General features: G+C 35.0%; 3 protein-coding genes across 3 annotated transcripts; 2 read left to right on the forward strand and 1 right to left on the reverse strand.

Annotated features, from left to right (window-relative positions):
• Window positions 1-46: 46 nt before the first annotated feature.
• LOC142231465 (uncharacterized) lies at window positions 47-1,938 on the forward strand. The gene is made up of 2 exons (XM_075302072.1): window positions 47-113; window positions 175-1,938. The coding sequence occupies exons 1-2, from the start codon at window positions 47-49 to the stop codon at window positions 1,842-1,844; spliced, it is 1,737 nt and encodes a 578-aa protein (XP_075158187.1). The 3' UTR covers window positions 1,845-1,938.
• A 29,650-nt stretch (window positions 1,939-31,588) lies between these two features.
• On the reverse strand, window positions 31,589-32,335 carry LOC142231466 (uncharacterized). Its single transcript, XM_075302073.1, has 2 exons — window positions 32,278-32,335; window positions 31,589-32,214 (listed from the first exon to the last, which is right to left on the reverse strand). Exons 1-2 carry the CDS (start codon window positions 32,333-32,335, stop codon window positions 31,589-31,591), a joined length of 684 nt encoding a protein of 227 aa, XP_075158188.1.
• A 27,295-nt stretch (window positions 32,336-59,630) lies between these two features.
• LOC142231467 (uncharacterized) lies at window positions 59,631-62,220 on the forward strand. The gene is made up of 2 exons (XM_075302074.1): window positions 59,631-59,772; window positions 59,843-62,220. The coding sequence occupies exons 1-2, from the start codon at window positions 59,631-59,633 to the stop codon at window positions 62,218-62,220; spliced, it is 2,520 nt and encodes an 839-aa protein (XP_075158189.1).
• The last annotated feature ends 9,869 nt before the right edge of the window (window positions 62,221-72,089 follow it).

The raw sequence follows: 72,089 nt of genomic DNA on the forward strand, positions 1-72,089 counted from the left end.
ATTAAGACAGACGGATATTTCATATCTGCGCACAATCAAATCAACGATGTTAGCCAAAAACCTCAAATGTGGCTTTCTCTTGGTGACTTTTCTAGCCATCTTACAAATCCAAGGTAAACTTATATAAGCATGGAGCAAATTAATTTGGGATAATACGAGATTGTTCTCTTTCAGTGTGTCCTGCCCAATATGCCCAACAGCAGTATAGAAATGTACCCAGAACAGGATCCGTTTCAAAGGCTACCAGTACAGCTTTTGAACGTGAAGTGGATTATGGTAATGTTGAGTATAGCAAAGGTGTTGCCAATTCCAGAACTATAACGAAATCAAATGGAGGAGCCCGTAATGGAGGCGTGACAACCGTTTCTAAAAGCAATGCAGTTTCTCGAGAAATCGAATTGGGTGGTCTACCAATTGGCAGTACCCTAACCCGTTCTCAAACTCGGACCAATGGCGCCGTTTCCAAGGCCGTGTCGCATGACTTGAATGTTGGCCAATATAGTCTGGGCACGACCTTAAATCGGGGTCAGAGTTCCTTTGGATTACAACGTGCACCCGATGGCGGTGTGCAATTCGGTTTGGGAGCTCTAAGTTTCGACCTATCACGCAATAACCAACCCGATGCTGGAGCTTATACTCAGGCGCAAGCCCAAGCTCAAGGTCTTAACGCTAAGGCTAGAGCCAATAGCAATTCGCGAACAAATACCCAACAATATGGAAACGTAGGTGTGACCAATACATTTTCCAAGTCGAATGCCGTCAGCCGTACAAAACAGGGCCAGACCTCAGCCAGCACTGGGGGCTTTACAGGAGGAGCTGCAACCAATGGTCTTACTTATGGCCAAGGATTTAGAACACGCCGAACTCCTTCTGCACCTCCAGCACCTGTTTACGCTGCCCCTGTGCGCCAAGTAGCACCCAGATCGCCATATCCTCAAGTACATTATGTTAGGCCTAAACGTAGAGCCCAATATATTCCCTTCGTATATCCCGGTAATGACTATGACCGTAGATTTGGAGGTAACAAGAGGCCTGGATTTGGTAATCAGCCTCAGTCTCAAAATGCCAACGCTCAAGGTTTGGCCAACAACAAGGGTGGATTATTCGAACAACAGGCAGGTGCCAATACTCAAACCAATCAGGAAGTGAATGAGAGTGGAATCACCCAGAACAATGGAGCATCTAGTATTGGATCCAATCTTGCCACCGATGGTACCAGCGGCCAAGTAAGTTCTGCCAATGTGGCTCAAATGAATGCGGTAACCGCAGATGGTTCCCAGAGTTCGAATAGTGCTCAAAGTCAAGCGTTAAATTTTGATGCGAAACAACAACAGGCCGCCACATCGAATGCCGGCACCAATCAAGTAATAACAGCCACCGGGGAACGTTCAGAGGCCAACAGTGGTTCCCAGTCAACCAATAACAATGAATTTGGTACCTCCAGTAATATTGCCAATACCAACTCTGCCGTATTCCGCGAAGGCAATACAAGTGGCTCACAGGCTGATTCTAGCAGTCAATCCATCTTCCAGGGCAATAATGGTCAAAATTCTGCAGCAAACACTCAATCTGGTGTGACCTCAACCCGAGGAACCGATGGTTCTGTAAGCAATTCCGCCACTAGCAATGCTTCTGTGGTGAGTCAGGGCGGCAAAGGTGCAAGTGCCAATGCTGTGGCATCGGCTTCAGCAAGCTCTAGTTCGGGCGTTGGTGGAGGTAACTCTTTTGCAAATGCCCAAGGCGGTGCTGGCGGCGGAGGAGCTTTTTCTAATACTGGAGCTTTTGCCAATAATCAAGCAGCTCAAGGTTTTGCCAATAGCAAAACTGGAAATCGTAGAGGTTAGAAAAATTAATTGTTTTTGATTTCATGGCTAATTTTGCACAGTCCACTTTTATTTATGTTGAAGTTTTTGCACAATAAATTATCGTAAATGTTGTGATGTGTTTTTTGTTTTGTCGTTGTAATACAATTTGATATTAAAGTTTATGTTGTTTCGCTATGGTCACACTAGGCAAATATGTTACCAATATGGGTGTCAAACATTTTTCCAAAACCATTTTCAAATTATCTGGATACCGGTTTTGGAAAATAATTCTACCATGATGTTACTTATCCAATATGACCTAAAAATATTTGGTGGAATTCTATTTTGATTTCTGTCAAATATTTGCCCAGTGTGACCATACAGTTCTGTTCATAACTAAATTAAATTATAAGTAAAAATAAGTAAGAATAAGTATATGGGCCGTAAGTTCGGCCAGGACGAATCGTACGTACCCTCCACCATGAGTTGCATAGAAACTTGTTCTAAAGACAGTCATCCACAATCGAATTACTTGGGTTGCGTTAACACTAGCCGATGGTAAGGTATCTTAAACCTTCTTAACACCGTCTTCTCAATTGTAAGTTAGTCCATACGGGGTATATATTAAACAAACAAGACCTATTAAATACGTAAATAATTCAGTTTGACAAAATTTTCTATAGAAATAAAATATTGACAACATTTTTTATAGCAATAAAATTTTGACAAAATTTGTATAGAAATAAAATTTTGACAAAATTTTCTATGAAAATAAAATCTTGACAAAATTTTGTATAGTAATAAAATTTCTATAGTAAAAAAATTTTGACAAAATTTTCTGTAGAAATAAAATTTTGGTAAATTATTTTTGGGGATCGGCTATATATAACTATAGACCGATGTGGACCAATTTTCTATAGAAATAAAATTTTGACAAAATTTTCTATAGAAATAAAATTTTGACAAAATTTTCTATAGAAATAAAATTTTGACAAAATTTTCTATAGAAATAAAATTTTGACAAAATTTTCTATAGAAATAAAATTTTGACAAAATTTTCTATAGTAATAAACTTTCTATAGTAAAAAAATTTTGACAAAATTTTCTATAGAAATAATATTTTGTTAAATTATTTTTGGGGATCGGCTATATATAACTATAGACCGATATGGACCAATTTTGGCATGGTTGTTAGCGGCCATATACTAGCGCAATGTACCAAATTCCACCACGTACCAAATTTCAACCGGGATGAATTTTGCTCCTCCAATAGCTCCGGTGGTCAAATCTGGGAATCGGTTTAAATGAGGGTTATATATAATTAAGACCAATATGGACCAATTTTTGCATGGTTGTTAGATACCATATACTAACACCATGTACTAAATTTCAGCCGGTTCGGATGAAATTTGCTTCTGTTGGAGGCTCCGCAAGCCAAATCTGGGGATCGGTTTATATGGAGGCTATATATAATTATGGACCGATGTGGACGAATTTTTGCACGCATGTTAAATACCATATACTAATACCATGGACACAATTTCAGCCGGATCGGGTGAAATTTGCTTCACTTAGGGGCTCCGCAAGCCAATTCTGGGGATCGGTTTATATGTGGTCTATACGCAAAGAAAAACAAAAGTTTGGAAAACGTTTTTCTTTTGTTAGAGTTTTTTTTGAATTGCTTCGAAAAGTATACACTTTTATCACCAAAAAAAAATCGTTTGTTATAAATTTTTTTATTTTTTCAATAAAAAATGTTATTTTTGAACCAACAACACAGTCCATTTCGTTTATATCAAACACTGTTCTTTTCTGACTTTAGGTCTTTAATAAGACACATTTTACAGTTCATAGTAAAAATTTACTATATTAGAAGAATGTAATGTTGAACATTTTTGCGGAATCTTCCGACCCTATCTGAAATATTTATATGTAAAAAAAAAAAAAAAAAAACTTTGGTCGAAGCTAGATCCCACGACCCTTGGCATGCAAGTCGGACGTAGCAACCACTTATCCACGGTGCCCAACTAAATGTATTTTTCTGTTAAATAAACTTTGTTTAATCGGCTCGTGGGCGCCGCAGGCTATGCTATATAAATATAACTTATATGCGTAATTGTCTATTGATGACAATAACGCCTACATAGCTCAGTGGATAGGGTGTTGGCTTACAAATTGCATGGTCCGCGGTTCGATTCTCCGTCCAGGCGAAAGGTAAAACAAATTTTAAAAATTTATAAAATCGTATAATTTCTTCTACATTGTTTCTATTACAGAAAAAGGTGCTAAGAACTAAAAAACTTCGTGGAAGTGAGAAAAATGTGAGGGAAAATACAATTAGCCAGAAAAATTTTATTTTGAGTTAGTCTTTACGAAATTGTTTTTACATCCTGGAAAAGAATAAACGTTTATCACAAAAAGTATATACTTTTCTTCCAAATACACTTCCTTTCAACGAAAACAAATGAGAAACGAACTTTGTTTGTCTAAAATTTCGTTTGAGAGGAAAGAATTATTTTTTTCCGTGTGTATATAATTATGGACCAATTTTTACATGGGTATGAGAGACCATATACTAACACCATGCACCACATTTCAACCTGATCGGATGAATTTTGCTCCTCCAAGAGGCTCCGCAAGCCAAATCTGAGCGTGGGTTTATATGGGGGCTATACGTAAATGTGGTCCGATATGGCCCATTTGCAATACCATCCGACCTACATTAATAACAACTACTTGTGCCAAGTTTCAAGTCGATAGATTGTTTCGTTTTGAAGTTATGATTTCAACAGACGGACGGACGGACGGTCATGCTTAGATCGACTCAGAATTTCACCACGACCCAGAATATATATACTTTATGGGGTCTTAGAGCAATATTTATTTCGATGTATTACAAACGGAATGACAAAGTTAATATACCCCCATCCTACACTGAAAAAAATATTGTCGTGAAGTCAAAGATTTCATGTCTTTAAAAGACGAATGCAAATTTTGCTTAGAATAGAAGACTCATTTCTCTAATATAAAGTTTTTTTTTTCCTTGTCCAAAAGTCGATAAACTTTTCAATGAAGTCGTATTGTCCTTATAATTAAGTGATTTCACTTAAAAATGGGTATCGTAACATGAAAGAAACAATGTTTGGGCTAAGGTCAACTTGACTTTAATAATTCAGAAAAAATCTTTAAATTTAATGAAATTTTCTTTAAATTTGTTGTCTTTTTGGATCTTGACTACAAAGCAAAAAATCGTTCAAATATAGGACATGTCTTTCAACACTTTATTTAAAAGACGTTTTTTACTTAATTAAAACATAGCATAAATTCTACTGAAAGTCGAGGCTTAATTTAGAAAATAAAGTTGTCGTTAACTCGTTTTTAAAGGACTGTGATAGCATATGAAGAAAAAAACTGAAAAAGCGAAAAATTAAAATTGTCTTCCTAGAAGAAAGTACACAAAAACCAAATTTAAAAGAGAATTGTGCCTTAAAAGTATCCTTATTTATATTCTCCGCTTCTTTGGCTCCGAATCAATACCAAAATTTTTAAAGTAAAGACAAAATCTTTGGAATCGGGCATACTTATTTTCAGTGTTTGGTGGAGGGTATAAAATGCTAAGCATTACACTTTGTATCCTTTCCCTAAACTAACCCTACAGCATTAGTAAGACATGTACCAGGATTTACTTAAATATATGATATCACATCCACGATATAGCATAAAAAATTAACTTGAATGAGAGCTGTTATATTCGTTAAAATCGGATGAGCTACATATAAATATTTACAGAGATTTTAAAATCAAGCCTAACGTAACGTCTTCAAAATAAGTCTTGACCTTTTTATATTTAGTCAAAAGATTCAATATCTCAATTATTTAATTATTATTTTATTATTACAATTATGCCTCCAAATCAAATACGATCTTCTTATAGAAAGAAAATTTGCCTTGATTCAAAGATACACGGATATAATTTTCAAAACTGGATATCCTTAATTTCATAAAAAAATGTTTTTAAAACGAAAACTACGGACTTTCCTCCAATTCTTTATTTTACAAAAATGTTTACTTAATTTAGTTCAATAAAATTTTATTTTACCGAAATCACTAATTTAGTTCCCTAAATTTAGATTTTCATACAAAGAATTCAAATGTTGGGGGTCGGTTTATATAGGGCCTATTTATATAGTTATGAACCGATATGTACCAATTGTTGCATGATTATTAGAAGGCATACACAGACATTACGTACCAAATTTCAATCGAATCGTATGAAATTTGTTTTTTCAGGAGGCTCAAGCGTTGAAACCTAGGGAAAGGTTTATATTGGGTCTATAAACAATTATGGAAACATTTTTATGATTTTCTAAAATTTTAATTGAATTTTAAAAAAATATTCAATGAAAAATTTAATTGATTCCACAATTCTTTTAGTTGAAAAAAATATATATTACTAAAATTAATTGTATTATTTAATTGTTTAATTTGAATAATATGTATGATTGAAGACATTTCAGTATAAAATTAATTAGATTAAGAACTAATTTCGTGATTGAAGAAAAACAATATTTTTTCTGGATATGAAGACTATACCTAACAATGGTCCGAAATAGCCGATGGTGTTCCACATGCCATCCTACATCAACAACTACTACCATAATTATACCAAATTAGAAGTCGATAGCTTGTTTCGTTCGGAAGTTTGCGTGTTTTCAAGAAACAGACGGACAGCCGGACGAAAGGATGGACAAAGCTAGATCGACTCAGAGTTTCACCACGAATATATAATTTATGGGGCCTGAGACCACTATCTCGATGTGTTACAAACGGTACGACAACGTAAGGTTACCGCCCATCCTATGGTGTAGGGAATAACAAGAAGATATACCGTATGATAATGGAAAATCACACGAGCAAAATAACGGCCACGTTTGCAGCACCTTTTTCTGGGTAAAAAAAATTTCCTAGCCATAAAACAAAAGTGGCTTTCCTATCTCCTATATAAAGGCCAGACCATACACCGCATTGAGTTCTCATGGATTTTCCAAACTCCGAATGTGACAATTTCGCTTGGTGATGATTGGGGGGAAATGGCCCTCATCAGCCAAGATGGTTTTTCGATTGATTAGTTTTTTTACCACTTTTGTAGTGAATTTTAATAAAAGAAATAACGCGTAGCATCAACCACGGAATTTTTTTATTAGACCCAGAATTCAAATTGATTATCAATATGCAGAGCTACAGCGTCGTCATTCTCAGATTCCAATTATCAATTAGCAATATTCTATATTTATTCGAAGTTTTATAAAATTCTTTTCGCCACAAAAACTGGAAAAGTTACATGGTCGCGAAAAAAAGTACATGGTCTTTATGACCTTGTAATGGTACTAGACATATTTATACGTAACCGATAAATTTACATTTATCGCTGTAGAAAAGTAAAAAACAGGTATATAAAGCAGTAAATTCGGCCGGGCCGAATTTTAAATACCCACCACCATGAACCAAATATGATAGTTTACTTTGAAAACTCTTCGTCGTAATGGGTTACTTGATAATATATAGAATTGTAGGGGGTTTGATGTCAAATCTTCTCCTAGGCAAGTCAGTTCCCGAAGACAACCTTTAAAGATTCTACCTATGAATACCAGATCAGATTCTGGATTTATGAAAACCAATTTTGTTTGAGTTTTAGAGAAATTATAAACATATCGTGTATATGATGAAATTACGCCTCGATTTAAAATTTTAAATATGTAGATTTTTTCCGCCATTATTTAAATACGATGAGTAAAATCTGGAAATTCTACTTTCAGTTTGAAGCAATTTTCATGATCAGTGCGCCTGCTATACCCTAGAAGTGTTTTCTTTTTTGTGATACGTAATTTTAGACAAGCAAAGTTTTCTTTTGACACAAATTTTAGAGACAATAGTTGAATAAACGAAAATGCTTTATAAGAAAAGAAAATTTCGTTTGTCTAAATTTTCATTATAGATTACTAATTTCCAGCAAATCGGATAAAAACTACGGATTCTAGAAGCCCATGAAATAAAGCCGGGAGATCGGTGTATATGGGGGCTACACCAAAACATGGACCATAGGCACCATTTGCTACTCACATATTTGTGATCTTAAAATACCTCCAGATTTTCAATTTCAAACAAATCGGCTAGAAAATATAGTTTCTAGACGCCCAAGAAGTAAAAATCGAGAGATCAGTCTATATGGGGGCTATACCAAAAAATGGGCACCTTTTTCGGCACACCTTTTCGGCATACATTTTCGGCACACCTTTTTATGGTCCCAAAAGAACTCTACACACAAAAAAAAATTTTCTGATTCAATCACGAAATTAATTGATCCAAATAATTTTTTAATTGAAATGTCTTCAATCACAGAATTGATAGTATCAATTAAAAAATTAATTGACAGTCAATTAAAAAATTAATTGATCCAATTAAATATTTAATTGACACTATTAATTTGTGTGCTTGATTTTTATTTCAATTAAAAAATTTGTTGAATCAATTAAATTTTTAATTGAATATTTTTTAAAACTCAATTAAGATTTTAATTGGAAAAATTTTCGTGAAATTTTTTTCTGTGTAGATTTTCAATTTCAGGAAAATCGGATAGAAAATATAGTTTCTAGAAGCCCAAGAAGCAAAATCGGGATATCAGTCTCTATGGGGGCTATATCAAAACATGGACCGATGAGCACCATTTTCGGCACACCTTTTTATGGTCCTCAAATACCTCTAGATTTCCAATTTCAGGCAAATCGGATGGTAAATATAGTTTCTAGAAGTCCTAGAAGCAAAATCGGGATATCGGTCTATATGGGGGCTGTACCAAAACATGGACCGATACGGACCATTTTCGACACACCTCCTTATGGTCCTAAAATACCTCTAGATTTTCAATTTCAGACAAATCGGGTAGAAAATACTGTTTCTAGACGCCTAAGAAGCAAAATCGGGAGATCGGTCTATATGGGGACCGATGGGTACCATTTTCGGCACACCTATTTATGGTCCTCTAATACCTCTATATTTCTAATTTCAGGCAAATTGGATAAAAACTACGGGTTTTATAGGCCCAAGACTCCAAATCGGGAGGTTGGTTTATATGGGGGCTATATCAAAACACGGACCAATGAACACCATTTTCGACACACCTCTTTATGGTCCCAAAATACCTCTAGATTTTCAATTTCATACAAATCGGATAGAAAATACTGTTTCTAGACGCGTAAAAAGCAAAATCGGGAGATCGGTCTATATGGGGGCTATACCTAAACATGGACCGAAGCGGACCATTTTCGACACACCTCTTTATAGTCCCACAATACCTCTAGATTTCTAATTTCAGGCAAATCGGATGGTAAATATAGTTTCTAGACGCCCAAGAAGCAAACTCGGGAGATCGGTCTATATGGGGGCTATATCAAAACATGGACCGATACTGACCATTTTCGACACACCTCCTTATGGTCCTAAAATACCTCTAGATTTTTAATTTCAGACAAATCGGGTAGAAAATACTGTTTCTAGACGCCTAAGAAGCAAACTCGGGAGATCGGTCTATATGGGGGCTATACCAAAACATGGACCGATACGGACCATTTTCGACACACCTCTTTATGGTCCGAAAGTACCTCTGGATTTCCAATTTCAAGCAAATCTGATAAAAACTACGGTTTTTATAGGCCCAAGACCTCAAATCGGGAGGTCGGTTTATATGGGGACTATATCAAAACTTCGACCGATATAGCCCATCTTCGAACTTGAGCTGCCTGCAAACAAAAAACTAATCTGTGCCAAATTTCGGGACGATAGCGCCATTATTGAAGGCCGTAGCGTGATTACAACAGACAGACAGACAGACGGACATGCTTATATCGTCTTAGAATTTCTCCCTGATCAAGAATATATATACTTTATATAGTCGGAAATCGATATTTCGATGTGTTACAAACGGAATGACAAACTTATTATACCCCTGTCACCATTTTATGGTGGTGGGTATAAAAAATGAATGGTCAAGAAAACACACTCAAAACAAAGTTTACTTGGATCCAAAGATTTTGATTTTCCCTTAAGGATTTTGGTTTTGATTCCGAGCCAAACATGCGGCATCTTTAAAATAAAGACATATTTAAAATTATGATACAGACCTCATTTAAAAAAGTTTTAATTATCTTTTCGCCGTATATTAATAAAGCGATTCACATACAAACAAATGCCATATTACAAATCCAAATTATGACGGATACTTCAAAGTAACAATGTTTCCGAAATTCACAAAAAAAAAAAATAATCAAATATGCTAAATCCTCAAAATAAGTCTTAGCCCATATTTGAAACGTATTTATCTTAAACCTAAAGATTCAATATTTCAGTTACGATTTTTTTTAAATCAAAAACGTGTTTCTTTACTTTACGGAAAATTTGCCTTAGTTCAAAGTCATGGGACTTTAACGGAGGGGCGCAAATTATTCCAATTGTTGTGTCCTAAATTTAACGAAAAAAAATTTGAAGCTAAGATTAGAAACTTTATTTTAATTACATTTTTGTTATTTTAAAGAAATTTGTCCTTAATGTTTTGTAAATTGTGCATCCTCAAATTTAGGGTGCACAATCCTTAATATAACGTAAATATTTTTTCAGTTCAGGTACATGATTTTCCCGACAATGTACTGGTCTCACACTACATCGGTTAAATAATAGGACATGTTTGTGGCATTTGAGATCCGTTTCAATGTTTATTTATTTTAACTACTCAGGAAGTTCTTTTAATTAAATGTTTTTAACTTGGCTTTTTAAAGGGTAATTTTGAATTTATGTTATTATACCCTTCACCACTACTGTGGTACAGGGTATAATAAGCTGTGCATTTTTATGTAACGCCAAGAAGGAAAAGTCTCAGACCCAGCGTTTAGTACACCGATCGTCTTAGAATTCAATTCTGAGTCCATTTAGCGATGTCCGTCTGTCTGTCTTGTGCAAAATTTCAAGCAACTCAGGGCAAAACTCTGGCTTTTGAGGCCATATAAATCCAAATCGGACGAAAGATATATATGGGAGCTATATTTAAATCGGAACCGATTTTAACCAAATTAAGCACACTTAACGATACTATTAAACGTACTTGTTGTGCAAAATTTGAAGCAAATCAGGGCAAAACTCTGGCTTTTGGGGCCATATAAGTCCAAATCGGTGGAAAGATATATATGGGAGCTATATCTAAATCTGAACCGATTTCAACTAAATTTGGCACAATTAACGATACTATTAAACGTACTCCTTGTACAAAATTTTAATCAAATCAGGGAAAAACTCTGGCTTTTGAAGCCATATAAGTCAAAATCGGACGAAAGATATATAGGGGAGCTATATCTAAATCTGAACCGATTTCAACTAAATTTGGCACAATTAACGATACTATTAAACGTACTCGTTGTGCAAAATTTGAAGCAAATCAGGGCAAAACTCTCGCTTTTGGGGCCATATAAGTCCAAATCGGACGAAAGATATATATGGGAATATATAAATCTGAACCCATTTAGCTGATATTTGGCAGTTTTTACGGGACTGACAAAACATTCAGATGTACAAAATTTGAAGAACGTCGGTTCATAAATACGTGAATTATGATCAAATCGGTGATTACTATATATGGCAGCTATATCTAAATCTGAACCGATAATTTCCAAAATCAATAGCGATTGTCTTCTACCCGAAGAAAGACGTTATGTCAAATTTGAGGACGATCGGACTTAAACTGCGACCTGTACTTTGTGCACAAAATTACATATACAGACAGACGGACGGACAGACAAACAGACGGACATCGCTAAATCGACTCAGAATTTAATTCTAAGCCGATCGATATACTAAAAGATGGGTATATGACAATTATTTCTTGGCGTTACATACAAATGCACAAACTTATTATACCCTGTACCACAGTAGTGGTGAAGGGTATAAAGATGTCAACGGTGCATTAAAAATCGGTTTTACGTAAAGATGCCCATTTCAGATTGTCTGATATCAAAAATTGTTTAAGAATACATTTTCTGGAAAAACAATTATAAAAAATAAATTACAAAAAACAAATTACAAAAAACAAAGTGTTCCGTATTTGGTCTTCAATTAGTGTTAATTCTTCTCAACTACACGCAGAGAAGGAATATGATTACCCCCAAACATGTTTCAAAAGCCTATTGTTATATTTCTGGCAGTGTTGAAAACACCGTAAAAAAACAACATTTTTCTCTTGAAATATGTGTGGAGTGTTTGTATAAGTCGTTCTTCCCTTGCAAATGTTTTCTGGGATATATGTGTGGGTGTTTGTGTGTGTGTGAAACAACATTTTTATATGACAAAGCATACTTTCAGGCTGTCAAATTAAAATCCCCCAATTTGTACGCTTTCATTTGCAGCAATAAAATCTAGACTTTCGAAAACCAAATTCAAAAGACAACAAAGCAGAAGAAACGAGACAATTGAAACATCAATTTTGTCACCCATAGTGTTAACAGACCCAGTAAACATTTCACCAAAAAATCACAGTACCTTATATCAAACTGACTCACCATATCCCATACGCCGTGATAACTCAACCGTTGAAGTGTTCGATGTGATCGATGAAAATGAAACAAAGGGACGTACGTTCTCAATAATTGGCGATTTTATCGATAGTATTACACCACGATGTGTCAGACCATGTACCGTAGAGGCTTATGTAAGAAATATCTGTTGCGAGACAGTTGTGTTAATCCCACCTCCTCAACCCAATGTGTGTTGCCAACAGCCAATTACGCCACCGCCACCCAGTCTCTGTTGTGGTCCTCAACCAAATCCTGGCTATATTCCATACTATCCGCAGCAGCCATTTGCACAAGGAACTGCAATACCGCCACCAACAACTGAGCGCCCTCTTGTCATTCTCCCCTCTCCGACACGGGCCGTTGTGGTCGTTGGTCAACCTTTGTATAATCAATATCCTTTACTACATACACAATGCTGTCCCACCTGTAGCAACCAGGGATATTATGGACCAGCACCCTGTGGACCCTATAATGTTGGAAGAACTGGACCATTAATGTATTCTCCGCCCATGGGCTGAGAAGGCAATGAACTTAGGTTAATTTAGTCTAATGTATATCTTGATATTATTATTATTTTTTTTTTAATTAATTTTTGTACTTCATAAAGAATTTTTGTACCGTGGATGGATACAATAAAAGTTGGTATGCCTAAAAATATGACGTGGATTCAAATTGTACTTTTATGGAAATATTTTGTGTTCAAAACCAAAATATAAATCTCATATAATTTCATTTTTATACTCTTACCTATATTCACTATCACAGTGGTTCTAAACCGTTTTTTTTTTTTTTTTTTTTGGAAATAATAGGTTTGTTCGCGTACTTTTCCAGTAAAAAAATATCCAGTAAAAACTACCAAGAGAGTAAGAGTGTATTTTACTCTCTTTTGCTTAAAATTGGTGAAAGTACGGCATTCAGTAACTATTTGCATATTCAAAATTTATGATTCTAACCCCCATTTTCATGAGGCTCCGTTAGTGCTCCGTTAACTAACGAACTTTTAAACCATATTATAGACGTAGCTGTCTTCTTGCCTATATATTCCATATGCCGAAAAATTTTCAGTTAAAGTTAACCGGAGAGAAGATATTTGCAATTTACTTTCTGTTAACTGCGAGTTAAAGCCTAACGGAGCTACATGAAATTGGCCGTAAAACAATAAAAACAGAAAACGAGTCCTGTTTTTTAAATTTCCAATTGCAGTTGCGGAACATGGACCTTGTACTGGTGCTTTGTTTGATTCATAGACCAAGGAAGGCATAGACATCTTAAGTGAATTCACGCGCTGTAGTTTGTGTGCACACCGTAGATGGCTCTTTTTCGTCTGCAATTGAGTGATTTTTTTTTTTGAAACACCAAATATGGTAAAAGCATATAAAATGCTATAAATGCACACCTTTTTTGTAATACAAATTGACTGATTTGTACGGTAATTCTCGTTTTCCAAAAAGAAATTGAGTCACTTGTCCGCGCAATTGAGTGAAATGACTGCGCACTGCAAATAAACAGAACCATGGTGAATTATCAAAGTATGTCTCTATATTTTCTTGGTCTATGGTTTGTTATCAACAACCAGCTGGCAGCGTATGCTATGGTTTGCAAGATTTTACTGGGGAAAAAATCTCTAGCAAAAACTTGCAATTTCTCTATCTCATAACTGTCAACTGTAGTCTCTCTCCGGCTCTCTTTTGCTGGCTTTTTGGGGTAAACGAATTACTCCCAGTAAAAATTTTTGATAATTATCAAAAATTATCGGGTTCTCGAACGGACCTAATATCGACATAATCTCTGTGTGAATGCTGAAGTTGTTCTAAGATTGTGGGTCCCTTGTAACTTGAGGATGTTGAAAGTTGATCACCTCGGCTCTATGAAATTTTGTTTTAGCTGTCCAATCCACAATTACGAACCGATTTCGATGATTTTTTTTTGCGCTTGACGATACTATCAATTGTACTCTTTATACAAAATTTAGGTTACGCAACGCAAATTTCATTAAATAATAATAAACAAGTAAGGAAAGTCTAAAGTCGGGCGGGGCCGACTATATTATACCCTGCACCACTTTGTAGATCTAAATTTTCGATACCATATCACATTTGGAACAAACCTATATATAAAGGTTTGTTCCAAATACATATATTTAAATATCACTCGATTTGGACAGAATTTGATAGACTTTTACAAAATCTATAGACTCAAAATTTAAATCGTCTATTGCACTAGGGTGGAACACAATATTAGTAAAAAAATATGGGAAACATTTAAATCTGAAGCAATTTTAAGGAAACTTCGCAAAAGTTTATTTATGATTTATCGCTGTTTTAGAAGTTTAGGAAAATTAGAGTCATTTTTACAACTTTTTGACTAAACAGTGGCGATTTAACAAGGAAAATGTTGGTATTTTGACCATTTTTGTCGAAATCAGAAAAACATATATATGGGAGCTATATCTAAATCTGAACCAATTTCAATCAAATTTGGCACACATGACTATATTACTAATTGTACTCCTAGTGCAAAATTTCAACCAAATTGGGCCAAAACTCTGGCTTCTGGGGCCATATAAGTCCATATGGGGCGAAAAATATATATGGAAGCTATATCTAAATCTAAACCGATTTCAATCACATGACACATGACTATACTACCAATTGTACTCCTTGTGCAAAATTTCAAGCTAATCGGGATAAAACGGTGGCATCTGGGTCCATATAAGTGCATATCGGGCGAAAGATATATATGGGAGCTATATCGAAATCTGAATCGATTTCAACCAAATTTGGCACGCATCGCTACAATGCTAAATCTACTCCCTGTGCAAAATTTCAACCAAATTGGGCCAAAACTCTGGCTTTTAGGACCATATTAGTCCATATCGGGCGAAAGATATATATGGGAGCTATATCTAAATCTGAACCGATTTCAATAAAATTTTGCACACTTGAATATACGACTAAGTCTTATGTTTGTACAAAGTTTCAAGCAAATCGGTATAAAACTCGTGCTGATGGGTCCATATTAGTGCATATCGGGCGAAAGATATATATGGGAGCTATATCTAAATCTGAAACGATTTCTTCCAAAATCAATAGGGTTCTATTCTGACCCAAATTAGGAACATGTGCCAAATTTGAAGGCGATTGGACTTAAATTGCGACCTAGACTTTGATCACAAAAATGTGTTCACAGACAGACGGACGGACAGACGGACATGGTTATATCCACTCAGGGACCCACCCTGAGCATTATTGCCAATGACACCATGTGTCTATCTCGTCTCCTTCTGGGTGTTACAAACATATGCACTAACTTATAATACCCTGTTCCACAGGGTAAAAAAAAATTTATAATATTTGCTTTAAAAACTTTTTTCATTATATTTAGGACAAGAATCTTTGAAATTTTCCTAGTTAATGTTTTAAACTAAGAAACATTTTCCTTAGAGTAAAGAAACATATTTTTAACTTTTCTAATATATTGAATCTTTAGAATTAAAATAAAAATGCTTCACATATGGGCTAGGACTTATTTTGAGGTTTTTGAATATTTGGTATAAAGATTTTTTTTTAGAATTAAGAACACAGTTTAATTTTAAGTATCTGTGATATAATTTGACATGTTAAAGTGGTATTTCTTTGTACGTGAATGGCTTTATTCATATATCACAAAAAAAAATTCAATAAATGAGATCCTAATTTTAATTTTATTAGTCCTAGAATCAATAACAAACCCCTTAAAGGAAAATCAAAATCTTTGGTTCAAGTAAACACTGTTTGAGAGTGGCTTCTGGGGCGTAAGTTATATATGGGAAATACATCTAAACCGATTTCAACCAAATTCGGTAGCCGTACCTAGAATGTTAGGTCTCCTACTTGTGTAAAAATTTTCATGTAATTTGTATGAAATTAGAGATCTAGAGATATTTAATGGTCCTCCGGTCCATGTCTATATATATATACCTCACCATATACACTGAAAAAAGACATGCCCGGTTCCAAAGATTTTGTCTTTACTTTAAAAATTTTGGTATTGATTCCGAGCCAAAGAAGCGGTGAATACAAGTAAGGATACTTTTAAGACACAATTCTCTTTGGGTTTTGTGTACTTTCTTCTAGGAAGCAAATTTTAATTTTTCATTTTGTCAGCTTTTTTTCTTCTTATGCCATCAAAGTCCTTTAAAACCGAGTTAACGACAACTTTATTTCCCCAATTAAGACTCGACTTCCAGTAGAAATTATGCTATGTTTCAAGTAAGAAACGTCCTATTTTTGCAAGATTTTTTGCTTTGTAATCAAGATGCAAAAAGACAACAAATTTAAAGACAATTCCATTAAATTTAAGGAATTTTTCTGAATAATTAATGTCAAGTTTACCTTAGCCCAAACATTTTTTTTTCATATTATGATACCCATTTTTAAGTCAAATCACTTAATTACAAGGACAAAACGATTTCATTGAAAAGATTATCGACTTTTGGACAAGGAAAAAAAAACTTTATATTAAAGAAATACGTCTTCTATGCTAAGCAAACTGGGCATTCGTATTTTAAAGACATGAAATCGTTGACCTCACGACAATATTGTTTTCAGTGTACCGATTGCCCGATTTTACTTCGTAAGGGCATGGTAGCCGCAATTTTTATCCGATTCGCTTGAGATTGAACATGTGGATGTATTTTAACTCCATATACGCAAGAAATTAAATTCCTGTCTAGAAAACGAAATTTTAGAAATTTGGTTTAAAATGTTTGTTTCAGGAAATTGAACCATATTTTTTTTATATATTTACAATCGTAATGAATTAGGAAAATAAACAGGAAATATAGGTGCTAAAAACATAGGTTATCCACCTGAGTCCCCACATATAAACCGACTCCAGATTCCAAATTCTCAAACTTGCCGTTATTTTAATTCAATTTTCCTTAAAATTGGAAAACTTGAGGGTATGGTCGCAATTTTCCTCCTTATTTGTTGAAATTTGGAATCCTTAAAATTGGAGTCCTTGTTTTGGTGTAGCCCCCACAGGGACTGACCTGTCGATTTAACTTCTTGAGTGTAAAGCCGTATGAATAAATAAATAGAATTAAGATCGCGAATGCGATATTTTCAATTTTCTTAAACGCTTAGACCAAAACTTTAAGATTAATTTTAATTTAATTGGCGCCTTAAAAATATATATGCATACACAAAGAAAAATTGATTAAAATTTGTTTCCACCAGTGTATGTCTAAGGTGAAACATACTATATTTGAACAATACAAATAATATTTTGTTTGGACCAATCCTGAAAATATATATCCTGGGGTATATGTTACGTAAGTGAGGGTGTAGTATTTATATCCTATACTGGCCACCCACGTCACTATTAAACAGAACACTTCGTGAATACCTTCACGCACCATACAACATAATTAAAATTTAGCCAATGAGACCTTTTCATAAATATAAAGAAATATTTTCAACGCGATAATGAAAATTTTGCATACATTGTATAAATATTTCGTTATACAACAGATAACTCATTACAATAAAGAATACACGCAGAGAAGGAATATGATCACCTTAAACAAGATTCAAGAGCAAAATATTATTTTTGTATGGTGATCATGTACCAAGTTTGTCACAAAAATGTTATTTTCTCGTCAAATATAACCTGCTTGCCGAAATCAGATACATGATTTCCGAGAAAATAACATGGTTGCGAAAACCATTCTACATGGTCACCACCCAAAAATAACATTTTGCTCTAAAAACATGTTTGAGGTGATCATATTCCTTCTCTGGGTGTAGTTTCATTGTATTTACGAAATAGTCTCGTTAGCTCAATTTTAACTACAAATTTCATTAATGTTACAAAAATATTTTTAACAATGTATAATGTTGTTTTCATTGTATTTGGCGTTTATTTCAATACAAATAAAATTTTATGCTCTTCTATTTGCTTCCTTTTTCAGCGCTCAGATCCTCTCATAAGAGAAGTGAGTTCACTGAATCAGTTGAGAAAAATGTTTCTTATGGTTCGCATTTGGAACTAAAGTCCATGGCAATGATGGAATTTGCCGAAACTCTAAATAATAGTGGAACAAATGGAAAACCTCAACAAAATGGTGAAAATTCTACTGTAGAACTCTTCGATGAATTTGACAGTAATGAGCGACATGGGCGCACATTTAGTTTCATCAATGATATAATGGATACATTAACACCACGCTGTGTATATCCTTGTACTAGGGATGCTTATTATCGGGATCGATGTTGTGAGACTGTAGTTTTGCCGCCTCCACCGAATGTGTGTTGTGGGCATGGTAAACCTCCGATTAGGCCTCAGCCGCCCCATTTCCCACCTCCGGTGCCTCCGCCACATCCACCACCACCTCCACCACCTCCTCCGCCACCGCCACCTCCTCCTCTTCCCCCGGCACAACCACCGATCCAGCCTTATTGTTGTCCACCTCAACAAACACCATATCGTCCACAATATATGCCAATACCACCATATAGACCGCCATATCGTCCGCAACCCCTGCCACAGCCGTTTCCTCCGTATCGCCCACCGATACCACAGCAACCTATTCCAACTCGATTACCTCCACCGCCTCCCCCTCCTCCACCGCCAGCACCACCACCACCACCGCCACCTGTGCCGCAACCAACAATAAGGACCCCTCAACCGCTACCACCAAGACCACCTTTCGTTGTCGCTCCAGCACCAACACCAAATTATCCTTTAGTGCAATGCTGTATAAACTGCAGAACTTTTGGATTTTTTGGTCCACCACCCTGTATTCGGTACTCCACTTCAAGGATTGCATATGGACGTGTTACAGTATATTTGCCAACTTGGGGCTAAATGCTTATCAGAAATTAATAATTTAATAATGTTTGCGTGTATACTTACATATACATATTCACATATACATATGCATCACTGCACTTTGTTGTGTTAATAAAATACATTTGAAATTTATTTTATTGCTTAGATATCTTAATTTTTGTTATTTTGATGCAATCGTAATATAAGCAGTAGGGTATAGAGAAAAGGTACACACAAAAAATTTTACTATGAACGAAAAATAAAAAATAAAAATTATGGGCATATCCATAAAATACTTGAAAATAAAACATTTACGAGTATATAATACACTGAAAAAACTCTTGCCCCGTTCCAACGGGTTTTACGCTAATATTGTTATATAGATTACGAGCCAAAGAAACTGGACTCGCATCGTTCGGAGTCGAGCGTAGAAAAAATGTACACACAAAAAAAATTAAATATGAATGAACATAAATAAATATAAATATTATGGACTTTATCATAAATTACGTGAATATTTACTCTAAAAAGTCTTGGTATTGATTCCAGACTAAAGAAAGGAGAATTTTCTTTTACATTTGACGTTTGTCCACTTGATACTGGAAAATTTGAATTTATTCATTTATGCTGCAAACTTCATGCTATATTTCAAATAAAAAAGTAATTCCAAAGGCCAGCACCTTTATTGGAAATATTATCAATTTTTCATTAAAGAGAAAATCATGTATCAGAGATATTCGTATTCAATGCTAAGTAAAACTTGTGTGCGCATTTTAGGGACAAGCCACCGTGGTGCAATGGTTAGCATGCCCGCCTTGTATACATAAGGTCGTGGATTCGATTCCTGCTTCGACCGAACACCAAAAAGTTTTTCAGCGGTGGATTATCCCACCTCAGTAATGCTGGTGACATTTCTGAGGGTTTCCAAACTTCTCTGAGTGGTTTCGCTGCAATGTGGAACGCCGTTCGAACTCGGCTATAAAAAGGAGGTCCCTTGTCATTGAGCTTAACATGGAATCGGGCAGCACTCAGTGTATCACAATAGACTGAATAGTCTAAGTGAGCCTGATACATCGGGCTGCCACCTAACCTAACCTAAGTGCTCAAGGGAATATATTTTCAGTGTATATAGTTTTTGTAAATACCTAATTGTAAATTATGATTTTTATATCCACCACAATAGAATGTTGATGGGTGTATAATTCTGTTTGTAGCACATCGAAATACCCACTTCCGACTAGTTAAAGCATATACACTGAAAAAAAGTCCGTAGTTAAATTAATGAAAAATTTAATTTATTTTTATTGCAAAATATTATTTGTTTGTGGTTAAATTTTAATGAAGTCTTCCTTTTTTAAAGTATGTTTCAAACATGTTATGAACTAAACGAGGGTATTATAAGTTAGTGCATATGTTTGCAACACCCACACGCAAAAAAAAATATTTCCTCCCAAACGAAACAAACATCTTTTCCCCTTTTCTTTTCACTATCAGAAAGTTCATTTGAGAGAAAAGTATATACTTTTTGTGATAAACGTTTATTCTTGTATAGGATGTAATTTCATAAGGACTAACAAACAAACTTTTATTTTCTGGCTAATTGCATTTTCCCTCACATCTTTCTCACTTTCACGAGGTTTTTTAGTTCTAAGCATCTTTTTCTGTAACACAAACAATATAGAAGAAATTATTCGATTTTATAAATTTTTTATCAATTTTACCTTTTGCATGGACGGAGAATCGAACCGCGGAGCATACAGTTTGTAAGCCAACACACTATCCACTGGGCTACGTAGCTGTTATTGTGATCAACAGGCAGTTATTGCTATAGCCCTCAACGCACAAGCAACACAAAGAGTCAAGCTGTTATATTTATAAAGCATAGTTGTCGGCGCCCACGAGCTGAGTTAAGAAACTTTATTTAACGGAAACATACCTTTAGTTGTCCATCGTACAGCAGCAATGGTTAGCATGCCCGCCTTGCATACGAAGGGTTGTGAGTTCGATCCCTGCTTCGAACAAATATTCGGACGATTCCGAAACGATGTTCGACATTATATTACATGTTTACTATGAAACTTCAAAATGTGTCTTATTAAAGACATAAGGTCAGAAAAGAACATTGTTTGATATAAACGAAATGGACCGTGCTTTTGGATCAAAAAATATTTTTTTTATTGCAAAAATAAAAATTTTGTAAAAAAAAAATGGTGATAAAAGTTTTACATTTTTGAAGAAATTCAAAAAAACTCCAACAAAAGAAAATCGTTTTCGGTACACGTTTTGCAAACTTTTTTTTTCGTTGGGTACAGAAGGTGACGAGATAGACATATGGTGTCTTTGGCAATATTGATCAGAGCCGGCTGCTTAGTATATCTGCCCGTGCGTGTGTCCGTTTGTCTGTGAACACAATTTTAATCAGAGTTTAGGTCGCTATTTTGGTCAAATCAACTTCAAATTTAGCACAATTATATATTTTGGGACAGAATAGAACTCTATTGATTTTGGAAGAAAGAAGAAGTTTAGGAAAATTAGAGTAATTTTTACAACTTTTCGACTAAGCAGTGGCGATTTTACAAGGAAAATGTTGGTTTTTTTACCATTTTTGTCGAAATCAAAAAAAAATATATATATGGGAGCTATATCTAAATCTGAACCGATTCCAACCAAATATGGCACGCATAGCTACAATGCTAATTCTACTCCCTGTTCAAAATTTCAACTAAATCGGAGTTAAAAATTGGCCTCTGTGGTCATATGAGTGTAAATCGGGCGAAAGCTATATATGGGAGATATATCTAAATCTGAACTGATTTCAACCAAATTTGGCACGCATAGCTACAAAGCTAATTCGACTCCCTGTGCAAAATTTCAATTAAATCGGAGTAAAAGATTGGCCATTGTGGTCGTATGAGTGTGAATCGGGCGAACGATATATATGGGAGCTATATCTAAATCTGAACCGATTTCAATAAAATTTGGCACACTTGACTACACTACTAATTGAACTCCTAGTGCAAAATTTCATCCAAATTGGGGTAAAACTCTGGCTTCTGGGACCGTATTAGTCCATATCGGGCTAAAGATATATATGGGAGCTATATCTAAATCTGAACCGATTTCAATCAAATTTAGCACACTTGACTATAGTACTAACTGTACTTCATGTGCAAAATTTTAAGCAAATTAGGGTAAAACTCTGGCTTCGGGGGCCATATAAGTCCATATCTGGCGAAATATATATATGGGAGCTATATCTATATCTGAACCGATTCAATAGGGTTATATTCAGAGCCAAAACACATTCTTGTGCCAAATTCGAAGAAGTCGATTGGACTACAACTGCGAACTAGACTTTGATCACAAAAATGTGTTCACAGACAGACGGACATAGCTATATCGACTCAGGAGCCCACCCTGAGCATTTTTGCCAAAGACACCATGTGTATATCTCGTCTCCTTCCGGGTGTTGCAAACATATGCACTAACTTATAATGCCCTGTTCCACAGTGTGGCGAAGGGTATAAAAACAAAACAAGTATATACGGCCGTAAGTTCGGCCAGGCCGAATCTTATGTACCCTTCACCATGGATTGCGTAGAAACTTCTACGAAAGACTGTCATCCACAAAGTTCAACTCACATGGTTGTTAAATATCATATACTAACACCACGTACCACATTTCAACCAGATCGGATGAATTTTGCTTCTCCAAAAGGCACCGGAGGTCAAATCTGGAGATCAGTTTATATTGGAGCTATATATAATTATGAACTGATAGGAACCAATTCGTGCATGGTTGTTGGATACCATATACTAACATCACGTACCAAATTTCAACCGAATGGGAAGAATTTTGCTCTTGCAAGGTGCTCCGGAGGTCAAATCTGGGGATCGGTTTATATTGGGCCTATATATAATTATGGACCGATATCGACCAATTTTTGCATGGGTGTTTGAGGCCATATACTAACATCACTTACTAAATTTCAACTAAATCAGATGAATTTTGGTCTTCCAAGAGGCTCCTGAGTTCAAATCTGGTGATCGGTTTATATGGGGGCTATATATACTAACATACATACTAACATCATGTACCAAATTTCAGCCGGATCGGATGAAATTTGTTTCTCTTAGAGGCTCTGCAAGCCAAATCGGGGGATCGGTTTATATGGGGGCTATATATAATTATGGACCGATGTGGACCAATTTTTGCCGGATCGGATGAAATTTGCTTCTCTTATGGGGAGTTATACGTAAAAGTGGACCAATATGGCCCATTTGCAATACCATACGACCTACATCAATAACAACAACTTGTGCCAAGTTTCAAGTCGATAGCTTGTGTCGTTCGTAAGTTAGCGTGATTTCAACAGACTGACGGACGGACGGACATGCTCAGATCGACTCAGAATTTCACCACGACCCAGAATATATGTACTTTATGGGGTCTTAGAGCAATATTTCGATGTGTTACCCTCCACCATTCTATGGTGGAGGGTATAAAAACTAGAGGTATTTTAGATCCAAAAATAGGTATGCCGATTATAGTGTGTAACGGTCCATGTTTTGGTAAAGCCCGCAAAAAGACAAATGTTCCACTTTGAAGTCCACAAATACCTGTGTGGCATTTCACTGGTCAACCGCCGCCAAAATTCTCATTTCAACGAACGGCTAAGTCAGCGACGGAGAACGCACGTTTTCTTGGCGCGTGTGGTTACCTCGAAGGTTCCAACGAAGGTACGTTTATTTTTAAGCTCAGGTCTGGCTGACACTTTTGCTCTTCCATCATTGGTTGATCGACTACGCCTTCACACCACAAAGCGTCACCACAAAGAGTATTGTACTGTGAAGCTAGAATCCTACCATGATCCGTTGATAAAAATACAGATGACTTGTCATATTCAATTGAGTTTCCTCACCGCACTACCCATGTGTACTAACGAACCAAAGCTTCGCAACATATACAATCACCTCACCGATCTGGCAGACCTTCACTACTATCAGCCCAAGGTTATTAAAATGCTAGTCGGCAACGATCAGCTCCCTAAAGTCTTACGAGCTGGACTTATTCAGACTTCGTCCAATATACCGAGCACCATCTTTGGATGCAGAATTTCTGGGGCTCATCAATATTAAATTTGCACTCCTGCAAGACGGCCGGAATGTTTAATCTAGTTCAACAACTTTATTCTCTATTAAAATTGTGAAATATTGAAACTTATTATTGAATTGAATTGCATTATCTCGTATATAAATGAATTATTGAATTAGAATGAATTAACTCTAAATTCAGCTAAAACGGCAACCCTATTTTTTATCCGTTCTACGAAAAAAAGCTTTTGCTCAACTGAATTAAAATAGTTGTCCTTTTCATTACTGAATTGTTTAACTACCATTGCTCAATTAGACTATTGTTAAAAATCTCAAAATCACTTGTACATCTTCATCGAAGGCGGTAAGGATTATTGTGAAGAGCATCTTCAATAAATCTGAAGTCTGTTTATTTTTGAACTTTGTTTTTGTTTTTATATTTCTTGGGTTCACTGATCTGATCTTGGCTTCTGTATAAACAATTCTGGGAGTTATCAATAATAAACATACAGTCCATTTTAGAAACTATTCCCGAAATTGTTCACAGTTCATCGTTTTGCAGAGCCCCCGTATAAGTCAATCTCCAAATATGATTTCATGGGCTTCTAGACAATGCAGTTTTTATCCAAGAATCAAAACATCTCGAACAGTAATTATAATGTTATGACTTGGTGTCGTATTACGATCATAGCATAAACATTTTAATTGACTCCGGTCCGGTCTCAAAATGTGGAGTGGAATCGGGTGGAATCGGGCAGCACTCAGTGATAAGAGAGAAGTTCACCAATGTGGTATCACAATGGACTGAATAGTCTAAATGAGCCTGATACATCTGGCGGCCACCTAACCTAACCTAAACTAACCTAGTTCATTTTTCGCCCGAGTTCATTCTTCCTATAATACAGTTTAATTATACCCATCACCATAGAATGGTGACGGGGGTATAAACAGTTTGTCATGTCGTTTGTAACACATCGAAATATCGATTTATAAAGTATACATATTCTTCATCAGGGAGAAATTCTAAGACGATATAAGCATGTCCGTCGGTCTGTCTGTTGTAATCACGCTACAGCCTTCAATAATGGCGCTATCGTCCTGAAATTAGGCACTGATTCGTCTTTTGTTTGCAGACAGGTCAATTTCGAAGATGGTCTATATTGGTCTAAGTTTTGATATAGTCCCCATGTAAACCGACCTCCCGATTTGGGGTCTTGGGCTTATAAAAACTGTAGTTTTTATCCAATTTGCCTGAAATTGGAAATCTAGAGGTATTTTAGGACCATCAAAAAGTGTACCGAAAAGGGTGCCTATCGGTCCATGTTTTGATATAGCCCCCATATAGACCGATCTCCCGATTTTACTTCGTGGGCTTCTGGAATCCGTAGTTTTTACCCAATTTGCCTGAAATTGGAAATCTGGAGGTATTCTAGGAAAATAAAGAGATGTGCCGAAAATGGTGATTATCGGTCCATGTTTTCATATAACCCTCACATAGACCGATCTCCCGATTTTACTTCTTGGGCTTCTAGAATCCGTAGTTTTTACCCAATTTGCCTGAAATTGGAAATCTAGAGGTATTCTAGGAAAATAAGGAGATGTGCCGAAAATGGTCATTATCGGACCATGTTTTGATATAGCCCCCATATAGACCGATCTCCCGATTTTACTTCTTGGATTTCTAGCATCCGTAGTTTTTACCCAATTTGCTTGAAATTGGAAATGTAGAAGTATTCTAGGAGAATAAAGTGATGTGCCGAAAATAGTGATTATATTTAAAATTTAGGGCAATGTTTAATAAATAAAATAATGATATAACATATGCGAAGATACCAACAGTATATGTTTTGTGGACCAAAATTATTGATACTATCTAAAATCCTTGTTGCGAGCTATATAAAGGTTTATATTCCCATATGCCTGAATTTGAATCTGAATCGATTTAGGCAAAATTGTATATACTTCTACAAAATCTATGTTCTTAAAATTTAAATCTTACGTTATACACACAAATTTAACAAAAAACACAATGTTAAAATAAATAAAAATGCAAGGAAAGTCTAAATTTTGCGTGCCGATTATAATATACTCTGCACAACTTTGTATTTAGATCTACATTTTGATAAAATCTCAAATCAGTTTTCTACAAAATCTCGGGCTATATTTGGGAAATATTTATAATTGTTTAGACAATTTCGCAAAAATGCATTTATGATTCATTCATTGAAAAATTTGAAAATTTGAGTCATTTCTACAAGTTTTCGACTTAGTAGTGAGTATCAGTGAACATACAATTTTGGAAAAAATTTTGTCTAGTAAATGAAATATTTTGCAAAATTTTCTACAGAAACAAAATTTTGACTAAATTTTCTATAGAAATAAAATTTTGGCAAAATTTTCTATAGAAATAAAATTTTGACCAAGTATATAGAAATAACATTTTGAATAAAATTTTTATAGAAATAAAATTTGGCAAAATTTTTTATAGAAATAAAAGTTTAAAAATATTATGAATAGAAATACAATACAATACAATAAAATTTTGCAAAATATTCTATAGAAACAAAATTTTGACTAAATTTTATATAGAAAAAAATATTTCTATAGTAATAAAATTTTGAATACATTTTTTATAGCAGTGAGTATCAGTGAGCATCAGTAAGAAAAAAAATTTTAAGAAAATTTGCTATAGAAATAAAATTTGACAATTTTATCTTGTAGAAATAAAATTTTGAAAAAATTATCAATAAAAATACAATTTTAGAAAAACTTTTGTGTAGTAAATAAAATTCTGCAAAATATTCTACAGAAACAAAATTTTGACTAAATTTTCTATAGAAATAAAATTGTGACTTAAATTTTTATAGAAATAAAATTGTGAAAAAAATTTTTGTGTAACAAACAAAATTTTGCAAAATTTTCCATAGAAATAAAATTTTGCAAAATATTCTATAGAAACAAAATTTTGACTCAATTTTCTATAGAAATAAAATTTTGACTAAATTTTCTTTAGAAAAAAATATTTCTAGTAATAAAATTTTGAATAAATTTTTTATAGAAATAAAATTTTGACAAAATTTGCTATAGAAATAAAATTTTGACAAAACTTTTTATAGAAATAACATTTTGACAAAATTTTCTATAAAAAACAACTTTGAAAAAATTTTCTGTCAATATTCCACATATGTATATGGCCTTAAAATAAAATAATTTCGATTGTTCGAAATATTTCAAATAAATTGATATGGGCATTAAAATGGATCGATCCAGCCCATCTGCTAGTCTAACATTCTAGGAAACATAAAAAGATAGACGTAATTGGAAGTTGATTTTCATTTACAATCATGCTGTACATTGATCAAATGAATAACGCAATGGAAACTAATTTGCGTAAAAACTTGATTAGTTACAAAAATGTCAAGTGTTTTAAAAAATTTGGTTTAGTCGGAGTCGAGCAAAATTTTTACGACTCCGACTCCGACTCCGGCTCCACAGCCCTGGTATCGGTACAGTTTTTGATATTGGTTATAGCGCCCTTATAAACCGGCCCTCCGATTTGGGGTCTAGATTCTAGAACTACAATTAAATGTGCTGAATACTGTGTGTATCCTTCCATGTTTTGGTGTAGCCCCCATTACACCGAACTCCCGATTTAACTCCTAGGGTTTCTAGAAATTGTAGTTTTTATCCGATTTGCCACTAATTGAAAATATACCTACAGTTTAGACACATAAAGTGTAGACACATAAAGTGTATATGATTTAATTTTATCGGTCCATTTGGTAAGGCCTCCATATAGACCGATTTCACTAGGGTGTAGAAGGCGCACTTATCATGAAAATTGGTTAAAACTGAATGTAAAATATCCAGATTTTACTTCTCGTAATCAGTTAAATAATGGGGGTAAAAATCTACAGATTTTAGATTTCAAATCAAGGCATTATTTCAACATTTTCTTGCACTTACAATAGATGTTTATGATTCCTCTAAAACTCAAACAAAAATGGTTCTTACACCCTCAAAAAAAATCGCTTTTCTAACATATGTTCCAAACATATTTTGCAGGAAGCACATATATTATTGGATATTGCCGAAACATTATTATGTTTGTTTTATGTGAACATATTATATGTTTGGAAGCATTTTGAGCCCAAAAATATTATATGCTTGGAAGAATTTTCTCCCCAAGAAGATTGTGCTCATTCCCTCACATAATTTTCACTTCCACGAAATTTTTAATTCTTGGCACCTTTTTCTGTAATATAAATAATGTTGAAGAAATTATTCAATTTTATAATTTTTTTTTAATTTTACCTTTCGCCTGGACGGAGAATCGAACCGGGAACCATGCAATTTGTAAGCCAACACACTACCACTGGGCTACGTAGCTGTTATAGTCACCAATAGACAATTATCGTTATAAGTTACATTTATATAGCATCCCAGCAAAAAAAGCGTCGCCAGAAAAGTAGTGAACATTTTCTTTTTGGATTCGGAAGTGGTGCAAAATTGGCGCAGAAGCGATGATTTTAACATGGGCTTGTCATAGGATGGAAGTCCTCCATTTCAACTGCCGTTGCACTGAATTTGCATCACTTCCTAAGGTGTGATGCGCATCCAGTGATTTGGATGTGAATAAAGAAATTTTGTGATTTTTTGACAAATAAATAATTTTTACAATTTTTGTATGATTTTTAACGCATTATAACGCTTGTCTAGAACGTTTGATATCAAATATTTTTAAAAATTCGCAATTTTTCTAGAAAGGATTTAGCATTTTTTTCGACAAAATTTAAATAATATGCACTATTTTATTAATTTTTAATCTGTTTCTAACCCATTTGAAACAATAAAATTTTAAATTTCTCATTAAAAATATGAAAAAATCGAGTTATAAAAAAGTGACTCAAATGAACTTCCTGTGCAGTTAAAAGAAAGAACATCTTTGGAAGGACATTTTTGGAGTGCTTTTAAAGTTGTGCCTTAAGAAGAACTTCCAAATTTTTTTGCTGGGATAGTTTGCAGCGCCCACCAGCCCATGCAAACATAACATTATTTAACATTATATTATTAGCATACGTTCCGATTTCTTTTAACGAACCAAGAAAAAAAATTGTGCCCATAATGCCAAAATGATAAACAAAACACATGTCCACACATACATAAAATGCTGCTCTCAAGACGAAAACACACGCTGTTTCTTTTTCAAATGTCCATTCTCTTGGTTCCGAATGTCTATTCTCTTTACTCCGAATACTCATCCTAATATTCAAATTAAATAATATTCAGACTTAAGCATATCAAATTTTTGGCCTTATAAAACATTTTTCCGAAACAACATACGCAGTTTCACAGAAATTGCTCTCTTTTGATTCTCTCCCTGTGTTATGTTGATATCTTTCGTCAACCCTCCCGGTTTCCATCTCTATTTCTTTCTCTATACTCTCTCTCTCTCTCTCTCTGTCGCTCTCTGAATAAAATATCACAACATATATATGTTTACTCGAAATTTGTAAATTTATATATGTTTACATTCACACATATTATTTTTATAAAACATTCTTGCCCCAAACATAATATATTCTAACATATTAACATATGTGTCCCAAACATTTAGTGTTAGTTTAGGAACATTACATGTTTGCACTTAAATATATTGTGTTTAAAAATTGTGCCCGAAACACATTTTGTTTATATCGGAACATATGAAAAACATATTTTTCCAACAGTGTATATATTCAGAATCTAATCTAGTCTCCATAGGTAAAATCTTTACATTTATCTGTGGGAAGCGTACTGGTTGAACTGATCTGTTTCGGAAAATATCTATCATCAAACCCCCTGAAATTTTCAAAGGAAACTATTATATTTGATTGATGGTGGTGGGTATTTAAGATTCGGCCCGACCGAACTTACTACTGTATATACTTGTTTTTTTTTTGATGAGTCTACATATGTTGCATAATATGTTGCTTTCTTTTAAAGTTATATTTAGAAAGTTTATATATTTTAAAATTTATAACGAACAAAAACAAATAAATAAATGTCAAATAAATAAAATAAGTTTAAATTCCAACTAAAGGTCAATATGTTTTTTTTTGTAGTTTTTTTTCTTATAATAAACAATTCAAACAATTTGGGTATTAATTCAATCCAATACCCAATTTGATTCACCTCCACAGGTCGACAATATTCCCTTCCCATTAGTAAAGGGTGATTCTTTTGAGGTTAGGATTTTCATGCATTAGTATTTGACAGATCACGTGGGATTTCAGACATGGTGTCAAAGAGAAAGATGCTCAGTATGCTTTGACATTTCATCATGAATAGACTTACTAACGAGCAACGCTTGCAAATCATTGAATTTTATTACCAAAATCAGTGGCAGAAAATCCGCTTTTTTATCGACAAATTTTGTTCAGCGATGAGGCTCATTTCTGGTTGAATGGCTACGTAAATAAGCAAAATTGCCGCATATGGAGTGAAGAGCAACCAGAAGCCGTTCAAGAACTGCCCATGCATCCCGAAAAATGCACTGTTTGGTGTGGTTTGTACGCTGGTGGAATCATTGGACCGTATTTTTTCAAAGATGCTGTTGGACGCAACGTTACGGTGAATGGCGATCGCTATCGTTCGATGCTAACAAACTTTTTGTTGCCAAAAATGGAAGAACTGATCTTGGTTGACATGTGGTTTCAACAAGATGGCGCTACATGCCACACAGCTCGCGATTCTATGGCCATTTTGAGGGAAAACTTCGGAGAACAATTCATCTCAAGAAATGGACCGGTAAGTTGGCCACCAAGATCATGCGATTTGACGCCTTTAGACTATTTTTTGTGGGGCTACGTCAAGTCTAAAGTCTACAGAAATAAGCCAGCAACTATTCCAGCTTTGGAAGACAACATTTCCGAAGAAATTCGGGCTATTCCGTCCGAAATGCTCGAAAAAGTTGCCCAAAATTGGACTTTCCGAATGGACCACCTAAGACGCAGCCGCGGTCAACATTTAAATGAAATTATCTTCAAAAAGTAAATGTCATGGACCAATCTAACGTTTCAAATAAAGAACCGATGAGATTTTGCAAATTTTATGCGTTTTTTTTTAAAAAAGTTATCAAGCTCTTAACAAATCACCCTTTATACAAAATAAAATCAATTTTGGTTTTTGTGCTATTGATTCAAAGCAATTTTCATTTAATCTAGATTTTATTCACTTTAATTGGTTTAACAGTCTAAGGGGTAGAAAAACAAATTTCGTTACTTAAGCCTTGTGGTAAGAACGACGACCACCAATCTTATGTTTCACGACATGGGTATTATCGCTGGTCGAATATAAATAGATGGGAATTTCTTCGATTGTAGTTTCAGCCTTGGCTCCAGTCTTCTGATTTTCAACCGACAAACGTCTGGTACTGCTGACGGAAGATTTCTTCACGGAACTTTCATTGACGGATGTGGCCTTCAGGGGTTGACTTTCATCGTTTTCATTGGTGTTCAAAGGTTCATCATCGATATTGATGGGTTCGGCAACGGCAACACTACTTTCACCATTTTCGTTTTCTTCAGCTTCGCTGAGAAGATTTTCAATGGCTTCCAAATTGGTCATACCATGGGCCTGCAATTGTTGATGGAATTCTTTGGGGACAGCAATGGCTTGGACATCCTTATGGCCCGAAATGCCATTGGGTGTGGGAATGAATTCAACATCGGTGGGAATTTCCGATGTGGGATAGACTGGTACCAATTCAGCTTCGTTTTCATTTGAAGACTTGAGCAAAATCAAAGAAATTGGAACAATTTTCTTGAATTTCAACAAAACCAATTTCTTAATGGCCACTGCACCAGCTATGAGACGACCCTGCTTCTGGGGCTTACTAATGCTTCGAGCTAAAGAAAAATCAATCATTTACCACCCATCGCAATCGGAAATAATTAAGGCATTAATCTTACCATCGATGACATAGGCTGTTGCCAGCAGAACAATTACTAATGACCAAACTAACTTCATTATCTTCCTCTTTCTAGTCCGGGGCGGGATGATTATGGATGAAATGTGGTCTGCTTTACGCGAAAATCTCGAGTGATTTGCTTACAAATATGCTTTGATGTTTTTATTTATACGCGAGTGAAAACGCCACCTGCTGTCTATTGTTTTTGCCAAGCTGCTGGCGAAATGATTTAACGTTGCAAAATGCATATCTCTTTTCTTTGCCATTTCTTTGGCTGTGACACACTTTGATCAACTCAGCGAAACCATAAAAGCAACGATTCTTACGAGCTTAATAGCTCTTAAACCTATGAAAAATGTATCACAAATAATATGCAAATGATCCTCGCAAAAAATTAACACAGGCCGTGACAACGACGCCGAAAAAAGTCGAAAAGAAAAAACATACTAATGAATGTTCCTCAATTCCAACTCAGATTAATCTTTTGATTCAACAAAGGCCATAGCATGAAATGGACACTGAGCTCCGACAATAAAGGGGAATTTCTAAAGTTTGCCTAAAGTTATCAATCACACGCATCCATCTTTCTCCCAAACTCTTCCCAAAACCATTCGAATTTAACAGAAATATTCAATTTTTCATTTGATGCTGCCATTTTGGCTTGTTGTGTGACTAGGTATTGACTTATAGGTGAACAAAATCGAAGTGAAGTTTCTCCATCCGTTAGCGTTTATAAAATATGAAAAAAATTTTCCATGCCAAAGAGTAAAGGTTGTTTAACTTTGACACCATCAACAGTTATATGATTGATATTAGCATAAAAAGAAATTGAAATATGATAGTCTGACATTTAATATTAGAGAGTACAACTAAAGCACATAACATTCATTTCTATTTTTGAACATTATCGTGATATTTGCAGAAAAGAAAAAAATCAAAAACAAAAAAAATCCACAAAAATTACATTGGTTAGATTCTCAAGATAGAAAATTTATATTTCGTCCTAAATTTAGGAGATTTCTATTTCACTAATATAGAAAGAAGACAATTGATTGAAACGCCTGTTTCTTTTCCTAGTGTGGGAAGTTTGTTTGGTGACTCTGTTAAATTTTCCAGGATGTGAAACTCAAAAATTTTCCATTATCTGAATTATTCGAATTGTACACTTAAAAAAAGTGAACCCTATATTTCACTAAAGAGGATTGTATTCTTTTTTACGTTCATCGAATTATTACGTTTTAAGAAAGGTTACATGACTTTAATAATTTTTTGCATACGTTAGTTAAATTAACTAAAACAGTGGAAACAAGTAAGGAAAATCTCAAGTCGGGCGAGGCCGACTATATTATACCCTGCACCACTTTGTAAATCAACATTTTCGATACTTATATCAAAAATCCATCAAATGTGTTGGGTGCTATATATACAGGTTTTTGTCCCAAATACATACATTTAAATCTGACTCAATCTGAACAAAATTTATAATCTATAGACTTAAAATTTCAGTCGGCTAATGCCCTGGGATGGTACACTATTTTAGTAAAAAACAAGTAAGGAAAGTCTAAAGTCGGGCGGGACCGACTATATTATACCCTGCACCACTTTGTAAAACAATATGGGAAACATTTAAATCTGAAGCACTTTTAAGGAAACTTCGCAAAAGTTTATTTATGATTTATCGCTCGATATATATGTATATCGTATTGGTATTTTGACCATTTTTGTCGAAATCAGAAAAACATATATATGGGAGCTATATCTAAATCTGAACCGATTTCAAATTTGACACGCATAGCTACAATGCTAATTCTACTCCCTGTGTAAAATTTCAACTAAATCGGAGTTAAAAATTGGCCTCTGTAGTCATATGAGTGTAAATCGGGCGAAAGCTATATATGGGAGATATATCTAACTCTGAACCGATTTCAACCAAATTTGGCACGCAAAGCTACAATGTTAATTCTACTCCCTGCGCAAAATTTCCATTAAATCGGAGTAAAAGATTGGCCACTGTGGTCATATGACGAAAAATCGGGCGAAAGATATATATATGGAAGCTATATCTAAATCTGAACCGATTTCAATAAAATTTAGAACACTTGACTACACTAATGCTAATATTGTCTAATAAATTTTCTTAAATTTGTCGAAAATTATTTAAGTATTTTTGTGAAATCTGCATCACATCTGCGCTTCTAATACAGTTTAGTTAAAATTAATTAAAATCTTGTTTCCTGGTGGGTTCACTGTTTTTGTTTTTCTTTTTTTTTCAGCGTACCTTTCGTTCAGATGGAGGATAGAACCGCGGACACACCAGCCACCGGGCCATGCATATTATATTTAATATATTTTTATTTTCTCAGTATTTAGCTTAGCCATATCACAAAAATAATATTTTTCGAAAAATTCATGAAAATGTATAAAACATAATATGGTCTTTAGTGCCATACCAAGTTGAAGTTTTACGAAATTCTGAACCATTTGGTTGGAAATACGAATCAAAAACAAGTATATACGGCCGTAAGTTCGGCCAGGCCGAATCTTATGTACCCTCCACCATGGATTGCGTAGAAACTTCTACGAAAGACTGTCATCCACAAATTTCAACTCACATGGTTGTTAAATATCACATGCTACCACCACGTACCAAATTTCAACCAGATCGGATGAATTTTGCTTCTCCAAAAGGCACCGGAGGTCAAATCTGGGGATCGGTTTATATGGGAGCTATATATTATTATAGACTGATAGGAACCAATTCCTGGATGTTAGTACCCTATACTAACATCACGTACCAAATTTCAACAGAATGGGAAGAATTTTGTTCTTCCAAGGTGCTCCGGAAGTCAAATCTGGAGATCGGTTTATATGGGGCCTATATAAAGGGTGATTCTTTTGAGGTTAGGATTTTCATGCATTAGTATTTGACAGATCACGTGGGATTTCAGACATGGTGTCAAAGAGAAAGATGCTCAGTATGCTTTGACATTTCATCATGAATAGACTTACGATCTGCCACAACGTCGAATTTTCAGTGAATGGGCCCTAGAAAAGTTGGCAGAAAATCCGCTTTTTTATCGACAAATTTTGTTCAGCGATGAGGCTCATTTCTGGTTGAATGGCTACGTAAATAAGCAAAATTGCCGCATTTGGAGTGAAGAGCAACCAGAAGCCGTTCAAGAACTGCCCATGCATCCCGAAAAATGCACTGTTTGGTGTGGTTTGTACGCTGGTGGAATCATTGGACCGTATTTTTTCAAAGATGCTGTTGGACGCAACGTTACGGTGAATGGCGATCGCTATCGTTCGATGCTAACAAACTTTTTGTTGCCAAAAATGGAAGAACTGAACTTGGTTGACATGTGGTTTCAACAAGATGGCGCTACATGCCACACAGCTCGCGATTCTATGGCCATTTTGAGGGAAAACTTCGGAGAACAATTCATCTCAAGAAATGGACCGGTAAGTTGACCACCAAAATCATGCGATTTGACGCCTTTAGACTATTTTTTGTGGGGCTACGTCAAGTCTAAAGTCTACAGAAATAAGCCAGCAACTATTCCAGCTTTGGAAGACAACATTTCCGAAGAAATTCGGGCTATTCCGGCCGAAATGCTCGAAAAAGTTGCCCAAAATTGGACTTTCCGAATGGACCACCTAAGACGCAGCCGCGGTGAACATTTAAATGAAATTATCTTCAAAAAGTAAATGTCATGGACCAATCTAACGTTTCAAATAAAGAACCGATGAGATTTTGCAAATTTTATGCGTTTTTTTTTTTTTAAAAAAGTTATCAAGCTCTTAACAAATCACCCTTTATAATTATGGACCGATATCGACCAATTTTTGCATGGGTGTTGTTAATATCACGTACCAAATTTCAACTGAATCAGATGAATTTTGGTCTTCCAAGAGGCTCCGGAGGTCAAATCTGGTGATCGGTTTATAGGGGGCTATATATAATTATGAACCGATATGGACCAATTTTTGCATGGTTATTAGAGACCATATACTCCATGAACCAAATTTCAGCCGGATCGGATGAAATTTGCTTCTCTTCGAGGCTCCGCAAGCCAAATCGGGGGATCGGTTTATATGGGGGCTATATATAATTATGGACCGATGTGAACCAATTTTTGCATGGTTGTTAGAGACCATATACTAACACCATGTACCAAATTTCAGCCGGATCGGAAGAAATTTGCTTCTCTCAGAGGCTCCGCAAGCCAAATCGGGGGATCGGTTTATATGGGGGCTATATATAATTATGAACCGATATGGACCAATTTTTGCACGGTTGTTAGAGACCATATACTAACACCATGTACCAAATTTCAGCCGGATCGGATGAAAATTGTTTCTCTTAGAGGCTCTGCAAGCCAAATCGGGGGATCGGTTTATATGGGGGCTATATATAATTATGGACCGATGTGGACCAATTTTTGCATGGTTGTTAGAGACCATATACTAACACCATATACCAAATTTCAGCCGGATCGGATGAAATTTGCTTCTCTTAGAGCAATCGCAAGCCAAATTTGGGGGTCCGTTTATATAGGGGCTATACGTAAAAGTGGACCGATATGGCCCATTTGCAATACCATCCGACCTACATCAATAACATATACTTGTGCCAAGTTTCAAGTCGATAGCTTGTTTCGTTCGGAAGTTAGCGTGATTTCAACAGACGGACGGACGGACATGCTCAGATCGACTCAGAATTTCACCACGACCCAGAATATATATACAATATTTCGATGTGTTACAAACGGAATGACAAAGTTAATATACCCCCCATCCTATGGTGGAGGGTATAAAAAACCATTTACATCAAAAAAATTATTAAAGTGATGAAAACTTTCTCAAATTGAGGAAACATTAACTAAAATCCAATAATTTATATGAACTCAAATGAAGTTAAATTGGCTTTAGTACCCTGGCGAGTTCACTGCTGTTTTTTGAGAAATATCTCATAACAGAACATAACGTAGGTTATGACTAAGAAACAATCTATCGACTTGAAACTTTATACATGTAGTCCTTATTAACGTAAGTCGGATGGTATTGCGAATGGGCCATATGTGATCACTTTTAGATATAGTCCCATTTAAACCGACCACCAGATTTGAATTCCGGACCCTGTGGATTAGGTTATGTCTTCTAACAACCACACAAAATTAAATAGTCCAAATTGATTCATGAGTATTTTTATGTATAATACCTTTATAATCGATCCCCAGAGTTGACTTTCGGATCTTTTGGAAGGACCAAATCTCATTCAATTCGGTTCAAATTTATATAGAAATAAAAATTTGACAATTTTTTCTATAGAAAAAAAAGTTTGATAAAATGTTCTATAGAAATAAAATTTTGACAAATTTTTCTATAGAAACAAAATTTTGGAAAAATTGTCTATAGAAATAAAATTTTGACAAAATTTTCTATATAAATAAAATGTTAGCAAATCTTTATACATATCAAAATAAAACGCTGACTAAATTTTCTGTAAATTACTTTAACAATTTTAATTTTTGTTTTAGGCCATACTAAGTTTCATGAGTTTCTCTTTTTCTTAAGGAATATTTATGCACTCGCTATTATTAGAATAAAACAATAAGAATAAGAAATTCGGTACGCGTTTTTAGTATATGTATTTTAAAAATTATGGAATCATTGGTTCATATCCATTCATAAAGTTGATGGGGTCTCATGGGGGAACATATTTTATCCGACCCGGATGGAATTTGGCACGAGATGTAAGCATATGCCTTGTAACAACCATTTCTCGGTATCGGTTTATAATTATATATAGCTCCCATATAAACTGATCCCCGTACTTGATCTCCGGATCTTCGTGAAGGAGCAAATTTCAAACCTAAAATTAAACTTAAATGCCAAATCTAATATTAAACTTATTTTTATTCGATTTGAATAAAATAGAATAAACATAGTATCCAATGTTCTAATAAAAATTTCATATACTCGTACTTACTACATTTTGTACAGGTCGAAAACCTAAACAATTTTCTTTCATTGACCATCATGATGTTCTTGTTCATAAAATCCAACCAGTTTTTGAATGATATCAGATCATCTCACATCGTACGATCCACTTTCTCAACGTTCTCGCCTAATTTATTCTAGCCATCCTAATCCGAATATTTGACCCATATGCATTACTAATTTAAAGCTAAATGAATATGGACCAATTATTTTTTCGCATTTGCCAAAAATAAAAAAAAAAAAAACAAAACAAAGAATTGCGAATTTAAATTTTTTCTGAATTCTACATAAGTTTTTGCATAGCTAATAAGGAATAACAAAAAAGAGGATTATACTTTTAATCTCATCTCAATTGAAAGAAAGTCACTAATCTATTTCTTCGAAATGAATTTAATCGTTAGATCCATAAAATAATATCATAAAAATATTAAATCAATTTTAATGGTATACTTATGACTGTAGACTCATAAATTCACATTGTAATCGTAAATCATCAATAAATTTTGATACTCTGGAAGCAATAAAATCAATTCATTGGCATCATCATTAATGGATTATTAACGTAAATAGATAGTAAAATGAAGTATCAGTGCTCACATGGTTATTATACACGATTTGATATTTTCTTAAGATTTTTCGAAAAGAATTAACGACTTAATTTGTATTATCGTAAATCGATAAGTGATAATGCCACAAAAGCTAAATATGACAAGGCAATACATTTGCTGGTATTATGATTTTTTTATTCAATAAAAAGTATTCGCCAAATATGATTCCCAAAGCGAAAAATACTATTTCCCAAAATATTGTGTTGGAGCAAACAAATGGGCTTGTGAATTCAAATTTTTAAAATAATTTGTCATTTAGGGCATGCTGATTGCCTCCCATTTGAATCTCAAGAAATACTTAAAGTCCATTAAAAGATAACTTAGTAAATCGAAGAAGCTTACATAAAAACAAGTATATACGGCCGTAAGTTCGGCCAGGCCGAATCTTATGGATTGCGTAGAAACTTCTACGAAAGACTGTAATCCACAATCGAATTACTTGGATTGTGGTATCTTAAAACTTCTTAACATCGTTTTCTAAATTTAGTTTAGTTTAGTAGTTAGGCATGGTTGTTAACGGCCATAGCACAATGTACCAAATTTCAACTGAATCGGATGAAATTTGCTCCTCCACGAGGCTCCAAAACCAAATCTCGGGATCGGATACCATACTAACATCACGTCCAAATTTCAACCGAATTGGATGAATTTTGCTCAATAATTATGGACCGATTTCGACCAATTTTTGCATGGGTGTTTGAGGCCATATATTAACACCACGTACCAAATTTCAACTGAATCAGATGAATTTTGGTCTTCCAAGAGGCTCCGGAGGTCAAATCTGGTGATCGGTTTATATGTGGGATATATATAATTATGGACCGATGTGGACCAATTTTTGCACAGTTGTTAGAGGCCATATTCTTAAATCATGTACCAAATTTCAACAGGATCGGATGAAATTTGCTTCTCTTAGAGGATTCGAAAACCAAATTTAGGGGTCCGTTTATATGGGGGCCATACGTAAAAGTGGACCGATATCGCCCATTAGCAATACCATCCGACCTACATCAATAACAACTACTTGTGCCAAGTTTCAAGTCGATAGCTTGTTTCGTTCGGAAGTTAGCGTGATTTCAACAGATGGACGGACGGACGGACATGCTCAGATCGACTCAGAATTTCACCACGACCCAGAATATATATACTTTATGGGGTCTTAGAGCAATATTTCCCCCCCATCCTATGGTGGAGGGTATAAAAATAATTATTGTATTCCATGAATTTATAAATTGTAAGAAAAAGCATTTCATAATTGGTAAACTTTTCAATTTTTGAATGGCTACGAATGTAAACATAATATTTATTAAATATTATATATTTTAAATGAAAATATACATTCTTTTCGACACTGAATTATATGCAAATTTACATACTATTTACGAAAAGCATTACACATTAAATAAAACTTTTCATTCTACTTTCTATTTTCAACCGCAGAGAAGGAATATGATCACCCCAAATATATTTCAAAAGCAAAATGTTATTTTTGAACGGTGATCATGAAACATTTTCTCTTAAAAATTTTGTTTTCTCGGCAAATTGCCGAAATTTGCCCCAAACACGTTACATGTTCCCCTTCCAAACATAACATTTTGCTCTTGAAACATGGTTGACCTGATCATGTTCCTTCTTTGGGTGTAGTGCTGACCATTATTGCAGCTAAATTTAGCATTTAGTTTTTGTATTTGTGTTTTTTATACCCCAAACCACATAGTGGTCAGGGTATAATAGCTTTGATTTGCCAAAATATGTGCCTACCAGAAATATTGATTTTAGACCCCATAAAATATATACCGATCGACTCAGAATCACCTCCTGAGTCAATCTAGCGCTCGGTGTCCGCCCGTCTGTCCGTCCGTCTATGTATTTGTTGTCCGCAGGATTCCGGTCGCAATTATTGACCGATTTTGAGGAAATTTAGTACGTGGCGTTTTTTTGTTACAAGAACGATATTGAATTTGAAAATCGGATCAAATTTAGATATAGCTCCCATATATATGTTTCGCCCGATTTCGATAAATGGGGTTAGATTGCGTTTATTTACTAAACGATCCCGCTTCAAATTTTCTACAAAGTAATCCAATTTGCCACCTTTTAAATATACCAAATTTCATTGAAATTGGTTCAGATTTAGATATAGCTCCCATATATATGTATCTACCGATTTTCCCAAATTTGACCATAAGTCCCTTATTTATCTTACTCAAAGTTGGGCAAATTTAATGTTTTATAGTACTTAGTATATGAGCAAAAATTTACCGAAATCGGTCCAGATTTAGCTATAGCTCCCATATATATGTATTGCTCGATTTTCGAAAATTTGGTCTTAACTACCTTATTTATTAACCGATCTTATTCAAATGTGGCGCACAGTAACCTTCTGAGATATCTACCAAAACTGCAAAATGTCATCCAAATCTGTTCAGATTTAGATATAGCTCTCATATATATGCAGCCCCCGATTTTGAAAAATGTTTTCCCTAATAGCGTTATTTTTACCATAATGGCCTCATTTATTAACCGATCTTACTTAAATTTAGCACACAGTAACACTCTGTGGCATCAACCAAACCTGAAAATATCATCCAAATCGGTTCAGATTTATATATAGCTCCCATATATATATATATATATATATATATATATATATATATATATATATATATATATATATATATATATATATATATATATATATATATATATATATATATATATATATATATATATATATATATATATATATATATATATATATATATATATATATATATATATATATACATCGCTCGATTCTCCCAAATTTGGCCATAATAATCTTATTAACCAATGCTACTCAAGTTTCAAATTTTTATGTATTATCCGATCGTATTTAGACTTGTATGTAACTCTTTTATAATAATATTGCCCGATTTTCCCGAATTTTGATTTATTACCCACGCTAATTGAGCGATTTCTTCTTTTTATACCATAAACCACATAGTGGTCAGGGTATAATAAGTTTGATCGGCCAAAAAATGTGCCTACCAGAAATATTGATTTTAGACCCCATAAAATATATACCGATCGACTCACAATCACCTCCTGAGTCGATCTAGCGCTTGGTGAAATTTGGTACTGGGAGTTTTTTGGGCACAAGGACGAACGCTGTTGAATTTGGAAGAAATCGGATCAAATTTAGATATAGCTCCCATATATATGTATCGCCCGATTTCGAGAAATAGGGTCACTTTGCGCTTTTTTTCTAACGGATCGTCACCAAATTTGGCAAAAGCTAATCTTTTCCATCGCCTTTCAAGTTAACAAAATTTCATCCAAATCGGTTCAGATTTAGATATAGCTCTCATATATATGTATCGCCCGATTTTTCTAAATTTGGCCATAAAACCCTTATTTATAAACCGATCTTACTCAAATTTGGCTAAATGTAGTCTTCTATAGCACTTACTATATGTGCAAAAAATCATCGAAATCGGTTCAGATTTAGCTATAGCTCCCATATATATGTACCGCCCGATTTTTCTAAATTTGGCCATAAAACCCTTATTTATCAACCGATCTTACTCAAATTTGGCTAAATGTAGTCTTCTATAGCACTAACTATATGTGCAAAAAATCATCGAAATCGGTTCAGATTTAGATATAGCTCCCATATATATGTATAGCCCGATTTTCCCAAATTTGGCCATAGAACCCTTATTTATTAACCGATCTTACTAAAAATTGGCTAGATCCAGTCCTCTATAGTACTAACTATATGTACAAAATTTCATCGAAATCGGTTCAGATGTAGATATAGCTCCCATATATGTATCACCCGATTTTGAAAAATTCGCCCCTAATAACCTTATGTTTGACCATACAGGCCTCATTTCTTAACTGATCTTACTCAAATCTTGCACAAGGTATGGTATTACTCAAACCCGCAAAATATTATGCAAATTGGTTCAGATTTAGATATAGCTTCCATATATATGCATCGCTCGATTTTCCCAAATTTGGCCATAGTACTCTTATTTATTAACCAATGTTACTCAAATTTCAAATTTTGATGTACTAGCCGATCGTACTTATACGTACTTGTAGCTCTTACATAAGAATATTGCACGATTTTTACAAATTTGTATTTATTACCCACACTAATTTAACGATTTTCTCTTTTTATACCCTGCTCCACACTGTGGAACAGGGTATTATAAGTTAGTGCATATGTTTGCAACACCCAGAAGGAGACGAGATAGACACATGATGTCTTTGGCAAAAATGCTCAGGGTGGGATCCTGAGTCGATATAGCCATGTCCGTCTGTCCGTCTGTCCGTCTGTCCGTGAACACATTTTTGTAATCAAAGTCTAGGTCGCAGTTTTAGTCCAATCGACTTCAAATTTGGCACAAGTATGTGTTTTGGCTCAGAATAGATACCTATTGATTTTGGAAGAAATCGGTTCAGATTTAGATATAGCTCCCATATATATCTTTCGCCCGATATGCACTAATATGGACCCAGCAGCCATAGTTTTATACCGATTTGCTTGAAATTTTGTACAAACATAACACTTAGTCGTATAGTCGGGAGCCACCGTGGTGCAATGGTTAGCATGCCCGCCTTGCATACACAAGGTCGTGGGTTCGATTCCTGCTTCGACCGAACACCAAAAAGTTTTTCAGCGGTGGATTATCCCACCTCAGTAATGCTGGTGACATTTCTGAGGGTTTCAAAACTTCTCAAAGTGGTTTCACTGCAATGTGGAACGCCGTTCGGACTCGGCGATAAAAAGGAGGTCCCTTGTCATTGAGCTTAACATCGAATCGGGCAGCACTCAGTGATAAGAGAGAAGTTCACCAATGTGGTATCACAATGGACTGAATAGTCTAAGTGAGCCTGATACATCGGGCTGCCACCTAACCTAACCTAACCTAACCTAACCTAGTCGTATAGTCAAGTGTGCCAAATTTGAACCTAACCTAACCTAACCTATATCTTTCGCCCGATATGGACTAATATGGTCCTAAAAGACAGAGTTTTGGCCCAATGTGGTTGAAATTTTGCACTAGGAGTTCAATTAGTAGTGTAGTCTAGTGTGCCAAATTTTATTGAAATCGGTTCAGATTTAGATATAGCTCCCATATATATCGTTCGCCCGATTTACACTCATATGACCACAGAGGCCAATTTTTTGCTCCGATTTAGTTGCAATTTTGCACAGGGAGTAGAATTAGCATTGTAGCTATGCGTGCCAAGTTTGTTTGAAATCGGTTCAGATTTAGATATATCTCCCATATATAGCTTTCGCCCGATTTACACTCATATGACCACAGTGGCCAATTTTTTACTCCGATTTAAGTGAAATTTTGCACAGGGAGTAGAATTAGCATTGTAGCTATGCGTGCCAAATTTGGTTGAAATCGGTTCAGATTTAGATATAGCTTCCATATATAGCTTTCGCCCGATTTACACTCATATGACCACAGTGGCCAATTTTTTACTCCGATTTAAGTGAAATTTTGCACAGGGAGTAGAATTAGCGTTGTAGCTATTCGTGCCAAATTTGGTTGAAATCGGTTCAGATTTAGATATAGCTCCCATATATATGTTTTTCTGATTTCGACAAAAATGGTCAAAATACCAACATTTTCCTTGTAAAATCGCCACTGCTTAGTCCAAAAGTTGTAAAAACGACTCTAATTTTCCTAAACTTGTAATACATATATATCGAGCGATAAATCATAAATAAACTTTTGCGAAGTTTCCTTAAAATTGCTTCAGATTTAAATGGTTCCCATATTTGTTTTACTAACATTGTGTTCCACCCTAGTGCATTAGCCGACTTAAATTTTGAGTCTATAGATTTTGTAGAAGTCTATCAAATTCTGTCCAGATCGAGTGATATTTAAATGTATGTATTTGGGACAATCCTTTATATATAGCCCCCAACACATTTGACGGATGTGATATGGTATCGAAAATTTAGATCTACAAAGTGGTGCAGGGTATAATATAGTCGGCCCCGCCCGACTTTAGACTTTCCTTACTTGTTTAATAATGGGCTCAATACGGAGTTAGTATGCCACTAATACTAACTCCGTAGGCGCAATATCAACACAGCCAGTGTTGCTAGAAGTAGGGGAAATTCTCTATATGTAAGGTTTTTTATAATATTTAGCGTCTTGTAGGGACGTAGGACCACAATGTTGGACATTTTCACTCAACACAATTTGTAATAATTTTTACATTTTGGTGGCTCTAGAGGAGGAAATTAGAAGCCGGCAAGGCTTGATCTTTAACAACCCAGCAAAAAATATTTCAGCAGTAAAATTTAGTTGCGCTTTTTGGTATACAATAAAGTAGGCAGTGCATCCACACTGCATGTATCGGCGGCAATAACGTAAACGAGTAATCAAACTAGTTTATGATCATTCGTTTACGTTATTGCAACCAATTCATGCAGTATAGATGCGCGAAAGGTAGTGCTGTTTTCCTTCATACCAATAACAATATTGCTCACATCTGAGCAATATTTCTATTAAAATGAGCAATTATATCAGCGCTATATACACGGATGAAAAAGACTGTTTTTCATATGTTTGGCTATAAACATTATATGTTTGGAACACAAATTTTTAAACACAATATTTTTGAGTGCAAGCATATAATGTTCATAAACTAGCATAACATGTTTGGGACATATATGTTAATATGTTAGAACATATTATGTTTGGGACATGCTTGGATGCAAACATATATTAATTTAGAAATAGCCTATAAACATATATGTGTTTAGTAGCTTGGAGCGCTATTTAACAGCGAGCGATATTGAATTAAGTTGGTGGTTGTTGCTTGTTATTACAAAATTAACATTTTATTTTCCCTTGGGCAATTGATCAGCTACTTCTTTGATCCTTACAAACTGTGTGGTCCGCTGTTCGAATCCCCATCCGGCAAAAGGTAAAATTAAAATAAAAAAAATCATAAAATTGAATAATTTCTTCTACAATGTTTGTATTACAGAAAAAGGTGCTAAGAACTAAAAAATCTCGTGGAAGTGAGAAAGATGTGAGGGAATATACAATTAGGCAGAAACAAAATTTTGGGCATTCAGGTCGAAAACCTATGCTGTTAGCACCTATATTACCTGTTTATTTTCATAATTCATTATGATTGTAAATATATAAATAAATAAATAAAATTTTGAGCACAATATTGTTTGGGAGAATTTTTTTAAGCATATAATATTTTTGGGTGCAAAATGCTCCCAAACATATTATATGGTCACATAATAACATATTGTTTTTTGGAAGACAACATTATTGAATTTGGATGCAAAAATACAAAATGTTTGGAACTTAGACTACCCAAACATATATTGTTTAGACCAATATGCTTTCAAACATATTATATATTGGAAGAGATCAAACATATAAATGTTTGGGCAATACCCAAAAATATATATGCTTGAAGCAAAATATGTTTGGGAGTATATGTTACAGAAGCGATTTTTTGTGAGCGTGTAGAAGCTGCTCTAAATCGGGACATCGCCCACAAAAATCAGCGCTGATTCGGTTGTTTTGTAAGCAGTTGGTTCTGCCTCTCTCCCTTACAATCCTGCTGAAATAGTGCTCCATTTTTTGCTGGGAATGTGTGGTAAACTTTATTCCTGTAGAAAATTTTGTCAACATTTTATTTCTATAGAACATTTTGTCAAAATTGTTTTTCTATAGAAATTTTTTTCAAAATATTATTTCTATAAAAAATTTTTTTCAAAATTTTATTTCTGTGGAATTTTGTCTCAAAATTTTATTTCTAGAGAAAAATTTCTCACAAAAATTTGTTTATAGAAACTTTTTCCAACATTTTATTTTTATAAAGATTTAACAAAAAAGATTACTAATTTGGGTACAATTCTACCAACTGTGGCAACCGTGGTCGAAATACAAATTTATATTCTAAGTTATATACGTTGCATATTCATGTTTTAAGATAATAAAGTACTTAGAACCATTTTTGTTTTGCAAAATTTTTTAAATTTAACGAAAAATATAGTAGGGAAAATTGTTTGGGAATGTATAGGAAAGTAGGGAACTTTTTTTTGCCCTTGTAGGGTAAACCGAACATTTTCCCTGGCAACATTGACTATGAGCTATGGTCAGATTGACACAAAGCACCCATAGACATGTACCTCTTAATTTTCTTAAATATGCAACTGCGGTTTATCTCCCAGACCTATATGTTACCCCACAAATGCTTATGATTACTAATTCTGTAATGGTGGTTTAGGGTATGATATAGTCGGCCCCGCCCGACTTTCTACATTACTTACTTGTTTAATAATGGGCTCAATATAAATTATACTCGTGACAAAACTCCCATAAAAATTTACCCCTTAATGTTCTTAAATATGGAAATGCGGTTTATCGCTCACACCTGTACCAATGTTACCCCACAAATGCTTATTTTTACTACTTCCGTAGTGTTGGTTTAGGGTATGATATAGTCGGCCCCGCCCGACTTTCTACTTCACTTACTTGTTTTTTGTTTGTTTTGTATGTAGGGAAAATTTTAATTTAACATATGGCATGGAGGTATAATAAGTTTTCCATTCCGTTTGTAACATATCGAAATATCGATTTCCGACTATACAAAGTATATATTTTTGATCAGGGAGAAATTATAAGACGATATGCATGTCCGCACCCTCAAAAAAAATCGCTTCTGTAACATATACCCCAAACACATATCGGTTCAAGCATATATATTTTCAGGATTGGTCCAAACAAAATATTGTTTGTATTGTTTAAACCTATTATGAGTCACCTTAGGGCATACACATGTAGAAAAAAAATTTTATGAAATTTTCTTTGTGTGGATATATTTTTAAGGCGCCAATTGGTTACTTCCATTATTTTGCTTGCAGCATACTCTCTAAGTCTCTCTTTCTAAACACATATAAGATATTTCTAAATTAATATATGTTTGCACCTAAGCATATTATATTTACAAACATTTTATGTCCCAAACATAATATGTTCTATTATATTAATATATATGTCCCGAACATGTTATGAATATTATATGCTTGCACTTACAAATATTGTGTTAAAAAATTTGAGTTCCAAACATATAATTTTTACACCCAAGCATATGAAAAACAGTATTTTTCGTCCGTGCGTCTGGCCGTCTGTTGTAATCACGCTACAGCCTTCAATAATAGCGCTATCGTTCTGAAATTTTGCACATATTCGTATTTTGTCTGTAAGCAGGCTAAGTTCGAAAATGGGCTATATCGGTTCAGGTTTTAATATAGCTCCCATATAAACCGAACCCCCGATTTGGGGTCTTGAACATCTATACACCGCAATTGCGATTTGTCTGAATTTGGAAATCTAGACATAGTTTAGGTCCAAAGAGTGGTGTGCCGAATAAGATGTGTATCGGTCCACGGTTTGATGTAGCCCCCATATAGACCGTTCTCCCGATATGAGTTCTTGGGCGTCTAGACATCCCAGTTTTTATCAGATTTGCCTGAAATTAAAAATCTAGACTTATTTTAGGTCCACAAAGAATTATGCCAAATATGGTGTGTATCGGTCCATAATTTGGTATAGCACCCATATAAGCCGATCTTTCCATATGAGTTCTTGGGCGTCTAGACACCCCAATTGTTATCCGATTTGGCATAAATTCAAAATCTAAAGATTTTTTAGGTCCACAAAGAGTTGTGGCGAGTATGGTGTGTATTGGTCTACGTTTTGGTATAGCCCCCATATAGACCGGTCTCCTGATATAGACCGCAATTTTTATTTGATTTTCTTAAAATATGAAATCTGGGGATACTTCAGGTGCACAAATAAATGTTTCAAATATGGTGTATAGCAGTGCACTTACGAGTATACACCACAATTTTCATACGATTTGTCAGAAACTGGAAATCTATATATATCTATGGTCCACAAAGAAATATGTTATGCCGGATATGGTGTATATGGGTCCATGTTTTTATATATATCACATATAGACAGCTCACCATATTTAACTTCTTGGGCTTCTAGACACTTGAAATTCGAAATCTAGTGGTCGTTAAGATCCAGAATAACATGAGGACCGGATTTGGTTTACAGCGGTCTATATAGACCGATCTTCCGTTTCGAATTCTTTGGCATCTAGACACTGCAAGTGTTATCCTATTGTCGTGAATATGTAAATCTATATAATCCTAATATAGACCGGTCTGCTCATTTAACTACTTGAGGGGATAGAAGGCGCACTGGTCATCTCAATTGGATGAAACTAAAGGTAAAATTTCACGAGTAAACTCGTACTCGATCGAGTAATGGGGGTAAACATCTTTAGAATTTAGATTTAATATCAAATGAAAGGCGTTATTCTGTCGGATTTTCGTGCACATTTTGACGGAATATTTTTGATTCCTCCAAATCTCAAACAAAACTTACTTTTATATTTCAAGAACAGATTCTTAGAGAGAGATTGCCAGCAATTTTTTAAATCTACAAAAAAATTTATTTATTTATTTATACACTCAAAAAAAAGGTTTGTTCGGTTCCAATGATTTTGTCTTTGGACTAAAGATTTTGGTATTGATTCCGAGCCAAAAAAGCGGATAATTGAATTAAGAATGCATCTGAAAGACATTTTTCTTTTAAATTTGAGCTTTGCGTACTTGACCGTATATACTTATGTTGCTAACATTTACTTTAAATTTATGTATTTAATGATGTGCTCATTTTGAAGTCTCGTTCACAGTATTAGTACAATCTTGAAAACAGCTTTCCTATTAAATTCTATAGATCTAACTCCCAACAAATTTTAAGGACTCACGACGATATGGAGAATGTTGGTCTGCAAAATGGTACATGGTCTCGCTCGACTTTAGGCATTACATACATATTTTTATAAAATATCATATTTTTATGCCTAAAAAGGAAGAAGTGAACGAGGTTAAAAACTAATTTCAATTAATCCATTTCTTTGTATGAGCGAGGCGAAATTAAATGGGCGTGTCACACGTACAATCCCTATTGGTATTAATCTTCCGAGAAAAAGCTATATGTAAAAAACGCACTATGACACATACTATCTACCAACTGGGTCAACTATTTTCGCATATGCATTTGACATTATTTGTTTATAGCAAATTATTATTATTATTATTTTTTTTTTTTTTTGAAAGCTGAATCAGTGGTCAAAATATTTCGCTACATTCCAAAATTACCAAGAAATATCTGCAAAAAATTTTAAAATTTAAATATTTAATGAGAAATCAAAGCAAAAGAAATTTTTTCATAATTTTTTTTTTGCACATTTGCTTTGGCTAAATTATGGTTCATGAATAAAGTTCGCATATTCATGTATGGTCAGGTGCAAAATCTACAGGAAATGTTAAGAAGAAAACGCTTGCCACCAGTTAGAAAGCCACTATGACAGAATTTGGCATATAGTGTCCCACTATGAAATGACCTTATGTCAGCGACACTTTAAAAGCTAATCAACTGGCTTTGGTGCAAATCTTAAGGCGTTTCATTTTATTAAGTTTATATGCGAAATATGGCAAACTTTCACCTTATGCCCTTTTAAAGATAGTACAATACCAAATTTTATACAAAGTTACCGATGTATGAACTTGATTTTTGCGAATTTATATATAATACTCTCAATTTCGTATATCAAACAAAACTTTTGTCAAGTTTCTTCTCTTTTTTGGTTTGTTCTTTTTTCCATTTACAAATAGTTGATCACAACAGAAAGCATAATACAACGTAGCTGTTTGAGAAAACACTTTAAGAAATAATGACCAACCTATCTTCAATCACAAAACATGGAAGCAAATATTCTGATTGAATTTAATGGCGTTCGTCAATTTAATTATAAAATACATTTTAAATAAATACACTTACAGAAAAAGCTTGCTACCATTAAAGAAATTTTTCAATTAAGTTCAGCCAACGAAGCATCGAAGGAAAAACTCGTCGATTCATATTAAATCTTATATATTAAATCATATTACTTAAAGTCCCAGTCGAAGGAATATGGAACATTATTTGCACAAATATTCGCGATTGCTTATCGAATATATAATTTGGATTGGTTTGTAATAAAAGCTCGTAGAGTTTTTTCTCCACAAAGAGGGAGATTTTGAGAGGCAGACAATTGATTGTAGGAGAAAAGATATTGCCATTTGTCGGGTTATTGCTGACTTCCTAAACTAGTGCCTTTAGATGGGTTTGATCAGTTGACACGCCTAAGCCACCGCTTCCATATACACCGCATATGTCACGAGCGACTGTGGCTACTTTCTAACCTCGATAAAAAAGCAAATGTAGAAAATGCTTCCTCCTGCAGAAAAAAAAATCGTATCTGTAACTTATACATCCAAACATACTCTGTTTCAAGCATATATATTTTTAGAATTTGTTTGTACTGTGCAAACATATTATGTTTTACCCTAAGCATATCTTTGTTTAAGGCCCCAAATAGTTAATTACAGTTTCTACACATTTGTTTGCTTGCAGCAGACTGTCTTAAATATAATAGTATTGGAATACAAAAAAAAAACATATGTTTCTAAATTGTTTGAATATTACACAAAAAAAAAAAAATTATATACAAAATATGTAAATCGATTAGCAACCATGAACGTGCACTCAACAACCTATACTTATGATTGTTGTAATTAAACTTACAGATTTACATATCTATACATATATTTCGTTATATATCTCCGTCGCCATCTTTATCTTGTTTCTCTATTCTCTCTCGCTTTCTATAGCATTTCTAAGTTTTGTATTACGAAATTTCCAAATTAATATATGTAGCCATCCAGAGCTATTATTTTTAAGAAAATGTAATGTTTCAAAGATAATATGTTCTAACACATTAATATATATGTTCCAAATATATTATACTAGGTCGTGAACATTATATGTTTGCACTTAAAAATAATGTGCTTTTTACAAAACTATAATTTTTACACCCAAACATATGGTTGGGTTAGGTTAAACTGGCAGCCCGATTAAGATTCAGACTCACTTAGACTATTCAGTCCATTGTGATACCACATTAACCAAAAGTACCTATTACATCTGGGCACTTCTAGTTTTAACCGCTAAACCTTCTCGATTATTTCCATTTGTTGAACCAACCCAATTGTTCCAAAAACATTAGCAGACTGCTTATGTTAACGTTTTCCAGGTCCTCCAGTAATCTAAAGCTATATGCCCCTAAAATTTGACACTCACACAAGAGGTGTTTAATTGATTCCTTTTCCTTCGTATCATGACAGCTCATACAATAGTCATTATACTTCGCGCCGCCCTAATAGAAAAAGTTTCGTTATATTAACGAAACGTGTCGTTAAAAGTCAGCCAATGAAACAAATTCGTTAATACAACGAATTTTTTCGTTAATATAACGAATTTTCTTCAAATCAACGTAACGTTTCGAACTATTAACGAATATTATCATTCTATTAATGAAAACGTTTCGTTATATCAATGAACATTTTTCGTTGGCTGACTTTTAATGAAATTTTCTTTGTGTGCAATACCCAGCAAAAAAAGCGTCGCCAAAGAAGTAGTGAAAATGTTCTTTTTGGATCCGGAAGTGGTTCAAAATTGGCGCAGAAGCGATGATTTTAACATGGGCTTGTCATAGGACGGATGTCCACCATTTCAACAGACGTGTCACTGAATTTGCACCACTTCTTAAGGTGTGATGCGAATCCAGTGATTTGGATGTGAATAAAGAAATTGTGTGATATTTTGACGAATAACTAATTTTTAAATTTTTTTATGATTTTTAATGCATTATAACACTTGTCTGGAATGTTTGACATCAAGTATTTTCAAAAATTAGCAATTTTTCTAGAAAGTATTTAGCATTATTTTTCGGCAAAATTTAAATAATGTGCACTATTTTATTAATTTTTAATCTGTTTTTAACCTATTTGAAACAATAAAAATTTAAATTTCACATTAAAAATATGAAAAAAGTGAGTTATAAAAAATTGACTCAAATGAACTTCCTGTGCAGATAGGAAGGACATTTCTGGAATTGCTTTTAAAGTTGTGCCTTAAGAAGAACTTCCAATTTTTTTTGCTGGGTAGTTTTTGCAAAATTGCCTATCAGGCAGCGACCCGTTTTAGCAGATATCAGAGTGATATCTGACGTCTCGAGAACACTAACATATCTAGTGTGCGGTTTAAGTTTAAATGGGCCCATATTTGTTTGGTATCGTTACTACCCTTACAATTCTCCCATAGAACATTTGCCATCATAACAGCCTTCTCACGCAGTATGAACTTGCAGGTAGCCAGGGGCATTCCAACAGATTCTAGTTCCCCTGGAATATGTAAGGTAGTCCCTAGCCTCGCCACCGTGGTGCAATGGTTAGCATGCCCGCCTTGCATACACAAGGTCGTGGGTTCGATTCCTGCTTCGGCCGAACACCAAAAAGTTTTTCAGCGGTGGATTATTCCACCTCAGTAATGCTGGTGACATTTCTGAGGTTTTCAAAGCTTCTCTAAGTGGTTTCACTGCAATGTGGAACGCCCTTCGGACTCGGCTATAAAAAGGAGGTCCCATGTCATTGAGCTTAACATGGAATCGGGCAGCACTCAGTGATAAGAGAGAAGTTCACCAATGTGTTATCACAATGGACTGAATAGTCTAAGTGAGCCTGATGCATCGGGCTGCCACCTAACCTAGCCTCACCAACTCATCCACTTCGCAGTTCCCCGGTATGTTCCTAAGCCAGGCACCCATATTAGGCGAATATTGTGCTGCTCAGCCATCTCATTGAGAGATTTGCGGCAGTCAATGGCCGTTTTCGAGTTAAGGAACACAGAGTCCAAGGATTTTATTGCAGGTTGACTGTCTGAGTATATTTTAATGCCAACATTTGTTGGAACATTACTGCTCAGCCAATTCTCCCCCTCTCTTATTGCTAATATTTCAGCCCGAAAAACACTACAGTGATTAGTTAATCTTTTCGCTATTCGAAGTACCAGATCTCTAGAATATACTCCGAACCCCATTTGTCCATCCAAACATATGAAAAACAGCCTTTTTCGTCCGTGTGGATATTCCATTTCTCAGCCTGACAAATGGCGACGAATTATATTATTAACCAAACAACATATTGGGAGCGCATATTAGGATTAGCATCGACAACATTTGACGGAATGTACGCAATCAATGGTATCTCTCTCTGCTCACGAATCCTTTACGCCTACTTTTCTTTCTGTAGTTTAGCCTTCGACCAATATATGATCAGGGTTGGCCTGTCACAAACTGTGACTTTTGCGACATACATTTGCGACGGTATAATACGTATGTCGCAAAGTCGTAAACCTACTGTTGAAAACCTAATTTTGAATAGAAGAAATCCTGAACATTTTTTAATTTAGCATGACAGCATTCGCTGTGAGTTTCTGCAGAAATTTGTGAAAGTTTTTCCACCGTCAAGCCTATTTTCTTACGTGGTATCGAAATTCCCGTTGGTGAGTGTGCAAAATACCTTGGGGTTATATTGGACAGGAGACTGAACTTAAAGCTAAGAAAGGACGAGAAAATCCACGGTTACCCTGTACTCGTGCAAAAGGCAATAGGGAAAATGTGGGGACTAAAACCTTCTCTTCGCACATACCATCGTCTTGGATATCATCGAATTTGCTGCCTAGCTGACGCGACTGAAGTATTTTGAGTTTGCGACTTTTGTTACTTTTCCTACATTTACGACACGAATGTGACGTTTACGACGTTTACAACTTTGCGACAGTCGCAAACCTAAAAAAGTTTGATACAGACCATCTCTGTATATGATGACACCAGGTTATCATAATTTCAATCCAATGTATCAACTGGAGCTGCTGCTTACATTTCTTCATAGTTATATCAACTGAGTGTGGTGTGCTATGAGCTGCCACAACCAGAGATGTATCGAATTTTTTAGGTTTGCGACTGATTCTAAGTTGTAATCGTCATACACGTCACATGCGCGTCGTAGCAAACGTAGCAAACTCAAAGTACTTCTTATTATTGATTTTTATGCTATTATTTGTACTATAACTGATGCTAATCTGGTTAAGTACAGATGGTTAACACGACAGCTAGTCAACGAGAGCTTGGAGGGACATTTTGGACAAAGCAAACCTAAAATAGTTTTAAGTAGTGAATCCAAATTTTTCAATAAAGAACATAATGTTTTTTGCATCCCTCATATAGGAGTCAAACTAAAGAAAGAACAAATCGAACTTCGGTAAGATTTTGTTTTCGAAAAACTCGATGAGGTGGGTTTTACATTGTTTGCGGATTGAAAAACTATATGTTGTTTAAAAAAGAAGAGAAATCTCATATTATTTTGGCAGCATGGCTGAAGATCATCACAAGTCTTTATCTCAGTTTACACAAAATTTATTGGTGATTCCAGCCTTAATAGCGCTATATACAGCTATAAAAATTGTTATAGGTCAAAATGGAGACTTTTGTGAAGAAGATGACAAAGAGTCCTCGGGCCAGGAAGAAGCTTAATACTATGCAATACAAATATAATATAATATTTGGCAATATATATTTACTGTATAAATTGTAATAAATTTATTATTATATTAATGCTTATAAATCCTGCCAATTGAATAAAAATTATCAAGACCAGAAAATAAAAAAAAATCGTAATTTATTTTATTTCAATGTAGGTAGAATATTAGGTTTACGACATTACTACTTTCTACAACCACTTGTTCCAATCGATGTAGCATGACCTGACTGATTACAATATTTGTTCCTACGAGGAAACCACCGTAGTGCAATGATTAGCATGCCACAGAGTTGTGGGTTCAAGCCTTGTTTCGACCAAACACCAACAATTTTTTCAGCGGTGGATTATCCCACCTCAGTAAAGGTAGAATTACATACCATGCGTTCAATGCGTACAATGCGTCCGATGATTGAAGAGTTGAAATTTCTCTTTGAAATCAAAAGTTCGAATAGTCTGCCCCAAACAGAAAAAAATCAACCCTTCCATCAACGCACGGATTGACGCATGGTGTGTAATTGAACCTTAATGCTGGTGACATTTTTGAGTGCTTCAAAGCTTCTCTAAGTGGTTTCACTGCAATGTGAAATGACGTTCGGACTCGGTTTGTCATTGAGCTTAACATAGAATCGAGCAACACTCAGTGCCAAGAAAGAAGTTCACCACTATTGTATGACAATTGTGAGATGGCTAATTAAGTACTTGCAACTGAACAAAACTGAGGAAAATCCTGCCTCAGAGTTATATGTCATTTTCTAGTTTACGTAGCTTGTCGGCATGGCTGTCGTTGATTTGTGAAAAAACTTCAATAGGCAGTAGTAGCAGGCGTGTCGATAAGTTACGTTCTTTTATCAGAAGTGGGATATCAAAAAAAAATCTTAGCTGGCAAAAAAAATTGATATAGACATTTTTCACAAAAGGAAAATTTCAAAAAGGAATATATTTGCCCAGAACAGGGCTAACAACGTATTCGAGTTGGAAAATATAACGAAATCCAGAATCAGTAGCGTTATCTCTGACGAAGATCCAGCAGTCGTTGCGGTTCCATCGGTGGTTATGTGGTGTGGCATTGAGGAATGCCAAAGACTAGTTCCTGTATTTAGCCCATCACGTCCGAATTCAGTTTCGCCTCGTGAATGGATTATAAGTGTGGAGCGTGTTAAGAATTTATTTAATTGGGACGACAAGCCACAGTATTCAACGATGCTTAAGCTCAGGTTGATGTGCCGCGTAAAGGATCCACAGATTAATGACGTTACTGGGTATATTACTGAAGTTAAGACGCCCTTAGAGCTATTGGGTTATACCGAATCGCATTTGTATGTTATGGAACAACAAAGAAACCGTGAGGTCTCATAGCCGAATTGGAATGGATTATTTTGGTTTCATGCACTTATGGTAAGGTCGTAAGTATAACATTGGATGTTCAATAGGAATTGGACAGGTTGAGCGAAAGTTTGTTTCCTGGATGTATTCCAGGTTGATGGAGTTTGGATTTTGTTCCCTGGTCATTTCTAGGTTGAGCGGCTCTGTGGAGGTATTCCACATTGAGCGATGGTTTGCGTAATTTTGTTCCCTGGTTGTTGCCAGGTTGAGCGGCTCTGTGATTGTAGTACACATTGAGCGATGGTTTATTTGGTTGTTCAATGGGTATTGCCAGGTTGAGCGGCTCTGTGATGTTGATTCACATTGAGCGTTGATTAATTTAGTGTTCCCTGGACGTATTTCAGGTTGAGCGGTTTGTTGATTCTGTGGCAGCAAAGTTTTCTGTAAATGAAGATAGAGCCATGATCACTGAGGACAGTGATAGTACAGGATGGCCGAGTTGTAAGATGGCTAATTAAGTACTTGCAACTGAACAAAACTGAGGAAAATCCTGCCTCAGAGTTATATGTTATTTTTAACTTAACTTTGTCATTTCGTTTGTAACACATCGAAATATTGATCTAAGACCCCATGAAGTATATATATTCTGGGTAGTGGTGAAATTCTGAGTCGATCTGAGCATGTCCGTCCGTCTGTTGAAATCACGCTAACTTTCGAACGAAATAAGCTATCGACTTTAAACTTGGCACAAGTAGTTGTTATTGATGTAGGTCGGATGGTATTGCAAATGGGCCATATCGGTCCACTTTTACGTATAGTCCCCATATAAACGGACCCCCAAATTTGGCTTTCGAGGCCTCTAAGAGAAGCAAATTTTCATGTGTGTTAGCAAATGGTCTCTAACAACCATGCAAAAATTGGTTCACATCGGTTCATAATCATATATAGCCCCCATATAAAGCGATCCCCCGATTTGGCTTGCGAAGCCTCTAAGAGAAACAAATTTCATCCGATCCGGCTGAAATTTGGTACATGATGTTAGTATATGGTCTCTAATGACCATGCAAAAATTGCTCCATATCGGTCCATAATTATATATAGCCCCCATATAAACCGATCGCCAGATTTGACCTCCGGAACCTCTTGGAAGACCAAAATTCATCTGATTCAGTTGAAATTTGGTACGTGATGTTAATATATGACCTCAAACACCCATGCAAAAATTGGTCGATATCGGTCCATAATTATATATAGGCCCTATATAAACCGATCCCCAGATTTGACCTCCGGAGCACCTTGGAAGAACAAAATTCTTCCCATTCGGTTGAAATTTGGTACGTGATGTTAGTATATGGTATCCAACAACCATGCAGGAAATGGTTCCTATCAGTCCATAATTATATATAGCTCCCATATAAACCGATCGCCGGATTTGACATCCGGTGTCTTTTGGAGAAGCAAAATTTATCCGATCTGGTTGAAATTTTTTATGATATTTAACAACCATGCCAAAAGTGGTCCATATCAGTCCATAATCATTTATAGACCCCGAGATTTGGTTTTGGAGCCTATTGGAGGAGCAAATTTCATCCGAGTAAGTTGAAATTTGTGGATGACAGTCTTTCGTAAAAGTTTCTACGCAATCTATTATGGAGGGTACATAAGATTCGTCCTGGCCGAACTTACGGCCGTATATACTTGTCTTATTTACGTAGCTTGTCGGCATGGCTGTAGACGTTCAATAGGCAGTAGTAGCAGGCGTGTCGATAAGTTACGTTCTTTTACAATGGACTGAATAGTCTATGTGAGCCGGAAATAACGCACAACCTATATTTCTAACATAACCTATCTTTTACCATTCTAACTTTCAATAACAAATTTTCAGTTAAGTAGATCAAAATTGTATCCTCTTCTATGTGAACAATGATTCAAAGAATAGTTTTAGTTCAAAAGGGTAAAAATTGTTCACTGTCACATGTGCATTCTTACACTGTTCTGACCACATCCTAAGTGAATAGTTCCTTTTAACTAAAATATCATCACAATAGTGTGGAAAAAGTTCGTAACACTGGTCGTTTTAGCAGATAAAATAAAAAAAATTAAGGGAACAAATTGACACAGCGTGAGAAATCCGGACGGTACACAATAATTTTAAAGACATTTGTTTTGGTTTCATGAACCACCATTCCATTGCATACTTGTTTTTCTACTAATAATTAATTTAGAAGGGAATGATTGTGATTGCAATGAATTTCTATCAAATTTGATCCAATTTCTCAGACCCATCTTCCAACCCCTTCTAGTTTGGTGTAATGTTTTTTTTTTCTTTCCAAATAGCAACATGAGATTTGGTAGTCAACCCTTTCTCTACCAAAAACCAACTGTGAATGAATTTCATGTTGATTAATGTCATACTTTCACTTTTTTTCTACGTGTACGCCATTCAACCAAGAATATATTACCAAGTGTTAGGTGAGACTTTGAGTCTATTAGAATCACCACGGTTGACCCGCAAATAACACGCACAACGAACATCTTCATCAGCCTCAAAGCATTGGCCGAAGCATAACAAAGAGGAAACGAAAAGTGTTTGGTCCGCCTGCAGCAACAAAATTTACCGCAAAATAAAAAGCATCGGCTTGGCGCGGTGCTCGAACAGTCTAAATCGAGTTTCGCATGTCAAAACAAGTGTCAGTCAGTAGTGTGTGGGAATAGTGTGAACGGAACCGCAGGGAATCGCAAATAATAAAATCAAGGTGCTAATACCGCTTTAAATTGCAGCAGCTGGTATTACAAATAATGTCCAGACTGCCCTCGTACTAAAGAGAATAAAATTCAAAAAAGAAAATAAGAGAAACACTTAGGAAAATGAAAACACATATTAGCCTTTGCACCTGGACGGTGACCATAGCCTTATTACTATGTAGTGGAATTGTTGTGAAAGCATCGGAATCTTCCGTCAATGTTGAGGAGGCAACAGAATCGCCCATAGCCGATATGGCTTTGGTAGGTAAGTAGAATATGGGTAAGAGAAAATGATGAGGAGTTTGTCAAGCTAAACGAAATCCCTTTTGTTGCAGAAACTCCCATGATGGGTGCCAATACCGAAGCTGCAGCAGCAGCAGAGGCTCCAAAACAAGAGAAACCTGTAGCCGATTCTGCCCAACCCCATACCATTGCTGATTTTGTTATCCACCCTCTAATTGCTTTACGGCCTAGGGTGCCCGAAGAACCACTTGGCGAGGGCAAGCAAGCTGATGGTACCACCACTCCAGCTCCTTTCCAAATATTTGGAATCAATCCGGGCCAAGGTTTAATAGGATCGTCAGTTTCTTCTTTGGCTGGAACCCTGTCCGGATGGTTGGGAAATCGTATTCAGTTGCCTGGTATTCTCGAGAGTCCAGTGACTGAAACGAGCACCACTACCACTACAACAACCACCCCTCGCCCTGATGTGGTTGTCCGAGTTCAACAAAGACCCGCCACCAGAAAACCCCTAATTCAGCTTGATGATGCCAGCAGGCCCCATCGCTTCGGCAATAATAATTTCTATGATTCCGAGGAATACGATGATGAGTACGATGATGATTATTTCGATCGCGATGAATATGATGATGAGGATGATGACCATGACGACGAAGATGATGATGAAGTTCATCGGGGCGATAATGATGAGGACGACGAAGAAGATGAGGATAATGAATTAGAAGAAGACGAGCGTCCAGTACGTAAACGCAAGAATAAGAATAAGAAATCAAACGGTAATAGCAGTAGCTCCAGTAGCACCACCAAAAATAAGAGGAAGAACAAAAAGAAGGCTAACAACAGCAACAAGAAGCGCAATGAAAATCGCAGGCAAAAAGAGGAAAAGGAAGAAGAAGAAGAGGAAAGTAGGGAGGAATCCGATGATGAGGACAACAGCGGTGAAACGCCCGAATACGATGAAGATGATAACAGCCAAGAGTTCTTCTACAACAACAATAACAACCATCATGCTTCCACCAAACGTTCCCAGAATCAACAAGGCTTCATCCAGCTTAGCCAACAAAATCTTCTGAATCAAATTCGACAATTGACCAGAGGTCAAACACCCGGCGAAGTTGGAGCAACTTTGCGTAAAGGATCGTCGACCTCCTCTTCTGGCAGCAAGCGTCGCACCCCAGCCACTCTAATTATCAATCGCAATGGTCAAACTGTGTACCTAGCTCCCGAACTGATGGAAGCTTCCCAGGGTAGTAGCAATAAGGTAGTGAGCTCCATGTACACCACTTCATCTGTACCCGCAAAGAAGCGTCCCAACAAATCACCCTATCCTCAACCCCCCTTGACAGTGCCCCTTAGAAGGAAGGGCCAACCAACCCAATACATTACCATTCCATGGAGTCAATTGGGTATTTCTTCACCCAGCCAACTAGTTTCGGTATCCGAGGGTATTCAGACGCAACCCCTGATTTTGAACATTCCCCAAAGTGCCATAGAATCTATGCAGTTCTCCAACAAACCCAAGAAACCTCAACAAGGACAACTCATCACCCCCGAAGCTGTCCCCCTTTTGGCTGAAGCCTCTCTAATGGATGTCTTTAAGCCACCTCAGATTCCTCCAGCTCGTACTCCCTCTGCCACCAGAAATTCCATTCGAATGGCTGCTTCGGTGACCCCTGTCATTATAACAACAAAGGGAAAGACACGTGTGCGTTCCGGTACAATCGTCGAGAAAGCTCCCGATATGGAGACTATGGATAACCAACAGATGGATGATTCCATGAACGAAGAGGATACCAATGAAACTGAACATCAATTCCTTGTTGTGGGTGAAGACGCTGAAGCCGGTTTGGGCCGCCAAGTAATCCCAGTCATGGGTGAAAGTCGCAATTATCACGCTTTCAATCCCTACATTCATCTTTTCCAAAATAGGCCATTCAATTTGAGAAGAGGTCGTGATTTACAGGAAGAATCAATGGGCGGAGGTGAAATGAAGGAGAATGAAATGATGGCAGAATCTGCTAATGTCATGCCAATGGATGAAAATCAAATGATGATGGGCGAAGGTGAAATGAAAGAGAGTGAAAAGATGGCAGAATCTACTAATGTCATGCCAATGGCTGAAAATCAAATGATGATGGAAGCTGTTCCAGCCAAAGAAATGTCTGCTATGCCAATCGAAGAAGCTGCCAAAGAAGTTTCAGAAATGAAAGTTGAACCACACATGGAAGCTGTTATGATGGCTGATCATGATTCCAGTGCCAAATCCGATATGGAGATGCCTGTTATGGAAAACTCCAATACCGTAGAGCCAGCAATGATGGCTACTGAAGCCGCCAAAGAAGTAATGCCCATGGTTAAGTCCACCGAGCAAATGATTCCCGTGCAAGTTATCAATGAACCTGAACCAGAAGTAATGAAAACATCCGATATGCCAGTCCAAGAAATTAAACCTGAAGAAACCAAAAGCGAATAGAAAGCCTATTTAAGAAAAAACTTATTTATAGTAAGACGACCTAATTTAAGACGTACGATCCATGATTACTGGCTTTAAAGATTGAAGTATTAGATAAAAACAAAAAAATAATATTGGAAAAAAATTAAACATTTTGTCTTTTTTTTTTTTTTGAAATGGTTTTGAAATAGAAGTTTACATAACAGATACTCAAAGGCTGAGACATGAAAACTCAAACACAATTATCCTTTCAAATAGAATATTTATATACGTTTCAATGATATGATGGTAATATGAAGAAAATTCATTTTCAATCAATCGATATTAGTCATATTCTATTTATCTAAAGTCGTTTTTTTGTTTTTCAACGAAGAAGTTGATTTTGGGGACATTCTCAAGATTAACAAAACTTTGTTGAAAGGCACCTCCATAATTATCTTATCCCGCTCTCCACTTATTTGGCAGTATATAATTAATTTCATTCAACTTGCAATTATTTCTCATTTTACAAAAAATTTCGAAATGTTAATATTTTAGTTAGCTTTAGGTAAATCATAACGGAGCAACGACCATTGACCTTTCGACGATGAATTTAGCTTTGAAGTTGCTCTTTTGTGAACTTTCTTTTACTGCTGAAATTACGTTAAAGAAGAGAAAATCTATTAACTATTATAATCTGTAGATAATCGATTAATTTATTCATATAGCGAAGAAAGATAGAGAAAAACAAAATATCAAAAAATTTAACATTAAGTCTAAGAAGTCGGCTTTAATATACCGTATATCTCTAAATGCTTAGCACAAGAATTTACTTCGAGTTATTGTCAATGACTCAGGATCACTTATTTACACAAGATCATTTTCTCTAGATCGAGCTTTTATACGATCTATATGAAATTTGGCAAACTTTTGCGCAAAAGGACATGAATACGCTAGGTTAGATTTAGGGTGACCTATAATGTTAGGCTCACTGACACTATTCATTCCATTACCATACCAAGGGGATGCTAACCATTACACCACGATGGCTCTGATGGATAGGACACTCACTATGAGGTTTGAATAAAATTGATCGTTGATGCACACATGTAGGTTAGGTATAGTGGCAGCCCGATATTTCAGGCTCACTTAGACTATTTAGTCCATTGTGATAACACAGTGGTGAAGTTCTCTCTTTTCACTGAGTGTTGCCCGATTCTATGTTAAGCTCAATGACAAGGGACCTCCTTTTTATAGCCGAGTCCGAACAGCGTTCCACATTGCAGTGAAACCATTTATGCACACATGTATGTGCCCTCCTGACGAACTACACCCAGAGAAGGATTATGGTCACCTCTTACGGTGAACATTTAACAAGTTTGTCAACTTTTTTGCGGCAAAAAATTTCAGATTTTCTTGAAATGTGCTGTAAGATGGTGGTCGTATTTATTTTTGTATTCCAATAAGGGGATTTCCAGATGTCCTACCTTTTAAAAAAGTTCTCTGGTTTATTTTATTTTGTTGGTTTGATTACTTCACAAACGATCCATGTCATATAGTTTACTGGCAGAGTCAAGAAATTGGAAATTTTCATTTATGGTGATCCAGCGATAAAAACTGGATATTGCATTGGCGGGACAATGTTGCTTCGAATACAAAATTTTCTATAGAAATAAAATTTTAACAAAATTTTCCATAGAAATAAAATTTTGACAAAATTTTCTATAGAAATAAAATTTTGACAAAATTTTCTATAGAAATAAAATTTTGACAAAATTTTCTATAGAAATAAAATTTTGACAAAATTTTCTATAGAAATAAAATTTTGACAAAATTTTCTATAGAAATAAAATTTTGACAAAATTTTCTATAGAAGTGAAATTTTAACAAAATTTTCTATAGAACTAAAATTTTGACAAAATTTTCTATAGAAATAAAATTTTGACAAAATTTTCTAAAGAAATGAAATTTTAACAAAATTTTCTATAGAAATAAAATTTAGACAACATTTTCTATAGAAATAAAATTCTGACAAAAATTTCTATAGAAATAAAATTTTGGTAGATTATTTTTGGCTCGAGTGGCAACCATGATTATGAACCGATATGGACCAATTTTTGTGTAATTGGGGATCGGCTATATATAACTATAGGCCGATATGGACCAATTTTGGTATGGTTTTTAGCGGCCATATACTTACATCACGTTCCAAATTTGAACCGGATCGGATGAATTTTTCTCCTCCAAGAGGCTCCGGAGATCAAATCTGGAGAACGGTTTATATGGGGGCTATATATAATTATGGACTGATATGTACAAATTCTTGAATGGTTGTTAGGGACTATATACTAATACCATGTACCAAATTTCAGCCGGATCGCATGAAATTTGCTTCTCTTAGAGGATCCGCAAACCAAATCTGGGGACCGGTTTATATGGGGGCTATATATAATTATGAACCGATGTGGATCAATTTTTGCATGATTGTTAGAGATCATATACTAACGCCATGTACCAAATTTCAGCCGGATCGGATGAAATATGCTTCTCTTAGAGGATCCGCAAGCCAAATCTGAGGGTCCGTTTATATGGTGGCTATACGTGGACCGATATGGCCCATTTGCAATACCATCCGACCTACATCAATAACAACTATTTGTGCCAAGTTTCAAGTCGATAGCTTGTTTCGTTCGGAAGTTAGCGTGATGTCCACAGACGGACGGACATGCTTAAATCGACTCAGAATTTCACCACGACCCAGAATATATATACTTTATGGGGTCTTAGAGCAATATTTCGATGTGTTACAAACGGAATGACAAAGTTAATATACCCCCCATCATATGGTGGAGGGTATAAAAATAGGTTGGATCCCAAATTCGTGATCCGTATAAACGTGGATCATCTTCAATGAATTTTAAATGGGCTTGCGATAGGACGGAAAAACTCCATTTTTGGATTGTTTGCATTGCATTAATATTTTTTACAATTCCCATTATTATTCCCATAACAGAACGCCTTAGCACATCCAGCTCCAAACGCCATTTAATACTATGCATCGAAACGTCAATTCAAATATTTGTGATATGATATGACATTTACATAACATTCTAACTACTTCTTGAGATATTCTTTTGTAGTAACAAGAAAAAAATGAAAGAACGTAGGTTCTAAAATTTTTCGAAAGATTGTTGTTTGTATGCTGTCCATCGTTTTTATTTTGTTATTTTCCGCATATATTTTTGTATAAATATAAGTTTTCCATTAAAAATCATCAATCACATACACGCAAAGAAAAAAAACGTTTGGAAAACGTGTACCAAAAACGTTTTTCTTTTGTTAGAGTTTTTTGAATTGCTTCGAAAATTTTAAACTTTTATCACCAAAAAAATTCGTTTGTTACAAAATTTTTATTTTTTCAATAAAAAAAAGTTATTTTTGAAACAACAACACAGTCCATTTCGTTTATATCAAACACTGTTCTTTTCTGACTTTAGGTCTTTAATAAGACACATTTTACAGTTCAATACTTAATATACTACCGAAAAAATGTTGAACATTTTTTCGGAATCTTCCGAACATATCTGGAACATATTAAAAACAAAAAAACAAAAAAACTTTGGTCGAAGCAGGGATCGAACCCACGACCCTTGGCATGCAAGTCGGACGTAGCAACCACTGCTCCACGGTGCCAAACTAAATGTTTGTTTCTGTTAAATAAACTGTGTTTATTCGGTTCGTGGGCGCCACAAGCTATGCTATATAAATATAACTTATATGGATATTTATCTATTGATGACCATAACAGGTACATAGCTCAGTGGATAGTGTGTTGGCTTACAAAGTGCATGCTCCGTGGTTCGATTCTCCGTCCAGGTGAAAGGTAAAAAAATTTTAAAAATTTATAAAATCGTATAAGTTCTTCTACATTGTTGGTATTACAGGAAAAGGTGTTAAGAACTAAAAAAACCTCGTGGATGTGAGAAAGATGCGAGGGAAAATTTAATTAGCAAGAAAACAATGTTTTTCTTTTTTTTGAGTTTGACTTTATGAAATTGTTTTTACATCCTGGAAAAGAATAAACGTTTATCACAAAAAGTATATACTTTTCTTCCATATACACTTCCTTACAGCGAAAAGCAAATGAGAAACGAACTTTGTTTGTCTAAAATTTCGTTTGGGAGGAAAGAATTATTTTTTTGCGTGTATGTAAAAAATGTATTGTAAAATTAGATATACATACATAATTTTCATTGTCATTCTTTCTGAGTAATAAACATGCACAAATTATTATTTGAAATATAACGCCATTGTTTTATTATTTAACAGAAAGCAATATACAGTTTGTCAATACACCCAGAGAAGGAATATGGTCACCTCAAACATGTTTTAAGAGCAAAATTTTATTTTTGGGTGGTGACAATGCAACATGGTTTTCGCAGCCATGTTAATTTCTCGGAAATAATGTATCTGATTTCGGCAAGCAGGTTATATTTGACGAGAAAATAACATTTTATTGACAAACATGTTAGATGGTCACCATACAAAAATAACATTTTGCTCTTGAAACATGTTTGAGGTGATCATATTCCTTCTCTGCGTGTAAATTGTTTGCAAAATATAAAAATTTAAGAAACTTATTACATAAGCGTCTTTTTTCCACAATTTAACATAATTTGTATTTGATTTTTTTTGTGATTTTATTAAATTTATACGGTTATCGTTCAATACTATCAAAAAGTATTCTATTGCAATGAAATGTGGAAGCATAGGACAAAATAATTCATTAAAAGTCTTTTGTTACCGGGTTTAATTTACGGATCTGAACTCTTCGCGAATTGTGACTCCGTGAGCAAAAATAGACTTAACGTGGCATTCAGTAGTATAGTTCGTTATGTGTATGGGTTACGCAGGACCGATCAGGTTTCGCATGTTACAAACTCACTCTTTGGCTTTAGTTTTAATACCCTGATTAATGTCAAGTCGTTAGTATTTCTACATAAATTGATTTACAAACGGAAACCCAGATATCTCTATGATAAAATTCGGTTTACCAGATCTGATAGAAATAGGAAAATAATACCCTTTATAAGGACAAGTCTTGTATCCGAATGGCAGTTCTTTATTGGCACAATACGTCTCTGGAACACTCTACCACCCGATATACAATGCATCAGCAACGCATCATCTTTTAAGAAGAGTATTCAAAATTTATTTCAAAATTAGAATATTTATCATTAAAAATTAGCTTGTAGATATAATATAGTATCACAATTTCAATCTCAATCATCAATAATACAATGCAATTGAATATTAAAAGTAATTTCTATATATATTTTTTTTCTATTATTATTAATAAAATTTTTTATTTATTTTAATTTTAATTTATTTTCTTTTTATCTTTAAATTTATTTATTGTATATACTTATTATAAATCGGAGATGTTTTAACATTTATAATCCTGCACTGTAACTATAAGATTTTAATCCTGTTGTGTAGGTACTCAATAAAATGAAATGAAATGAAATGAAAAAAACAAAAAAAAAAGATGTGCCGAAAATGGTGATTATCGGACCATGTTTTGGTATAGCCCCCATATAGACCGATCTCCCAATTTCACTTTTTGGGGTTCTAGAATCCTTAGTTTTTACCCAATTGGCCTGAAATTGGAAAGGTAGAGGTATTCTAGGGGCATAAAGAGTTGTGCCGAATATATTGTGTATCGGTACAGTCTGTTGGTTAAGCTACACTTCTAGTTTAGTCAATGCATGGTTTTAAGCTGAAATCAAAAACCAACAACAATAATTTTTTTATTGAAAAAATAAAATTCTTGTAACAAACGAACTTTTTTGATGATTAAAGTTTAAAATTTTCGAAGAAATTCAAAAACTCTAACAAAAGAAAATGTTTTCGGTACACGTTTTCCATACTTTTTATCTTTGCGTATACGTCCCTGCCACCCATCCAAATATATCACCTGGCTTTCGAAAATGTATAAAATATACATCCTTAACGTCCCTTAAATGTGATATTAGTATGGTTGGTTTAGGGAATAAAATAGTTGGTAGGACCTGTTTTTAATAAATCTATCCTTGCCATTGAAATCCATGCTGAAGGGTAAATGAACATCGACCACGATGTTATTTGAATAATCCATTCTGTTCAAATAATATGCAAATATTATAACATCTTTTGGTTATTACATGTGTTATCTGATACAGTGCTACATTAGCTGTGTTGAGATATTATAACAAAGCCAACATTTGAAAAAAAAAAATAATATTTAAATACAATAATTTGTTAATTAATATCAAGCAAACGAAGAAAACAAAATGGATTAAAAGTTCAAAATTTCACAAAAACAAAAAATTAAAGCACAGATACAAGAAACAAAATGGTCGAATTCTCTATTGTCTTCTCTTTAATTTTCGAACATTTCAACTCCCCTCATATATCTTTCAACCCACAACCTACTTGTTTGGTGGTGAAGAAGACACAAGAAAATTGTTGTTGTGGTTACAACGGTGAATTTTTAATTATTAAAATTAGGTTGAAAATAACCGCTGCTGATTAATGGTGAGGTTCATATCGATAAAGCTAACACAAAAACTCCATATCCATCTCTCAGCTATCACACTCTAGCCATCCATTATCCATTCATCTACCTACCTGTCGACATATGAACCCACTATGAATGTGTTGGGTAAATATTTGCCATACGAAAATGAAGAATTTTAGCTGACCCGTACAATGACACCGAAAGAAATGCTAAAGAAAACACAATCTCCACAAAACGGTATATCAGGCTTAAGATATTCTTAGCAAAAATACGATATTTTTTTTTTTCAAAACATCAAGAAAATGTGTGTCAGTATGTATGGATGGCTATTATTATTTGCTACAAACCAAAAATAGAGAGATAAATACGAAAACACCGTTTTTAGCCTAAAGACGAATCAGAATGAATTTTGGGTATTTCTTTTTTTATTTTTGCCATAGAGGTGTATGAATTTACATTCATATTTTTTTTTTTGTTTTTTTTTTTTTTTGATAAAGATGAACATCTAACATAAGTTTAAGAGCATTGTTATTTGGCCTATAGAGGAAACATTGAAACTTGACTGGGAATCCTGTTGAGCCATACAATAGGCGAAGCCATAATAAATACCGAAGATTAATTTCTGTTTAATTTTACCTGTGAAAACTTTCTTCTCTAATTTCTGCAGTTTATAAATGGGAAAAATTACTATAGCGTTTTTATTTTACAAGTTCCCCCTTTAAGATTAATTTGATTAATATTTTTCTACAAATCCAATTTTATACCCCCAGATAATATAAACCTGTGCCTAGATGCAAAAAAAATCCATAAAATTCTATTCGCGTGCCTTCATAAACAAAGTAGATTCTTGTAATTTTGCAAGAACATGGTATTGAAATGGGTCACGGTAAAATTGTAATTTCTTATAGTAAGGGAGAATAACAGAATATTGGATCAAATCAAATTCGATCACAATTTTCAATGTGGTGGTTAAAAAATGCAGTCTAAACTGACGAGAAGTTTCCTCTGATTGTCATCCTCTGATTGTCATTTCCTCATCAATTCTCTTTACAAAAAAAAAAAAAATGACACATACACAAATCAAAAACATAATAATAATTTAATTTTGAAAATTTCCACATTATATACCCACCACCATAGAATGGTGATGGGTATAATAAGTTTGCCATTCTCTTTGTAACACATCGAAATATCGATTTCCGACTACATGAAGTACAAATATTCTTCATAAGGGGAAATTCTAAGCCGATTAAACCATTTCCGTTGTCCGTCTGTTGTAATCACGTTACAGTCTTCAATAACGACGCTATCCTCCTGAAATTTGGCATAGATTCGTCTTTGGTCTTCACGCAGCCCAGGACCAGGATTTGATAAAGCTCTCATAAAAACCGATCCCCCGATTTGGGGTCTTGGGCTTCTAGAAACCGAAGTTTCTTTTTCGCATAGGACACCGATATAGCCCCCATATAGCACGATTTAATTTTCTGAGTGTCTAGATATCCAAAATTTTATCCGATTTGCCTGAATTTCAAATCCATGTTTCGTATAGCCCTCATATGGCCCGATCTCCAGATTCTCGAGTTTCTAGAAATGACAATTTTTATCCGTTTTGCCTGAAATTGGAAATCTAGAGATATTTTAGGTCCACAAAGAGTCTGCCCAAGATGGTGTGTATCGGTTCAATGTTTGGTATTTACCTCATATGGAATGATCTCCATATTTAACCTCTTGAGCGTGTAGGCATCCCAATTTTTATACGATTTGCTTGAAAATCCAAAATGTATGTCCTAAGTTTAATGCAACAAATTTTTGAAGCAAATATTATAAACTAATAATTTCAATTTAATTATTTTAAAGAAAATCTGTCCTTAATATTGTGTAAATTTGCGTGTCCTAAAATGTATATTGTAACAGGTTGGCTGATAAGTACCCGGTCTAGCAAAGAAAAACACATTTTTTGTCAAAATTCGTTTTTATTATTCAACATAGTTCCCTTCAAGAGCGATACAACGATTATAACGACCTTCCAATTTTTTGATACCATTTTGGTAGTACTCCTTCGGTTTTGCCTCAAAATAGGCCTCAGTTTCGGCGATCACCTCTTCATTGCAGCCAAATTTTTTCCCTGCGAGCATCCTTTTGAGGTCTGAGAACAAGAAAAAGTCGCTGGGGGCCAGATCTGGAGAATACGGTGGGTGGGGAAGCAATTCGAAGCCCAATTCATGAATTTTTGCCATCGTTCTCAATGACTTGTGGCACGGTGCGTTGTCTTGGTGGAACAACACTTTTTTCTTCTTCATATTTCGATTTCGACCTTCAAACGCTCCAATAACACCATATAATAGTCACTGTCGATGGTTTTTCCCTTCTCAAGATAATCGATAAAAATTATTCCATGCGCATCCCAAAAAACAAAGGCCATTACTTTGCCAGCGGACTTTTAAGTCTTCCCACGCTTCGGAGACGGTTCACCGGTCGCTGTCCACTCATCCGACTGTCGATTGGACTCAGGAGTGTAGTGATGGAGCCATGTTTCATCCACATATCGACGGAAAAACTCGGATGTATTACGAGTTAACAGCTGCAAACACCGCTCAGAATCATCAGCACGTTGTTGTTTTTGGTCAAATGTGAGCTCGCGCGGCACCCATTTTGCACAGAGCTTCCGCATATCCAAATATTGATGAATGATATGACCAACACGTTCCTTTGATATCTTTAGGGCCTCTGCTATCTCGATCAACTTCATTTTACGGTCATTCAAAATCATTTTGTGGATTTTTTGACATTTTCGTCGGTAACCACCTCTTTCGGGCGTCCACTGCGCTCACCGTCCTCCGTGCTCATTTCTCAAAAGACGCTCTATCTCACAAACTAATTGACTTACAGACGTCAAATTTTGACACGAATCATTTGAAGCTTGGTACTATATAAAAATAATATGCATTTAATACTAGCGACGCCATCTATGTGTCAGACCGGGGACTTATCAGCCAACCTGTTATAATCTTTCATATTCTTTTAATTTAAATGTCATTACATTAAAGAATTTCTCCTTAATATTTTGTAAATTTCATGTCCTAAAATTTAGATTACATAATCTTCCATATTCGGACAATATGTTTTTCAGTGCATTTGAAAGAGTCTATATATAAATATGAACCCAAATACTGACATTGTACACCAAATATCAACCGGATTGGATAAAATTGATTCCGCCATTATGTTCAAGAATAAAAACCTGAGGATCGATAATTGGTAAGAATTAGTAATTGGTAAACCGATCGGTTAATATGTGAGCTATATATAATTCACAAAATGTCAGTGAACTGTACTCCAGAGGCCTCCAGAA

Source organism: Haematobia irritans, chromosome 3, assembly GCF_050003625.1.
Source record: "Haematobia irritans isolate KBUSLIRL chromosome 3, ASM5000362v1, whole genome shotgun sequence".
Lineage (NCBI taxonomy): Eukaryota > Metazoa > Arthropoda > Insecta > Diptera > Muscidae > Haematobia > Haematobia irritans.

Excerpts from the sequence above, each read along its gene's own strand:
- LOC142231465 (XM_075302072.1), top strand. The coding sequence starts at position 47 with ATGTTAGCCAAAAACCTCAAATGTGGCTTTCTCTTGGTGACTTTTCTA. Across the intron at positions 114-174 it reads AGCCATCTTACAAATCCAAG|TGTGTCCTGCCCAATATGCC; the intron begins GTAAACTTATAT and ends GTTCTCTTTCAG.
- LOC142231467 (XM_075302074.1), top strand. The coding sequence starts at position 59,631 with ATGAAAACACATATTAGCCTTTGCACCTGGACGGTGACCATAGCCTTA. Across the intron at positions 59,773-59,842 it reads AGCCGATATGGCTTTGGTAG|AAACTCCCATGATGGGTGCC; the intron begins GTAAGTAGAATA and ends CTTTTGTTGCAG.
- LOC142231466 (XM_075302073.1), bottom strand. The coding sequence starts at position 32,335 with ATGAAGTTAGTTTGGTCATTAGTAATTGTTCTGCTGGCAACAGCCTAT. Across the intron at positions 32,215-32,277 it reads AACAGCCTATGTCATCGATG|CTCGAAGCATTAGTAAGCCC; the intron begins GTAAGATTAATG and ends ATTTTTCTTTAG.